Source organism: Cydia strobilella, chromosome 4 (genome assembly GCF_947568885.1).
Source record: "Cydia strobilella chromosome 4, ilCydStro3.1, whole genome shotgun sequence".
In the NCBI taxonomy this organism is placed as follows: Eukaryota; Metazoa; Arthropoda; class Insecta; order Lepidoptera; family Tortricidae; genus Cydia; species Cydia strobilella.
Window position 1 is genome coordinate 20,832,496 of NC_086044.1, and position 69,802 is coordinate 20,902,297.

At 40.8% G+C, this 69,802-nt stretch overlaps 1 protein-coding gene and 1 non-coding gene across 2 annotated transcripts; both read left to right on the top strand.

Annotated features, from left to right (window-relative positions):
* Positions 1 to 14,011: 14,011 nt before the first annotated feature.
* On the top strand, positions 14,012 to 53,748 carry LOC134740831 (secretory phospholipase A2 receptor-like). Its single transcript, XM_063673475.1, has 6 exons — positions 14,012 to 14,087; positions 14,692 to 14,814; positions 15,628 to 15,771; positions 23,857 to 24,051; positions 45,573 to 45,830; positions 53,374 to 53,748. The coding sequence occupies exons 1-6, from the start codon at positions 14,048 to 14,050 to the stop codon at positions 53,529 to 53,531; spliced, it is 918 nt and encodes a 305-aa protein (XP_063529545.1). The 5' UTR covers positions 14,012 to 14,047; the 3' UTR covers positions 53,532 to 53,748.
* Positions 53,749 to 54,936: 1,188 nt separating this feature from the next.
* Positions 54,937 to 55,010, top strand: Trnan-guu (transfer RNA asparagine (anticodon GUU)). Its single transcript has one exon. It is a non-coding gene; the product is annotated as a tRNA-Asn (tRNA).
* Positions 55,011 to 69,802: the final 14,792 nt, after the last annotated feature.

The following is a 69,802-nucleotide window of genomic DNA, read 5'->3' on the forward strand; positions in this document are numbered from 1 at the left end:
CGCATATCAGTGAAAGAACATGGGTCAAAATCATAAAAATAATTAATGCAATTAAAAAAATTCATTTATACATATTTAAATACATTTTATCGTATTTTTATAAATCTTCATTTTTATAAAATAAAATAAAATTAACTGAATGGCTACATGAACATTGCTTTTATAGTGTTAAGGATTATTTAAAATTTAAAACGTAATATTTAAAATGACAGTTTTTTTATTTGACATATGTAATTTATTTTATTTTATTTTACTTTTGACTAATGTACCATAATTCTCTCATTTTTTTATTTATTTAATTTAATTGACATTGTTTTATTATGATAGTGTTTTAATGATTGCATGTTAGTAATTAATAAATGTACCTTATTGTACCATTATGTAAATATTTTGCATGTTGATGTTGTGTCGACTGAATACTGTGTCCAACTATTTTATAAGATCTGATTGTTACGTATTCAAGCAAATAAATATTCTATTCTATTCTATTCTTAGTTTTAAAGTGTGTCGACAAATGGCAGTGAATTTACTGGGGTTACAAAATTTACTATGACAGTACCGCTCTAGTATAAGTTACTCTATGTTTATATTAAAAAGCTGCTTGTCATTTCACGTGTAGGGGTGGTGAGAGTTATGTAATAATATGATTTTATAATTAAATCGTATGACAATGTAATAGGGTTTATTTTCTTACTAAAATGTTGGTGTTGTGCTGTTGATTTAATTTCATTGACTAAAATTAATCATCTTAGAATTTTGAGGTGTAATCGTGGATGTAAGTAAAGGGAGGTAGATATGGCACCAGGCGCTCGATCGTGAGCCATCAAAGGGACCCACTGACTATCAGCCCGCCGGACGATATCGGCCTGCCAGTTAGAACAAAAATTTGACAGTTCCGAACAACTGACAGGCCGACATCGTCCGGCGGACTGATAGTCAATGGGCCCCTTAAGTCGTACGGCTGACGCCAATGTGTCAAGATTGTCACAATCATCTACTAAATATTGCCTGCATTATAATAAATAATAAATAAATAAAACGTTTAATAACAGGCAAGGATCACCCATGAAAAATTTACAGACAACTACAATTACACTATTAATTGTTTACTCAACTATGAACGTCACGCGTCTATTATTAATAAAAGGTCATTGCGTGTTGCGCAATTAATTTTAAATTTTGTTGTCTTTCCTAACACTATATGGATCAAAATGATTCGAAATAAATAATTGAATTTAATTGTTGTGTGTAATGCAATTTTATTAATCACTAAGAATATTCTTGTGTCTCTATTACCTACGGTTTTCATTATCTCACTTATTAAAATGTGAACTGTTGAAGTCACTCCAATGACATCAAGATTATTGAATTAAGGATGACTCTAGAACGGTCCAGACTCAGACCGTTCTAATGTGAGTCATCCTTTAGTGTTCTTTTTTGGTACCGATAGCAAGAACTTAAGCAAACGGCAATATTGTCCAAAAAGTTTCTACCTACAGAAGGCTACACAGTACTCAGTTTATGATACCGTGAACTTAAATTAGGTAAATTATTACACGAGCGAAATGCGCGATAACTGAATGACATGATTCTGATGTGTACCTTCGAATTGGCCTGTTAGCATAATAATATACAAGTAAAATTACTAACAGGCCAATTCGAGCGTACACTGATTTCAAAATAACATCTAACTAATGTCAATCAGTTATCGGGCGAGGGCGAGACGCACGATGACTAAATAACATGATTCAAATATCATTCTGATGTAAAGAGGCCCACTGACTATCAGTTCGCCGGACGATATCGGCCTGTCAGTTGTTCGGAACTGTCAAACTTTTGTTCTAACTGACAGGCCGATTTCGGCCGGCGGACTGATAGTCAGTGGGCCCCTTTAGTGTAAAGCCTGACCAGAAATATATGATCATTGTCAAGAGGGCGCTGTTCATTCTCATGTATAGGGTGACAGTTCAGTATAGTACGAAAAAATCAGTTCCAGTGAAATCCCGCAACATGGCTCGTGATCATATATTTCTGGTCGGGCTTTACGTTCAACTTGGCTTGTAAGTCACTTGCCAAGTTTTATTTTCTAAATCCTCCTATCCTTTTTAAAATCCAAAAGAACAGAAAAAAAGGTTTATTAAAACATTACCGAGCAAGTAAGTTGTTATCGTTTGATCAGATGTTATCTTAGACCCACATCCCGGCCCTGAGCAATCGATTTATACTGAGTTTAATTGGGATTAAATGTGTTGTTTATTTTTATGGAAGTTGATCGATATTTGTTAAGGCAAAGATAGATATAACTCCGTAATAGATGGATACAGTCTAAGGAAAAAACGTGCCTCGAAAATCACGAAAATTTGATTCTCGATCAGATGGCGCCACTAGTTTTGGCCTACACTCGTATAGAGGGCGTTGACTATTTCGTTTGTTATTTATAATTTTAACGCATACCAGTGAAAGAACATGGGTCAAAATCATATAAAAATAATTAATGCAAATAAAAAAATCAATTATCCATATTTAAATACATTTTATCGTATTTTTATAAATATTTATTTTTAGTTTTAAAGTGTGTCGACAGATGGCAGTGAATTTACTGGGGTTACAAAATTTACTATGACAGTACCGCTCTAGTATAAGTTACTCTATGGTTAAGGCGATGATTAAAAAATATTGAGAAATTTCAATGTATACGTGACCACCTGTCATGTCATAGAAAAGCAAGCGCCGGAAGCTCCGGCCCGGACACGGCCCGGTCTAACGTGAGTCATCCTTAATGAAAGGATGTGTTTAATACAAATTCGGATCTAAAAAAGACCCCAGTGATCCCAGCCATTTGTGGCCCCAGTTAAAACGGGTATAAGTCTCGAGCAGCGCAGGTGTAAAATAGTATATATTCCACGTAACATTTATGCGCTTTTACACCTAAGCTGCGCGGGACTTGTACCCTTTTTCACAAGGGTCACCTATATTATATAGATGGTCAAGCAAATCTTGTCAGTAGAAAGGCAGCAATTTAAAAAAAATCGGTCAAGTGCGAGTCGGACTCGCGCACCGAGGGTTCCCTACTTTTTAGTATTTGTTGTTATAGCGGCAACAGAAATACATCATCTGTGAAAATTTCAACTGTCTAGCTATCACGGTTCATGAGATACAGCCTGGTGACAGACGGACAGACAGACAGACAGACAGACAGACAGACAGACAGACAGACAGACAGACAAACAGACAGACAGACAGACCGACAGACAGACAGACAGACAGCGGAGTCTCAGTAATAGGGTCCCGTTTTTACCCTTTGGGTACGGAACCCTAAAAATGTAGGCGCGAAGGAATGTCGTCTAATAAAAATTTGAATTTTTCTACTGACAAGATTTGCTTGACCAACTATAGTTCAAAACCTTGCGTGTCAAACGTTCTGAATTCTCACAAAACCACATATTTAATTCCAACCCAACTTATCGCTTAACCACACTAATTTGCTTAATAACAGTACGTTAACATGCTGTATTTACATTTTACCACATAATAACATTATATTTCGGGATTGCTTCAGAGAACCAATCGTGATTTACTTATTTGACAAAGGCCGTAAGTATGTCTATAGAAGTCGAAGGCAATGAGCTTTATTTTCCTGGTCGTTCACCGGTAAACCACAAAGGCAGGTGTGTTCGCAGATGTCGAACGCGAACGAATTCGGACCACAAATTATACCAATTATTTCCGTCACGAAAGACCGTGACGCAACAACCGGTAGTGTAAAAACAGTGTGCATTTCTCCGAGCAATATTCATGCTACAAATATTATGAAGATATGTATTGTTCTTCATAAAAAGAAGAATAATTTTAAAAGCAAGAGAATTTTGTAATGTTAACTTTAATCGGTTTCTAATAACATTTTGGGACGATAATTATCGGCCACGTGGAAGTGGAAAGTGTGACTTTCAATCTGGAGGTCTAGGGTTCAAACTAATATACCCAAAGGTAAAAAGGGACCCTATTACTAAGACTCCTCTGTCCGTCTGTCCGTCTGTCTGTCTGTCCGTCTGTCTGCCACCAGGCTGTATCTCATTAACCGTCATAGCTAGACAATTGAATTTTTTACAGATGATGTATTTCTGTTGCCGCTATAACATCAAATACTAAAACCAAAATAAAATAAATATTTAAGTGGGGCTCCCATACAACAAACGTGTTTTTTTTTGCGGTTTTTTTCGTAATGGTACGGAACCGGCCGGTTTTTTATTTTATGAACGTATCTAATATTGTCTTCAGTTACCGCGATAGATACTTAGCGGTATAGAAAAAGAAAAAGTAGGGAACTCAAATTGATTGTTATAAGTATATAAAAACACACAGGAACAAGATTGTAAAATTATTTTTTAATACAGTTGCTCAAAAAGTGCTACTTTACGTGGCTGTTTAGCGTGCGGAAAGTTGGTTTTCGCTTGTTCCAATTTATGACTAAATATTGATGAGTGTTAATATTAGTTTCCTTTAAACGTCGTAATCAACATAAAAACCTACTAACTGTTAATGTAAGAATACGAACATTATGCATATTTCATATTTTATTACTCACCTCTTCATCATTATAAGTATTATAACACGTTTATTTTTTAATGTTGAAAAACCGATCTTAATAAGTTGTCTGAATGGAGCGGAACGCCTGTCAAAGAAGAGGCGTATTTTCTTACTGCAAGAATGTTTTAAGTTTCCAAAGGCAACATTCGATATTGTTTTTATAAATATACGATACACAAATAATCGTAAATAACGATGTTTAGGTAATAATAGTACAATGTTTTAATATTTACAATTGTTTCTGCCTTATAGAACATGCATTTGAAAAAAAAACTTTCATTGTAGTGGGTTTAATAATAATAACAAAATCTATTCTCGACGAATAAAAGCTAGAAAAATACCTCTTCATAATGTCAATGTCAATGATGTCACAGAATTAATAATATAAAAGTTTCGAATTCCATTCCTTACTTGTTGCTTTTCTTATTTTTTTGCAACTGTATTAAAAACGTCGTTCGATACACGTGCAGATATGTCATACTTTCCGCACTAGCATCGAAATGTACTATATCAAACCCGAAAGTCAATTTCCCTGTAAGTAAAAAAAACCGTTAATAAATACCCGTCACTCGAACATTCTATAAATATTTTCAAATTTCGAATATCACAAAAGGGGCCGCAACAAAGACTATCTATATCCAGCCAGAGTCAATTAAGCCTATTCTTCCCTGACACCGATAGAATAAATAGAGATAACAATGAGTAAAAAAAGGAAAATATATTTAGGGGTCGTTGAAGGATATAGGTACGGGCGATCATAGACATATGTACAAGTAGACCACGCAAATGTCAAAGCACACAGGCGTCCATAGACTACGGTGAATTATTGCCATCAGGCGGGCCGTATGTTTATTTGCCTCCGACGTGGTATACAAAAACAACACATTGTTGACTTGCCTGTGTGTTCCATTGAATAATTTTTTTACTGTGCATTACTACGCAAGTGTAATAGGCTAGATGACAAATTTTCATTAATGGTATCAATCAATCAGGTTTATTTTTAAGATCAAATGTCTATATGGGACCCATTGCATTCAAGCAATACAAAAGTCAGAAATGGTAGTCAAAGCCGTACTTCACTCGCGAAACACTTCTAACAAAACGATAAGTGAACGTGACGTCAAGTTCACTGAAAGCCCATTTTGAATGTATGGACAAAATAAGAAAATTGCGTTTTTGTCGGTGAAATATTGCGTTTATGTAGGTATATAGTTGCTGTACAAGGTTTTTTTGGATAAAATGTAACGAATCGAATGGTACCCTTACTTTTTTCCTTTTTGGAAGTTGAAAAATTACTTAAATTTTGAAACTTTCAAGTCCTGTATTTTTGTATTATTTCCATATATTATTTTTTAACTACATTATTGTGATAAATTACTCATTTACTATCTATGTTACTAGATTATGTTATAAAATTCAACATGTGTCATCATGCCTATTCCATCAATATTTGCAATGTAAATTTAATTCCATCATCCCCTTTCTTCACGTTCCAATCTGGCAAACGATTCCAACAATATGATTTGTCATTGTAGATTTGTATAGCATTCGTTTACAGAACCATTCGCGTCATTTTTTCTCAAGAAAAGTTTTTGCTGTAATCGTGTATCTGAATTATTGATGTACTCTCAAGGCAAAGCTTTCACTGAACCCGTGAGAGATTATTTGGTTTTTATACAAATTTCGGTATAAGATCTTATTAAACAAGACCAAGTGCGAGTAGTTCTAAAAATTCGCGCGGCTAGAAGATGTTGATGTCAACTTTAGCCAGTCTTCTTCGAGACCACGCCGTCCTCAAAACGTCGAAGGTAAATTTAAAACTTAATTTTACGCGATTAAATAAATAAAATAAATAATAAAAAAATAATAATGAGTAAAAATCGTGAAAGTTTAAATCAGTGCTGTAGAATCATACTGTCTTTGTTTAACGCTAGTACTATTTAGCACCCAAATAAAGGGATGAGTTTAAGTACCTATAGTTTTCTTTTCTCTTAGTTACCGACAAGTTATGTTTGCCAGTCTATATCTTTGTTTCTGAATTGTACTTAATTAAATAGTGTGGATGATGTGTACATGCAACCTCTATTGGAGTTACATCTCTATAAGGCGATCAAAACCGTACCTTTACTTCCAAACTTGTTCACCATCATTAAAAGTCCAGTCATTCATGCTATCCTAGTCGCTCTTACAGACGTTTGATGAGACGGCAACACAGTATCCTTTATAAGGTCGAATAATTTAAAAATGGCCAGTCATCGCCAAATGATTACGCCGCGGCTGTCAGATCTTTGACGTTATTGGTTAAAAAAGATGGCGGACTAAACATGGAGATGATTATCGGTGATATTTGAATTTTATACGGGATTAGGACACTGATTGGTCTGATGTTGAGAGGATATTTTAGTAGCAGCAGTAATAGAAAGTCATGGCACCGTAGGGCATAATTCGGGTTTTAAAATATCAACTTGATTTGTTATTGATACGATATTTGATAAATCATAACAGTGATAATAATCCCAAATGGCTGTAATATGGCAATTAGCCACTTTCAGTGTTTAGCAGTAACTCACTGGTTTACTGTGACATAAACGCATATAGCTGCTCAGCGCCACCTAACATGTATGTATATACAGGGCGTCTCAAGACTATGCGACATGAAGGGAAAGTACCTTAAATCATGTATGTATATTATTTTGCTGAAAGAAGACTTTATGTTATTTTTAAAAGTTAGTAATACTGCATTCAAAGATTTCTGAAAATTGCTTCGTCTGGGAATCGAACCGAATTAAATGTGAAAAAAAAACAGCCGTATTTTTATGAAGCCAATCGAAAGATGGACAAAAAATATTAATTCTTCTTAAGTGACAAACCGGTCAATTCGAACAACGTGATAATTACTAGATACGAGAACAATACGAGATCTAATAGATACGTTATAGTTTAGTTCTCAACTAGTTATCTTTTGCATTCGATTCGAGAAACCAATTGTCATTTTACGCTACAATTATTGTGACATTTTGGGATATCCATTAGATATCCATCGGATGTCTAAGTCATATTTTTAAAATATCGTTCAAGAGGACATTCGGATTTCGGCATCGCGGAAATGTCTTACATGACTTTCTTAAATATCTCGTTATCGTTTCTGTTTCATATCTAGTTGATATCTAGATCATTGTTCGAATTGGCCTGATAGTATAGTTGACTGGTAGAGAATGCCTTAAGGCATTAAGTCCGCCATAAAATTTAAAATAAATAAATAAATATCTTAAAAGAAAGGAATAACGTAAAATGTTTTGTTCACTGCTCCCTGCCACTGCTCGAGACTATATAACAAGATCACTCTTGTCATTTGATGGCAAAGAAAATTAGTCATTAAATTTAAAGAAATAAGGTCCTCAAAGACGTGTTGTGGTTGTAATGCAGCTTCATCTACTGAACAATGTTCTCTATTATATTATAAATTAAGGCTAGGGAACAATGTACTCACCAATGTAATCTCACTTGCTGCAGCTTTTAGGTGGGGCAATACACCTTAAATGAGGTTTTTTGTTCCTTGTTGAAATTTGAGTTTTCGGTAAAGTGAAAAAGTGATGTTATTCGGCTTTAATTTTCTTAGAAAAATAAATAGTTCGCGTTAGCACAGAGTTGATAACAATACGTTCACAATTGGGTGAATCAACTTTTAGAACACTAGATTTCGTGTTTTAGACTCCCTAGGTAAGAAAAATCGATTTTTCAAAAACATGTAGGCCCATCGGCCCAACGTCCTCGCACTATTTAAACATCAAACCACACTGCACCCGCGATCCGGGGAATCTTTAACGAATCGTTAACCCATCGTAACCTAACTTTATGGGACCCACTGACTATCAGTCCGCCGGACGATATCGGCATGTCAGTTAGAAAAAAAAATTGACAGCTCCGAACAACTGACAGGCCGATATCGTCCGGCGGACTGATAGTCAGTGGGCCCCTTAACGGCCCGGCCACGACATCGCGCGGCGGCGGCAGCGGCGAGTGGCGGTCATAGGTTGGAGCGAGACACAGCGATCGGACCTTTCGTTCCCACCTATGGCCGCCGCTCGCCGCTGCCGCGTGATGTCGTAACCTAAGAACTGGAATGAAAGAAAAGTAGCAAAATTAGGCTCCGTTTCAGTTGGAGATAGAAGCAATACCTTATGGCGGTTGGCGCTTAAGCTATTATTAACGCCGCTCCAATTAACGTAAGCGCCAGCCGCCATAAGGTACCTTTTGCCGTGGAATGTCACTTATCTTTACTATTTCATATCTAGTTAATCTCTAATTCATTTCCCGAATCGCGCCGACTGTCTTGTACCCGTACAATTTTTGTCGAATTTAAAGCTCCGAAGACCTTGATACTGGCGAAATGGTCCCACTATGGGCTGAAGCCATAATTTTAAAATAATTAATGAATGAATGAAAATTCAGACTTTACTTAAACTCGAATCTCAACTAACTCACAAGACAAAAAGCACAAAATCCTTCAAAGCAATGACTCGCAAATAACTTTTAATTCAAATTCTCCTTACGCTTCTTACCGACGAAACTTACTCTATCTAACTAGCTGAAACAAATTTCTTACAAATTGATTTCAGCTACCCGCAAATAGCCGTTTAGGACGTTTAACAAGCTATTAATATAGTAAAACATGCAGGAAAGGCGTAAGCGTCACTTCCATTCCTTTCTGATAGTTCCGGTAAAATATGATCGTTTGTAGGAATTAGTGATGTGTCACGGGAATATTTTAATTCACTTATTAACGACTTTGTTCCGGTCGCGGTGGAGACGGCTGGGCCGTGGTATTTGGAAGCGAAGAAGTTGGTAAGGGACTTGGGGCGGCGTTTACGTGATAGAGGTTGCGACCCCCGTTCAGGCTCCTACTTGGTCCAACAAACATCGCTTGCTATCCAGCGCGGCAATGCCGCTAGTATATTTGGCACGTTTGGACAAGGTGGGGGTCGGAATGGGGTTTATACTTAGTATAGATAAATATTTTCTAGTTAGTCTTATTTATTACATTTCTGTCATTCCAACAAAGTATAATTAATATACAGAATATATGGGACAAACAGATATATGCGAATGAGGAATACAGTGAAACCTGGTTAATTGGTTTTCACTTTCTCTTTCTCCTTGTCACTTTCACGTTTTCACTTTCTCCTCTCATCTACTCAAAGGTTAACTGGAAGAGATCCCTCAAAGGGATAAGTTCGCCTTTGTACATCTTATTATTTGTACCATGTAATTTTTAATATGTATATTTGTACAATAAAGAGTTTACTACTACTACTACTACTACTAATTGGGACCTGGATAAATGAGAAACCTCAATAAGTGCAACCAAAGGTCCGGTCCCGGTCCCTTGAGCCCAAAAGGCCTCTATAATTGAAATTATGGAACCCCTTTAATATGCAATTTACATTTTATTGCATTTCTTAATTTCGCCTCTGTAATTGAACACATCGCAAATAAGACCTCTATAATTGAAACTGTGCTAAAAAGTCCCTTTATTTTAGCTCTTCTTACTACCTCGATTATTGAGTCTTACTTATTACCTCTCTAATTGAAATAATGTAGCGAGCAGAAACTACGTAAGAACAATTTTCGGGCACGTTACTGGGAATATTCCTGGGAATATTTTCAGAAAAGCCACATCACTATTTGAAAGTGGAACTCAACGTAGATGGCTGAGGTAGAGTCAAAGTTGGAGTGGGCCCAAATCGGTTGAAATATTGCTTCGCCGACCTCCTTTATAGGTAAATCCGTGTCAAATCTAGTTCTTGTTCATTTAGTTTGGCCATTTGTGGCGTTTCACGGGAAAAGATACCTTATGACTGTAGGCGCTTACGACGCGTAGCAGAGTATTCGTATGATCGTAAATAACAGCGTAAGCGCCAGCCGCCATAATGTACCTTTTCCCATGGAATGTCACATTTTATGCAAAAGTTGTATACCATATTTAAGGTGCAATTGCATACTTTGAATGTGGATTAATTTGGCTTAATACCGTTACCTACCTCTTAGAGGATATAACCAAACGGAGTTGCCAACAGGCGTTCCCCTCTGTTGAAAATAGTCGGCCACAATGCGGCCAATACACAATGACAATGCCAATGGTGGGGTTATACACAATGTATGGACTGACGTCTATCTGACATGGCTATTTTTACGTTACGTATACATTTGACGTTCCCCTCCCCCACAAAAATCTGCAGACTTTTTTGTACAGAAAATTACAGACAAGGCGTCTCCGTTTGGTTATATCCTCTAAGACCTACCCAGTGCTAACCTCAGTTTCACTAGCATTTATCATTTTCACACGTATTTTGGACTGTAGACAAACTTTAATTTGCTTTTAGGAGCTCTCGCGAGTACGTAAGAGTTGTAGGAATTGTGTGAAAGTTGAATAGGACTCTAGAACTTTCGAGGTTGTGGGATAGGATAGTTATGTAAAGTTATGTAAAGTTTTGACATGTTCGAATAATAATTGAAGGGAAGTTTGAATATAGAATCCAAGCTAGTTTAAAATATAGTGTTGTAATTTAACCAATCCAGAAAAAACTAATATAAAAAATATAGTTTGTCAAAGGACTGTCTCATTTCGAACATAGACGGAGAGAATCATACTGTATTTGTCTTACACAAGTACTAGCACCCAAAAGAAAAGTATTTCTATAGATTTTTTGTTCATATGCTTATTTACTGACAAAAGTGACAAATTGGTTTGACCAACTATATTTGGCTACGAGGCTTGGCCATTTACTTACAGTCTTGATTATGTAAATGTGACATTTTCAACCAAAAGGTACCACATTGTCGCTTGTCAATAATGTTGATTTCAAATTGAAGCTGAATGGAAATAGCTCCTTATTGATAAGTACCCTTTTCATTGAAAATGGCACAAATTAAACGTGTAAACTAGATTTACTCCAAAACTAAGCTACATTCTACTTAACAAGCTGGGCAATCAAAAGCTTGTAGCTGGTAATACAAGTGAAAGTCCGTTTTTGATAGCTTTTGTTAAAAAGGGACTTCCACTTGTATAACAAGCTACAAGCTTTTGATAAACGGGCCCCTGGTTTAACTTATTCACAATAAGAGGTGACAGTTCCTACTACTGTTTGGTCAAACGGTCTCTCAGAAAACCGATTTGTAATACCGAAGTGATTCAGTCTTCTCCGAGACCACGGGGACAACGCCGTCCTCGAAACGTCGGAGGTAAATTTAATACTTATTTTACGCGATTAAGTCCCGTCGTTGTAAATAATAATGATTCTCTAAGTGTTCTGTGAACAAAGTTTTGTACGGAGCACTAAAAATCATCGCTAAACTGTCTCACCAACCATCTTCGTTAAGTGGTAAAGCTTGTAACTAAACTTATTTAGTCGTACTCGAGCTTAACGCTGTTCAAGTTAACTCAAAGAATTTTTCTTCAATACTTTATAATCTCCAACAATTAAAGATGGCAAAAATGTCTCCGAAGTTTGATTGCAGCAAAATGAATTCAGGAAACCGATCTGTAACCGCTCGTCGTTACAGAAGCAAAAAACATGAAGTGAAAGAACGCCGAGAGCCTCAATCGTCCGCGTCTTATTGCAAAACTTTGCTGAGACTAGTGGTGTACCTGGGCACTGGGCACATTGCAGTAATATCCCCTATTGACGCATAATTTAGGAGCCGTACATTATACCCGCCGGGAATTTCCTCCCGCGGACGCTTCGGCTGTGGAATGAGATCCCTGCCGAGGTTTTCCCGACGGGCTACAGTATAGGGTTCTTCAAAAAAGGAGTGTACAGGTTTTTAAAGGGTCGGCAACGCGCATGTAATATCTCTGGTGTTGCAGGCGTCCATAGGCTACGGTGTCTGCTTACCATCAGACGGGCCGTATGCTTGTTAAAAATACGCCTTTTAAGGTAAACGTCCGCTAGAGATACTGCTGATGGAATAGAAAAACATTTATCGTAAAAACCTACTTACAGCCACAGGTCAATTACAAAGAAGAACATAGGTAATCACTAAACACTTAAAACAAAGTTCTGGGTATTTTTAAGTAAGGTGGCTATCAATACTTTCTGACATATCACATCTTTAGCTATCCCACGCTTATGTTATGATAGCTCAGACAACAGTGACATGTGATTTTTTGTATAATTATGCAAAGTTAACATTTGCCGGCAGTATTTCCAAGCATGTCACGTCACTAGTTATGCCCAGCCTTGTAATGTCTAGACATTGTTAGTGACATCTGATCTGCGATAAAATTTCAATATTGCAGTTTTAACAGTCTGATTCTTTGAGTTATATTCAGAATAGAATAGAATAGAATAGAAATAATTTATTCGTTAGCACACACAAATAGAAAATTATACAAAACAGAGAAACATAAAAAAGAAAAAGTGCCACGAAATGGTCTCACCTCAGCATGTTGCTAGCGACTTCCATCGCTGATCTTCCGGTGAGACCATCCGGTGAAACAATTTGAAAGCGGCAATACCTTTCAGTAATTTAGTAGCAACTAGTATACAAGATGTTTAATTCAAATTGGGTAAGTGAATCAGATATAAAATATCTAGTTCTTATTGGTGATAAAAAAACTACTTCATTAATTTCCTGTTAGTTATAGGTTAGCTTCTGCCCACAATTTCACCTCTTGGTAAGTTGAAATGTGCTCTAGAACTGACCATGGTTAGGGGACATACATAAAAAATGACATGTATGTAGGTTTGTTTTCATATCATAACTTTTTATTGGTAGTTCACACCTATAGTACAGTCGCCATCAGATATATCGGAGCGGCCAATGTGGTCACAATATCTGAACACGCCTTGTAACGCCTTTACAATAGAGGCTCGTTCAGATATTTGTGAGCGCCTCGGCTGCTCCGATATATCTGATGGCGACTGTACACGGATAAATAGACCTCGGTGCGTAGCCAACGTGCCAATCGTTTACGCTCCTTAGCGAACAAAACGCAACTATCATTGTCGCACTAATATAGAAGAGTGAGAGACACAAAGCGTTTCGTTGTAGCGCAAGCGTTTGTCACCTTGGCTAAGCACCTAGATCTCTCTCAACTGCTGGCAATGTACATCAGTGATCAATGAATATAATTTTTTTAGTTGGAATATAGTAGGGATGTTATTATATAGTTGGGTATTGTACATCTAACAGATAAGCTGAGAATAATTCCGTTCACGGCGGGAGGAAGTTGATAACTCGAGATATTTTATTGAAGAAATCTGAACTTAAAATAGAATTTGCATAAGGTTCAAATTTCTTCCATTTTTCCCCGCCACATCAACTTCTTCCCGCCGTGTGCGGATAAATGCTACTACTGTATCATAGCGATAAATAGAGCAAGCATAGACTTTTCTAACATTCCAATTTCAATGCTTCGGCGGTTCAATCCATGTCAAATTGTAAATGAGATATTATTATGTTCTATTTAATATTTTTGTGTGCAATTATATTTATTGGTAAGTTTCAATTATATTTTTTTATAAACATAAGTAATTTTAATATCATAAACTCATAAACTACTATACTATTCGGGTAGTTCGAAAAACTCGCGCGCCTAGAAGATGTTGATGTCAAACTTTAGCCAGTATTCTCCGAGACCACGGCGACAACGCCGTCCTCGAAACGTCGGAGGTAAATCTTACAACATAAATACGCGATTAAGTCCCGTTTTACAATTTAATAATGTGTAGAAATCGTGAAAGTTAAAATCAGTATGTGGTTAGTAAATATCAAAATAATTTATGTTTACGTATTATAAAGTCAGTTGATATGAACTTCACGCTTTTGGGTATAGGCCTGCTTTAATTTGTTCCTTTCGTTCAGATCTTTTGAATGAATGAATTAATTAATGATTGCGTATATGGTAATTCGGGTTACAATAGCAGGTACCTTATTTAGTTAACTTTTGTTCGGCCGTGGCGTGGCTATTAGTACAGTCAAGTTCACAAACATCTATACAAGCCAAAATTCCATAAATATGTTTATACCACCGTATTATCGCACTGTAAGTAAATTGCACTGCACACAAAAAAATTGAATTAAAATATCAATTGTATTTAGGCCAGGAGACTGGAGCGGTTATGGATCCCGGCTACGAATACATCGAAGGAGCGGATACTTGGCTGCGTCTGCACATCGCGCCCGCTAGATGGCAGGACGCACTCGTGCGCTGCAAGCTCGAAGGTTATATATTATAATAATTAAACATAGAAATTCGTTTATATAGCCAAATGTATAAGTTATATTAACACTACTAATGTTTAGTAGAAAAGAGGTTATATTTGTGACACCACATTATTAAAAAAAATATCCCACACCATTGGCTTAAAGCAAAAAAAAATATATTTTGTATGGGAGGTACCCTAAAACATTTTTTTTGTTTTACCATTCTGTCACCATACATAATTTATGTATAGGTAGGTATCCATGTCAAAACAATCACGGAGCAAAGCCGCGGACACACAGACGGGCGAAACTATAAGGGTTCCTAGTTGACTACGGTACCCCCAAAACGGCAATTTTTGCCGTTCCATCGGTTTGCCGCTGTCACTGTCACATTTCGCAAAAAAAAACGGGAAAGATCATGCGCGCCAAGTGTCAATTTTGATCGAATTTTGTCGATTTTTATTTATTTTAAAAACGTTCTTACAATATCGAAGTTCGAAAGCTATCAATCCTTTTTTTGTTTACATAATAAATAACCGAGTAAAGTTAGATTAAAAGTCCGAGTTAGAGGTTATTTTGGGAATTATTGTATCGAGCGAAGTGTCATAATTTGTGTATCGGAAGCTGTTATAGATAATATAGTTAAGAACTACATATATTTTTTCCACGTCTACGAATATCAACACCTCTTAGAAAAACATGATCATATAAGGAGATTTTTCGCCTTCTGGCTCAGGGAACCGTCTTATTTTGTACTTTTTTGTGATGGTTTTGCATTTATGTTCATATTTATAAGTATAACTTCATTCATTAGTAATAACTTTATTTCAGGTGGTGTATTAGCCTCCCCTTCGACCATTGTTGTAACAAAAGCGATGATGTCCATGATGGCCTCATACAAAAATGTGCTCTCACTCGGTGTGTTCACGGGAATACACGATCTCATCTCTGAGGGTGACTTCATGTCCCTTGATGGTAAAGTTTAATTGATTTAAACTAACACGATTTTCACTCATACTTTTAACAATAACACGCGAACTTACGTTTATTTATGGCCCGACGTTTCGAACGTGACGTTACGTTCGTGGTCACAGGCAGACTGGCGAGGAATTGTATCAACATCTTCTTGCTGCGCGGGTTTTGCGAACTACCCGCACTTGAACTTGATTATTAACTTGTACGCTAGGGTTAATAATTGTCACTACACAGAACCATACAGAACACTCACGACATCCGAGGGTATGTGGTTGGATGTTTTTTTTCCCTTACATTTGCTAATCCCTGGATTCTACGAAGACGAAATCCCCTGTCCCTCATATTGCGCGACGTAATGCGTAACGTAAGTTTTTACACGATTAATACCTTTTGTATTGTATTTTATATTGATTATGTTATAAATAAATATTAGTCCCGTGTTAGTTTTAAAAGTATGGGTAAAGTTTATGTTAGCTCTTTATAACAAAAAATTATCTTTATAAATGAAATCTGTATAAATACAATGTCAACGCTCCGTTGTGAACTGGGTGATTAAATTAAATACAGTAATTTTTATATTTTATACAGTAGTTTTTTTTATATATATTTATATACATCTTATTAATATTTATATGTCACTCCCTAAGGCCTTGGCAGAATAACAGCGTTGGAATTTGCCTCGCTTGCAAATTGCAACAATATGCTGAGACAGGGCCTCTTCCCTACTGCACACATTGCTGGACCCGTGTGTAATTTTTATGTTTTTTATGTGTAAATAATTTAATTTTTTGTTTTGTTTTTTTTTTCTGTTTTGTTTTTGCTATTATTTTTATATTGCCTTTTTTAAACATCTTTTTTCTTTCATTGTATTGCCCTGTGTATGTGTGCTTTATGGAATAAATGTCTTTCTTTCTTTCTAATTACTCGTAGTTCTCATGTACGCTGCACCCGACCCGCCGCCGCGACGGCCATCAACGGGCGGGCATCAGAGTGCGCTGGGCGGGTAGTTTGCATCGCACTGTTTAATAGGGAATATTACGCGAAACTATGCGCAGGTGGCGCCACTACCACAATCTGAGGTTCTATCGCGAAACAAGAAAATGGAAATTTCGTTTCTTCTTACAATTTCGTTTCTTTGTACGTTTCGTTTTCGTCCTCTGTAAACAAACCGCCTTAATAAATGTCATATTTTATTATCTCTGAAAACTTGTCAAAAACCTGTTAAAGGTACAGTATGTATAAGTTACTCTATGGTTTACTAAAAATGCTAGTGCTGCACTCTGGTGGTAGAACATTGCAGTAATATCCCCTATTGTGTAATTGTGACATCAAATATAATGCTTAGTGTTCAAATAAAGTGATATGTACTTACCTATATTTTTACGGTTATTCCAGATGAGCGTATTTTTTTTTAATTGGTCCTGTACTTTTTCAAATTTAAAATTTATTATCAATTTAAGAGCCTTGCAAATAAAATAAAGTTTTAACTGTTCTAACGAAAATACTAAACTAAATAATAAATAGAAATGTTCTGAATGTTCGCTTTACGGTTGCCCATAATTAGCGTTCTGATGTGGATAATTACTGCACTGGAGAAGTGGAAATAAATATGAATTGATAATAATATATATTTTGTTAACTAACATTGTGCTCCCTGACCTAACGTCTCCATGGCATTTGTTGTTATATATATTTAGCAAAATCTACCCAACTTTATTTTCTAAGGTATACCTGTCTCCGACATACAGTTGGATTGGGCTTACAGTGAACATAGCGACATAAATGAAGAAAAACATTGTGTGAAACTGATCGAATCGGGTGAAGTGGCCGTTGTGAGCTGCATCAGTAAATACCCCTACTTTTGCCGTAAGGAAAACGCTACGATGGTCGTTAACAAAGACTGTCACACTACTGCTGTTGGTAAGTCAAATTTGCACCAAACTGGTTCTATTTAGCCCGATGGTTAACTGGTAGATTATGCCTTAAGTCTGCCTATTGTACTCTTTTTTGTTAACTGCAATAATGTTTAAATAAATAAATTGAAAGATTTTGTACTAAATAATTACAATGTAATGAGTAACGGAAGTTCTGTTCGTATTTATACCTTTTTCTATCCACAAGAGGCCCTTATAACCCTTTAAATTAATCTTTGACAAATATGGTTATTTTGTAATTTCATGCCTTTTTATTATTTAAAACATGGAACCCGTAAACAAGCTTACAGATTATCAAAGTAAACGTAACACGGATAATCGGGTAACTACGGTTCTTGAGGGCATATAATTAGATAATTTTAATTATATTAACAGGTTACAAATACAACCCTCGCACTGGCAGCTGCTACAAGTTCCACGGGTTCGCCCAAACCTGGCATCATGCTGCTAGAGTGTGTCACGCAGAAGGAGGACACCTGGCTATTGTCAACAGTAAAATAGAATCTGAAGTGATTAAAGAAATATTCGTTATTAACCCAACATTCACAATTATTGGGGCGGACTTTGATTACGTGGCATCAATTGGTGCATGGAAATGGAATGATGAAAATGGCCAGTGGATGACTATTTATGGTAAGGATTAAGTAAAACACAAAATATGACGACACTCATTGCATAGCAGCAATGAATGTCGTCGATAGACAACATATCATAGAATTGCAGTAAAAACAGCGTTAGGGATAGCACAGAACCTTGCGTAACGCCAGCGTTAATGTCCATGCTATAGGAGCAGCTTCCATCTAGTTAATCGTGTACGGCTCGTATGCTTCTGTCAGATAATAAGCTAGCGATCCATTTGCATAGCACGCGGGTAGTCCATAATATGGCAACTTCGACAGGACACCCCGATATCAGACCCGATCTAATGCTTTCGCTATATCTGGGCTGACTGCCAATGCCTCACCTTGACTCTCAATGGCCGAAGCCCGCGGTGTACGTGATACACTAGAAGATCACCAATCGAGTGACCATGGAGAAAGCCATACTGTCAGTCGCTGGTCAGATCGTCTTCTTCAAGGTATCTCAGAAGCTTTGCGTTAACTATAATTATCTTCCATGAACTAAGAGAGCAGGGCGGTGATATCGATAGGCTTGTAATTAGATGGGTCCGATCTATCGCCCTTTTTCATACTTTCTCATACTTTGTTGTACTTTCTGTATTCTTAATGGTTAAGTACGTACTTAACCTTTTTTTTCGTCAGGTCAAACCCTCGTTGAAGCTGGATTTGCAGTATGGGGAGACAAACAGCCCAACAACAATGGTGGTATGCAGACCATTTGTACCATAGAGCGAGATGGCAGATTAAATGATGCCCAACCTATCTTAAAATTGGCTTTTATCTGTGAGATTACTCCTTAATATATGTATACGTCAATACTCTGTACCCTATTACTTAAAAAAATTGGTATTTAATTTTTTATTTGTACTTTTTTAAAGACTATTTATTACTTATGTATTAGATTTGACAATTAAAAACTGTTTTAACAATCAATTTTTTTCCTCGCAAGGTGTTGAAAAACGTCGTATGAAACGCGTGTGCATTGGTCATTACACACATTGGCTTTCTCATTGCACAATATCGCCTCGTGTGTAATGACCAACTTAGCACACTTGTATCACAATGTACTATTTAAGCATACATTGATAATATTACTTATTTCGTGTTTATTTTACAAGTTTTTATTTAACTTGCCCTATGCTATGCCCTTTGCTTTGCTTTATGTAAGTTTGATGTGTGCTAGTTAGTGTGGCCATAGAAACTCTGTGATAAAACAACGCAACCTAATTGTGTTTGGTGTTTTTAGAATTGTCTGGTTGAGTATAAGGGCGCTGGCACACTGGCGATTTAAAAGAGAGGGCGAGAGAGTTGAAAGCGACGCGAGCGCGCAGCGAGTTCGCCGCGAGCGCGCAATAAAGTCGCCGCCAGCGCCCAACGATATCGCCGCGAGCACGCAACGATTTCGCTCCCATTCCAGTATGACAATACGAAGCGAAATCGTTGCGCGCTCGTTGCGAGATCGTTGCGCGCTCGCGGCAAACTCGTATCTGGAAACAGAAATGTATCTGGATGCCAGATTTAAACAAGTCACGTGAACATAGGTGCATTAAGTTTGGATGTGCGTATTCTATACACTATAATATTTTATTTATTTATTTTAAATTTATTTAACAGAACACAATTACAGTAAATCCTAGAAGGATATAACCAAACGGAGTAACCTTTAACAGGCGTTCCCCTATGTCGAAAATAGTCGGCCAATGGTCACTCGTAATGTATGGACTGACGTTTATATCTGACATAGTTATTTTTACGTTACGTATACATTTGACGTTCCCCTCCCCCGCAAAAATCGGTAGACTTTTTTGTACAGAAAATTACAGACGTGGCGCCTCCGTTTGGTTATATCCTCCTAGAGTAAAACAGTTTGTTGGTGATGCGCTCCAAGCTCCAACTAAACTAAAATAACACGAGTAGGTACCGTGTATCGATAACACAGCTGACCCCAATAATAAACACTAATTCGAGGTCGATTCGTCGATTCGGATTTAACAATTTGTTAAAGTTTTGATTTTGTTATAGTAGTCGTTGGATTCGCAGTGCATCTCATTAGTAAGCTAGGTAGCGTGATGCCTAATGACGTGACTTATGCATTTCACGTGCAACAGTGAGCGACAGTGTTGGTCGAACGTTAATTGCAATTAACCATTAACCAGTACAAATTGAACCTTAAACCGTAACGGACGGTTACAGTTTGCGGTTCAATTCGTCCTGGTTAATGGTTAATTGCCATTAACGTTCGGCCAACACTGGTGAGCGATCGCCAAGATCAAAACCTTAACGAATTGCCTCTAGCACACATTTAAAAAATCATTATACTTAAGGTCTCTGCCCACTACACCGTATCATATCATGACCGTAGTAGGAACGTGTCAGACAAAAAAAAACTGTATTGAAAAGTATGAGATAACGCCCACTAGCCCGTTTCGTCACCGACCAGCACCGTGGCGTCGCGTTGTCGACGAGAATATTTTGCCGGTGCCGAAACGCTCCGCACGTGACGTTGCCGGATCGGTGCGTGCAGGCGGCGAAACGGTGAACATACGGGTTATAACCATGTATGATCGTTCCAGCCTCCAGCATACATACATTTAAAAATTCATTATACTTACTGAATAATCGTTCTAACATCTTCAGCGCGCGAGAGTATGTCAGGTAATCGAGGAAAGGAAGGGAGAGATTTTTTTTTATATACCACGTCGATGAGCATACCGCCCACTTGATGGTAAGAAAGAACGCCTGCGACGTGAGAGGTGTCATGTGCGTATTGCGGACCATTTAGAAATACTCCTTTTTTGAAGAGCCCTATACTGTCAATCAATCAATCATTGATTTATTTCTTTGAATGCGGTACAATAGTAAGATGTATTTTTTTTTTCTTTGGCCGTTATAGTGTCGCACTGCTGGGTAAGTGGGCAAAGGCATGTCCCCTTGATCTCCACAACTCCCGTTGTAGTGCTTTTTCCGGCAAGTCACTGATGAAGGTGTCTAAATCATCTGGCCATCTCGGTCTAGGCCACGTCCGCGCGTCTTTTGGGGCATCCACTTGGTGGCTATACTAGCCCACCTATCCGGATGCATGCGGCAGACATGACCCACCCAGATGTAATAAAACAAATTTTATTCTGTACCCTTGAGAAAACCTCGGTAAGCAGTTAATTCTAGCTTTCGGGAAAGTCCTTTTGACACCACACAGTGCGCGAGCATTTAGCTCAGAGTAGACAGATTTTGACTTCGCTGCATACACATTATATCCCGATAAATTAAAGTGCTCCTTTTAAATACTTTTAGATACTTACAATAGTAGTAGTAGTAGTAGTAAACTCTTTATTGTACAAATATACATATTAAAAAGACAATAAATTCTGTTTAAAAGTGTTTTGTAACTTTAGATATACACAAAATGTTCTTAACTGTACATCCAACTGATAAGCTCAAAATATCAATGCTACTTCTGTGTCATAGCTATAAATAAAAGAATCAGTCATTTTTTTACAATCTAATTTCAATGCTTCGGCAGTCGAAAACACATTCGATTGTAAATGAGTTATTAATTTGTTGGTTAATATGTTTCAATTAATATGTTTATGTGCAATTATATTTATTGGTAAGTCTTTTTAAAACTATTATTTTTACTAAAAATATAAATAATTTCGAAATCATAAGCTCAGAAACGACTATAATTTATACAAACCCCTAATAAATATAGGGAAGGGAGGCCTAAAGCGGTAAGCTAACGATACAGACCTAAAACTTTTAAGGGGCCCACTTGATCATCAGTCCGCCGGACGATATCAGCCTGTCAGTTAGAACAAAAATTTGACAGTTCCGAGTTACGAACAACTGACAGGCCGATATTGTTCTGCGGACTGGTAATCAGAATAAAACGAATTTCACTCGTGAAGAGTTTTCGAATTTAATAGATAATAATATAATACTCTATAATTTCGTGCGTAATAATTATTTACTAAAAATGCATGCGGTAGACATGCCCAGTCTAGTCCCGCAAGCTTATATCCGTATACGGGAAAAATAAACGTCGTGTGAACCTAGCCTATTGCATTTAGGCCAGGAGACTGGAGCGGTCATGGATCCCGGCTACGAATACGTCGAAGAAGCAAATACTTGGCTGCGTCTGCACAACGCGCCCGCTAGATGGCAGGACGCGCGCGTGCGCTGCAAGCTCGAAGGTTAATATAATTTATAATTATATCTGATATAAGGTTCGCAAGTACTGCTCGCTACCTAGATGAACACTTATCTTGGTGCGCGGCGATGTGGCGGTTCCTGGTAGTAGTGGTAGTCCAGGGCATAGTGTGATTCACACCAACTACTCGTAGCGTAGACTGACGTCGCTTCCAAAGCTAAAGTCGCTTCACTTGGCACCTGATCCCAGACGCCACACCCGGCTAGCCTAGAATAAGACCAAGCTACCTTTGTACAGACTTTGCAGTGAAATAGTGCTTTAGTGGCACTTTCACACTTTGCTTTGTCAAAGTCATTGCAGAGTTTGTTTAAACGAACTCAAGTCGTATCGACGGCCCGCGGTTCGTCTTCTTTAGACGTCCGCTATAGCGCAGGTACGTATTAATAAAGGTTACATTCGAATTTCAACTGCGCTGCGCTGTCATTCCTATCATGATTAGACCGTTAAATGCAATAGCAATGTTACTGCAGTCGCAATCACAATGTAATCTTCAGCGACGTTCGCGACGACTTTAAGTATAGATACTATACTTTCAATAATTGGACTTTATAACTATAAGTTGGATATCTCATTCAAAAATCAAGTAGATACTACACCAACCCAGTGACATAAAATTAGCAAGAGGGCCCTTGTGACAAAGTTCTTCTCCGTAATCTTGACAAGCAGTTTCTTCCTTTCTCGTAAATTATCTTTTAAAACAGCAATTATTATTATTTTCATCAGCTGTAGCTTCGACATCTGCGATAGTTTTGTCTTTGCATTCATTACTTATAACTTTTCTTGCAGGTGGTATATTAGCCTCCCCTTCAACCGCTGCTCTGACAAAAGCGATGCTGTCCATGTTGACGTCACACAATGAGCACGCACTCGGTGTGTTCACTGGAATACACGATCTCGTCTCTGAGGGTGACTTCATGTCCCTTGATGGTAAGTTTACTGACATAAAGCTCTTCATAAATATTGATGCTTTATGTTCTAAACAAGTAGTACTTATACTTTTCCGGTTATTTCAGATGAGCGTGACATTTCAATTAATCATAGATTTATGTGCTATATTATCAGTTGTAAAAAAAAAGTTTTAACCGTACTAGACTAAATAAGGTACCTAGATTAAAATATTCCCTTTACCGTTGCCTGTAGCGTGTTTGTCAGGCTGACTGCATTAAAAAATAAAATACCCAGCCTTACAACCAATGTACAAGTGGAGGACAATATTAGTCGTTTTTGCTTCCTGAACTTAGCAGCAATGTAAATTCAAAAAACGACTCCATAGCATTTGTTGTATAAGATATTGTGCATAAACTACCGAATATTACATTCTCAGGTATGCCCGTCTCCGAAATACAGCTGAATTGGGTTTATAGAGAACCTAGCAACAAAAATGAAGAAGAAAATTGTGTGATACTTACCAGCACGGGTCAAGTCGCTCAAGAGCGCTGCGCCAACAAATACCCATACTTTTGCAGCAAGGAGAATGCCACGATGGTCGTCGATAAAGATTGTCAAACTACTGCTGTTGGTAAGTCAACTGCATGAGAACCTCTCTACGAGAGCACAGTCCAAACCAAACAGTTTAAACGAGAAGGAGTTCTCAAAAACGTAAATGAGCTCACCAGCAAAGCTTACTTTTATGAATGTCTGACTATCTACTCAATTGTAAAAATGATCAACATGACACAAGATCTAATCAACTTTGTACATTCTCGGGTTCCTTGACACGGAAGCCTTGTTGCCCTTCAAAATGTTGATATTTTCTTACATCTTTGACAAAATAAGGTAATATATATTGTTATTTAATGTCTTTCTATTATTTACAACATGGGACTATGGGACCCGTAAACGAGCTTACAGATTATTAAACTAAACTATACGTTGCACAGCAATACACATATAAGTAGGATTCTTCAGAGCGTTTATTAGATAATTTTAATTATTTTGAACAGGTTACGAATTCAAACCTCGCACTGGCAGCTGTTACAAATTTCACCGGGTCGCCGTAACCTGGCATCGTGCTGCAAGAGTGTGTCACGCAGAAGGAGGACACCTGGCTATTGTAAATAGCAAACTAGAATCTGAAGTGATTAAAGAAATTTTCGAGAATAATCCACCACACACAATAATTGGGGCAGACTTTCAATACGTAGCATCAATTGGTGTATGGAAATGGAATGACCAAAATGGCGAGTGGCTGACTATTTATGGTAAGGATTGTGTAATGCCATATGATTTGACATTTGATACAGGTCATGTTATCTCATAAATTATTTGCCGATTAGGCTTTAGAGTAACAGAACCCACCTTATTTTTTTATCGTTGAAAAAGTCGGCGCCCGTACCCGTAAGTAAGATAAGAACAAAAATTATTGTAAGGATATTGTCTTTATCTATGCACATGTCGTTAGTGCTCCAAAATGCGTTCAAAAACCGTAGGAAAGGACCAGCATTATTACAACCAATTTTACTATGAGAACTTTCTTATCTGTGGTTAGTAGGTAAAATCTGTACTGTATTGTTATTACGTTATAGATTTTTGTAAGGTTATGAGTTTAAATTTGGAACAGCTGTAACTTATCCATAGATATTAAAACAGTTATCGATACGAAACTTTAATTCAGTATGTTTTTTTCATATAAACTGCACGACATTTGATCTCGAGTGACATGAGAATAGGGACATCGTTTCTTGGTTTTTTGCTGTTACGAAAGTAGAATTGTGAAACGTTGTTTGTAATTTACATTTTAGTTAGTAGATATTTTACAGGTAGCACTAGTAACAATGCAGGTCATTTCCCTACGGCTTCTGAACCCATCTTAGAGTTCTTATGATATGTGTGTAGATAAAGTAGTGTATGCAACTGTACATAATTAGGCCTTAAAACACTCGTGTGATTCTATTATGAAACTTGCTAATGCTCGTTTCACAAAACCACACGGGTTTTTAGGCCTCCCATTATGTATCAGTTGCATAAACTACTATTATTAAACGATAAGTTTCATGTAGCAAGAAGGTTCTAAAAACATTCCAGAGAATGTTCTGAGAACATTCTAGAGAATGTTCCGAGAACATTCTCGAGAATATTTCCGCATTTTGGAAAAGTTCTGCAACTTGCACATTGCTTTTTGTGAGGAAAAAAACAAATCTTATATATTAATAAAATTTTAATTGTTAAAATAGTATGCTAGCATCAAAAAGACTCACGAACAGCAATTGCACGTCAACGAGATGAAGATGCTGAGATGGGCAGGCGGAGTAACTCGTTTAGACAAAGTCCGCAATGAGTATGTGCGAGGGTCGTTCAAAGTAGCTCCTATAGATGCCAAGGTAAAAGAAGGACGATTACGTTGGTACGGGCACGTAATGAGGCGTGAAGAAACTCATCCCATAAAACGGGTCCTTAATCTCCCAGAACAGCCGAAGGGACAAGGCAGGCCACCTTCTACATGGTGGTCTAACGTGCAAAGAGAGGTCCTGAAGCAGAACATTAACCCACAGACAACCCGAAATAGAATTCTTTGGCGCAAATGTACGGGAAGACCCGACCCCAGATAAACTGGGATAAGGGTAGGACAAAGAGTTAAAATAGTATGCTAGCTATGAATCGTTTGTCTTTATCTGTCATTTTGACTTATCTATTTGTAAGAAAGGGATAAAATATAGTTTAACTAAATCAGGGCCGTAAACACAACAAGGACGCGGCCACACTAACAAGACTGACCAAGAGTAGAAAAGACTTTGGCCACCGATGGCCGCTAGGGCATGGTAAGAAGAAGAGGCCCGTAAAGTTTTATGAATAAGGCCAATAAGGGGGTTAATACTTACTTTTTTTTTCGTCAGGTCAAACACTCGACGAAGCTGGATTTGCAGTGTGGGCAGCCAACCAACCCAACAATGCAGGTGGTATGCAGACCTGTTGTTCCATCGAGCGACATGGCGGGTTAAATGATGTCCAACCTAGCATGAAATTAGCATTTATCTGTGAGATTACTCTTTAATATGTACATAATCATAATCACGTCAATTACGGGGTCCCTTTGTTTGACATAATTATTGAAAGTCATAATGTAATGATTGTCATATTATCATTAGTCATAATTCTGAAACCGTTAACTTTTCAGGATTTTCCTCGGATTATCCTATAGATAGGTTAGGTTAGGTTTTATTTGTATTTAAATTTAATAATAATAAATTAAAAAAATTAAAATTAAGTGTATCACTTTTTACTGTAACCTGTCTTGTCCAAATGCATCGCTCTTCCAGTTTTAGTTCTTTAGATTTTATAAGCAACAAATTGATGTTCATGCTATATGATAACATAAACAATACCTTTTAAAATGTATGTTGTGTAATGGATAATAATGTGTTTCGTATCTTTTTTTGATGTTTTTCTTCCTATAGAAATAGTATTTACAACCTAACCTAACATAACGTAGTGAAATTAATTTGAAATATACCCGTGTTTTTTTTTTATTTCCGTTAAATTCGACACGTTGCTTGGTACATTAATAGAAGCTAACTGGTATATCGCTTTTTGTAAAATTCGAAAAAAAAATTTTTTTTTCTTTTTCATACAAAATAAATGAATATTGCATTGTAAAAGGTCCTTTAGAGTTACGTAAAAGTTAGTGTGACACATAATGAAAGAAAAGTAGGTAATGTCGGAATTGTCAAACTAACTCACCTCAGTAACCTTCTTGTAGTGAATAGCTATCAATGGAAAACTCTTTACTGACGAAACTTAAAAAATAAATAAAATTTGAAGGCAATGAAGAATCTTTTACGCAGGCTCAGCAATTAAATTTATTTATTGAATATCTCAAAAACTAAAAGTTAAAATACTAGTTTCTTAGAGAAATAAACTTTATTTAACCTGAAGAATTTCCCCTTAAAATTAACGGAAATCAAAAATAACACGGAAATATTGAAGAGCACCGTGTATAATATAAACAGTAATATTACATGTATATAGTATTAACAACTTCTTTATATATGTAGTTTCTGACAACACCATTTTTTATATGAGTACATAAATACATAGTTAAACTTCGATTTTATATTTAAAAAGTAATTTTCCTATACCATGTCCAAGGACTGAATTGCCACTGTTATACCTATATTATTATGTCACTCTTGTAGTTATTAGGTACTTAGCTTAAATACGTGAGTGACCCGTTATTAATATATTTAATAGGTACTTAGCTTAAGATAAACTAACAAAATGTATGGATTGTTATATCTATAATAAATGTTAATATAATTTATTTTGATTTTAAAACCCTTACACCTACGACATACTTCTTCATGTACCTACTTACATCCGACTTTATGTTCTCATACAGAACTTTTGGTTTTGGTTTACTTTTAAAATAATAATGTATGCTGCTAAAAAAGTGGATCTGAATTATTTTCGTAACAACGAAATACACGTGGATAAAAACAATCATCATCATCATTAACTTAAGAGTTATTCTCTTGTCGGTGGAGTATCTTCCAGCTTTCCCTATCCCGCGCCAGCTCTTTGACTTTTTGATACGACACGACCCCTACTTTTTCTTTCACTTGATCTAAAAAGCTGCGTCTGGGTTTTCCTCTACCCCGCTTCCTTCCTATCCGCCCCTCCAGGATAGTTTTAAAGAAGTAGTCGTGTCGTATTAAGTGTCCAATCATTTTCCGGCGTCTATTTGCAATAGTGTTCAGAATAGCTCTTCTTTCACTCACTCTTCTTAGCACCTCCTCATTCGTTATCCTGTCTCTCCAACTAATGCCTTCCATTCGCCTCCAGCACCACATTTCAAATGCTTCCATTCTCATAATTCATTGGATAAAAACAATAAAATGCATAAATTAAAAACCTGTATAGGTATTAAATATTTGGATTTGTTTACTATTACGAATGAGATCTTATAAATGTATTAACGGCGCATCAACATAAAGTATATGACGCTAGTATAGTATTTCATTGTATCGCTGATACCTACGTACATCCTAATTTAGAAAATTCTTCGAAATGTGCCTATCGTGACATGAGATACATTGCACAACGTTAGCACAAAACCGCTCTTTGTTTCAATGTAAGGACAGTCAAGCACCAAAATTATACCTACATTTTTATTAAATACTAGCTTTTGCCCGCGACTTCGTCTGCCTGGAATCAGTAACTGCAGCTAGAGTAAGTGTAGCGTCTTGAAAAAGCATACATACATACATACATATAATCACGCCTATTTCCCGGAGGGATAGGCAGAGACGGATTTCCACTTGCTACGATCCTGGCATACCTCTTTCGCTTCCTTCACTTTCATAACATTCCTCATACACGCTCGCCGATTTACGGTGCTCTTGACCTGGCCTTTCTTCAGGATTTCCCCAATCTGATCAGAGAAAGTACGCCGAGGTCTGCCCCTTCCAACTTCCGTTTCTACCTCTCCCTTATACACTTTCTTTGTTAGCCTTCTTTCACTCATTCTTTCCACGTGTCCAAACCATCTCAACATACCTTTCTCAATAGCAATCATTCAATTTGAGCACACAAATTGCTTAAACAAATTATCAGGCAATTCATTAATTATCTCAATATAGAGTTAGAGAGTTACTTAGTATAGAAGATTGTTGATCTCACCCACAATGTGGTTTTCATATCGAATATGAGGAAACCAAAAACACAAGGCAAAACATAATCAGTACTTAATTATTTTAATTAAAGTAAAAGACGTATAGCCATGATTTTTCCTTAGACATACTTTCAATCGGAGACTGCATGTCTGGTCATAATCATCCATATCCATCCATCATCGAGGTTTTCCCGAGGGGCTACAGTATGGGGTTCTTCAAAAAAGGAGTGTACAGGTTTTTAAAGGGTCGGCAACGCGCGTGTAATATCTCTGGTGTTGCAGGCGTCCATAGGCTACGGTAACTGCTTACCACCAGGCGGGCCGTATGCTTGATTGCCACCGACGTGGTATAAAACAAAAAAAAACCATAGCGAAAAACATTAGATTGCAATATTTATGCAAAAACATATTTTAGGAAACTCCAGTAAGTAAAAAATTATTTCTTTATATGAAAATCAGCGGGATTGCCTCTTACTTACTTTTTTTTTCATTCGGTGCGATTATTTCCGAAAATATTAACTTTAACAAAAAATGTTTGATGAAGACCTCTATTCGTTTTAAAGGACCTATCCAACGGTACTCCACACTATAAGGTTCAAGCGAAAAAAAATTACACCCCCACTTTACGTGTAGGCAAAGATAGATATAACTCCGTAATAGATGGATACAGTCTAAGGAAAAAACGTGCCTCGAAAATCAAGAACATTTGATTCTCGTTCAGAGGGCGCTACTAGCTTTGGCCTACTGTCGTATAGATGGCGTTGACGGTTTCGTTTGTTATTTAACAATTTCAACGCATATCAGTGAAAGAACATGGTTCAAAATCATAAAAATAATTAATGCAAATAAAAAAAATCATTTATCCATATTTAAATACATTTTATCGTATTTTTATAAATCTTTATTTTTAGTTTTTAAGTGTGTCGACAGATGGCAGTAAAATTAGTGGGGTTACAAAATTTACTATGACAGTACCGCTCTAGTATAAGTTACTCTATGGTGTAGGGTACCTAAAAAAAAATATTTTAGATTTTATTGTTTGACTTTGTCGGATTTATTGATTTAACTATTTGATCCTTAGTGATTTCTACCACTCAGACGGACCGACAGACAGACAGATGGACATGGCGAAACTATGAGGGTTCCTAGTTGACTACGGAACCCTAAAAACACAAATCAAAAATATTTAATAAAATAATTTGATTTGTTCCCAAAGTTGTGGAGTTAATGTGTGTTTTGTATCTTTAAAAGCCGTTTATAAATCTCCATACAAGATATATATACAGTGGTACTACACAAACGAAATTAATAACTAGCTTAAATCTAAAATAGGCTCTAAGGCATTGTACCAAGGATGCTTGCGGCATTACCTCGCTGTATCGCAATGCTGATACGTTGTGCGAGGAAGCCGGTGTTGTCAGCGTGCCCCATCTTGGCCAGGATTCCCTTGACCCCGTAATGGCCAGTAAACACCCCCGTTATTATTTGGAGTTGCCGTTTGCTAAGTTTCCAAAGCTTTTTGCTCCAACCAGAGTCTACCCCTTGTATAAAGAGCTTTGAGTGCTTTAGACCCGTCAGACTGTCCCATTCTTCCTGGTGTTTGGTCTTAGTAAGGTCTTTGATAGCCGTTGTGATGGTTCCCTGTGAGAGCCCCACGAATGGTTCCGGACCTATAAGGTTGTTTGCAGATCCGGCTCTGGCAAGTTCATCTGCATTTTCATTGCCCATGAATCCCTCGTGCCCTGGGATCCACACCAGTTGCACTTTGTTTTGCCTTCCAAGCTTGTTCAGAGCTTGGATGCCATTGTATACCAGTCTAGAGTCCACTCTAGGCGCCTTAAGCGCTTTGAGTGCAGCTTGGCTGTCGCTGAGAATATAGATATTCTTCCCTTGGGTTTGCCTAACTATATTCTCATGTGCACAGGCAATTATAGCGTATGTCTCGGCTTGGAACACAGTGGCGTAATTGCCCATGCTTATGCTACTACTAAAGTCATTTGCATAAATGCCTGCCCCAGTACCAGAATCTGTCTTGGACCCGTCTGTGTACCATATGATGTCATTTTCATCAGACATTGGTGCTTCAAGACCTTCGGTCCATTCAGCCCTTGTTGGAACTTTAACATTAAAATTCTTACGGAACACAAACTTGGGTTGCATCTTATCGCAGCCCATATTCGTAATCCTTTTCATGAAATTGTCACATTCCATGTTTGTGTGTTTAGTCTTTGGCTTGTTATCGCTCCAGAGGCCTGTCAAAGCCAGCCTGTGTAACGATTTCCGCGCCTCAGATTGTATCACTAGGTGCAGCGGCGGGAGGTCTAGTAGTACCTCCATCGCCGCTGTTGGCGTCGTTCTAAACGCGCCAGTAATAGCCATGCACGCCGTTCTTGTATTTTCGTAAGGGCATCCCTGCATGTGCTCTTTAGTGTCCTTGGCCACCATGCCAGGCATCCGTACAGAATGATAGGTCTTACCATCATGGTATAGATCCATCTCAGTACCTTTGGGTTTAAACCCCACGTTTTGCCATATGCCGTTCTACACATTCCAAACACCCTCAGTGCCTTGGTTATGGTAGTTTCGACATGCTTTTTCCAGTTCAGTTCTTTATCTAGTGTTAAACCTAGATATTTCACTTCATCGGACATTTCCAGAACCCTTCCATAAAGCTTCAGCTGTTTCATGCCGTTAAGGGTCTTTTTCCTGGTAAACGGTACTACTACTGTTTTGCCAGGATTGATGGAGAGCTGATGATGGTTGCACCACCTCTCCACTTGCTTCAGTGCTGTATTCATGATTTCCGATACCGTTCCCGGGAATTTCCCGTTTACAAGAATCACTAAATCATCTGCATACCCTACCGTGTATATTGGGCCTTTGTTTAGTTCTTCCAGCAGTGAGTTCACTACCAGGCTCCAGAGAGTCGGTGAAAGAACCCCCCCCTGTGGGCAACCCTTCGTGGCCGTGGCTAATATTTCATCTCCCATGAGGGTGGACTTTATTAGTCGGCTATTTAGCATAGTACCAATCCATCTACAGATTGTCGGTTCTATGCCATGTTTAGATGCTGCAGTGCTGATTGCCTGATACGTGGTGCGGTCAAATGCCCCCTCCACGTCTAGAAAAGTGGCTAGGCATAGTTCCTTGTTCTCTATCGCCTGCTCTGCTTTGGTTGTCACCAGGTGCAGTGCCGTTTCAGTCGATTTACCCGGCTGGTACGCACATTGCAATTGGTGCAGTGGATGTCTCTTAAGAGGACCATCCCTTATATGTCTGTCTACCAGTTTCTCCAATGTTTTGAGGAAAAATGATGACAGACTTATCGGCCTGTACGATTTGGCTTCTGTGTAATCTGCTTTGCCTGGTTTAGGCAGGTATGTTACTTTTACCATCCTCCACACACGTGGCACGTGTCCGAAAGCTATGCACGCTCTGTACAGTCTACCTAAGTGTGGTATTAGTACATTGGCGCCCTCTTGTAGTAGTATGGGGTAGATTCCATCTGGCCCCGGGGCTTTGTATGGCTGAAATGTTGATAGTGCCCATTGTATCGTGATCTACTACCTTTTTAGACGTGTCCCAGTTGTACCTGGTAGTGCTAGTGGGTTGTTCCACCACACTAGTTACTATATCGTCCGTTACGCTCTGGTGTATTATCGAGCCTGGGAAGTGTGTGTTACACATGACTTTTAGGGTTTCTAACCCCGTTTCAGTCATTCCTCCATCACTTCTTCTAACTGAAGTGAGCGGAACTGACTTCGTTGTGGCTAGCGCTTTTGTAAGTCTCATGCCTTCCGGTATGGACCTGATTTGATCGCAATGGTTCATCCATGCCTTCCTTTTTGCTTTCCTCACCGCTTTGCTGTATTCAGTGAGTTTCTGCGCATAATGCTGAAAGTCCTTAGTCCTTTTAGCATCGTTGAAGACAGCCCTGGTTTCCTTCCGGAGTTTTGCGATCTCCGGGTTCCACCAGGGCACCTTCTTCGCCAGGATTTTCTTTTCCGGGCAGTTGTTTGCCCAGGCTGTATAAACAGCTTGTACCATTCGGTCTGATTCAAGTTCTATGTCACTGATAGAGTTTAGCTTGCCTTTAAGGTCTCCCAGTTCCACCTTCAAGTCGCTTTTGAACGCTAACCAGTCGGTGTTTCTGGGATTCCGTTTGCGTATAATTTCTAATTGAATTTTAGTCTTATACCTAAAGCATATGTATCTATGGTCCGATAAAGAAATCTCCCCAGAGACATGCCATGAGCTAATCTTACTACTCGCGTTGTTGGACGCTAGCGTTATATCAATAACCTCACCCCGCCTAGCATTGACGAATGTCGGTTCATTGCCTTTGTTTAATAATTGTAAGGAAGAGCTTACCAGAAAATCCAGTACCTTCTCCCCTCTTCTGTTGACATCCGAGCTTCCCCAGATGACGTGGTGTGCGTTCGCGTCGCAGCCGATGATCAGGTCGGTGTTCGCCTGGCTGCAGTAGACAGCAAGATCCCGCAGTTGCCCAGTGATTGGATCTGCTGCCTCGTAGGGAAGGTAGGCTGATGAGAAGATTAGAGCCTTACCCCCCCCCCCTTGTTTTGGATCTTGACCGTAGTCAGATCCCTGGAACAGAAAGCATGTAGAAGCATAGCGTCAATGCCATTTTTAACATAAATACATGTCCTCATATTACTTTCAGGACAAACATACAACATTGTCCCGCCAGTACCGTTTAAGCCTCTTATCTCGCCTTTGTAAATATATGGTTCTTGAATAAGAGCAATATCGAACTTGTCGCTTTTTAGCTGCCTAGCCAGAAGGGCAGTGGCTGCTTTATTGTGCTGAAGATTTATCTGTACGCACCTTATACCCTCCATTGCGGCTTTTTAATGTTTGGTGGTGCTGAGATCAGCAGCCACTTCTTGGACCGTGTCGTCCCCGTCGTTGTAAGACATGGGTGATATGTTGCCGTCCAGGTAGAGTTCCGAAAAACCGCTCAGGTACTCTGAACCCGCCACCGAGTTCGGTGACGATGCCCGAGCCATGAACGGTTCAGCGTAGTCCCCCCCGGGCTGCACCACATCCCCCGTCTCCTCCGACCGGTCCCCAGCCACCTCCACAGGTGCGTCGCCAGTTGGTGGCGCCTCCCGTTCCGGGGCCTCCCCTGTCACCGTGGCAACCGTAGCCTCCTCGGGTACTACCCCACAGGCCCCGATCTCAGCCCCCTCAGGCCCCTGCTCCCTCCCTTCTTCCAGGAGCTTGAAGTGGCTGGTGTCGAGCCCAGAGTGCAGAACATAGTCGGCCTCCTTGATGACGGCGGCCGACACCCGGTCCATCAGGACGATTCGCCTGGTGCTCGGCCCCGACCCCACGGTGTCGACTATCTTCCACTCGCTTGTGTGCAGCCTCGGGTTCCTCCTCTGCAGCACTCTGAGGGCTCTCGTGATGTCCTGACTGCCATCAACCACCGTTTTCCAGGCCATCTTGACCGGTTTCGGCAGGTCTCTGGCACTCATGACCTTTAGGCGCAGCCCGGCAATCTCACCACCTCCGATTACCGTGCTGAGCCATTCCACGGTCTCCCTCCCCTTGCAGGTTACGCTGAGCGCGCCCCCCACAAGGTTGCCGAGTGTGATGTCGGGCATAGGTTCGGCGGCCTCATCAAGGAATAGGAGCAGAGCTCCTACGATCGCCGGCATGTGCTCCTGCATCACCTTCTCAGCTGGAAAGGCCACTGGGACGATGGCCATCTTCTCGCTCGCCACGACTTCCGCAAACGATCCTCCCACCTTCGTTCTTTTGGGGTCGCTAGCGAGCAGAGACGAGTCGCCACTGGCCCCCAGTGGCCTCTTATTTGGTGGCCTTCCCGCTCCACTAGTGTTGGGTCCGGCCACCATTTGCGCGTCCGTCCTCGCAATTCGCGCCTTCGCACGCCTCTTCTGCCTCCTGGACATAGCGGCTCCTCCACCCGACTGCTCGTCCACGCCCTTGGGCGTGGCCGCACTGTCTTGGGCGCCCGGAGCAACGCCAGCAGGATTTGGAAGTGGTGCTCCTGCTTGCCTCTCGCAGTGGGCCATCGTTCCGCTGCCTACTCCTCCAGCACCTGCGTTAGTCGGTCCCCTTACGGGAACTTGCTGAACGCATCCACTTTTCAACCCTTGGGGAAAAGATCTGGTGGTACCTTTGGAGTGGCCTGCTCCACCATGGCCTCTGCTTTTCGCGCCATGCGCGCCCTCCGTCCTTGCGGACCTCCATGCCTTACTGCCACCTGCTCCCGTGTTCCTGTCAGGGACAGGTCCACTCCCAGCTGGTGCAGCAACCTTTGCGCTATGCGCCTTTGCCTCATCCCGTACGGGTCCGGCTTTTTCTCCTCCTACCGTCGTTTTAGGTATTATGTTATCCATAAACCAACAGGAAAATTTTCAGCAGCTAGGCTCCCCACCCTCCTTGGAGCCTCACATTTGGGATGCTTTGACACATCAGAGATACCTAGCTGATATAGCGTCCCAGAGTGCGTTGCCCATGAATCCGCACGGTGCCAAAACCTTAGTCAGCTCCACAGCCAACACAGGAATCGTGCTCCGCCGATTACAGACCCCTACACTCCAGGAAACTCGCCACGTGGCCATCTGACTGGACACAACAGCCGATTGATCCTGGCTGGCTAAGCCAAGACCTCCCGTGTGAGATGAATCTAGAGCCAAAGGAACTTCGTCTAACGGGGATAACGACTACAGACCCCCGCTTCGCACCCGCTCCCAGGATCTCCTTCTCCACCCGTACGGGTCCCCGCGCACGGCACAAACACGCGGGTGGCATTCTACCGCTAATCATCCTTCTTTGTGGATGAAAAGCCCGCTGCGACATGCCACGTCATCGCTTACGGTTGATTTTACGGGATATGGATCTTTATTTGCGCGCCACCATCGTTCTGCCCCTGCATGTTCGCCTCCGTTAACGAAGACGAACCTACAGTGGCTTCTCGACGTTGGCACGCAAACATAGATCCATATGAGGGATGGTGGGGGGTGTTCTTTGCACTGGTTCTCTTTCCTGGCCCAGTAGTAGATGGTGTCATGCGGATGACATCATCTACCTCCGAGCCTGGTGTTCGATCCGTTGCAAAGCTCACGCCAAGATGATTCAACTGGTTGTTTCTGTTCTGCCTGTTTCTACGGTAGAACCAGGCAGTTAACAGGCGGTAACCTCGGGAAGGAGCACAACCAGTTTTGCCTCGAGGTTCTCTGCAACTTGTGCTCCCCCCGAGACCATTCACCATGCCAACCACCGGACAGGTGGCTGCCATAGAGATAGACCCATCGCAAGCAGCGACCGGTCGCAAATTATTCCTTGCGTATGGACCCACCTCCGCCCGTCACCTAACTAAAAACTTAAATAAACTAGGGTCACCTAACCCTAGTTTATTTAAGTTTTTAGTTTTAAGTATTATATTTAAATTTTAAATTTATGTTATATGATAAAGTATGACTTGCATACGAAACGAAATTCTGTTGTACAAATGTAACTGGTTCCCCGCGATACAGGTGCAACCTAGTGCGGGGGCCCCTGGTAACATAACATATACTAATCTATGCTGGTAACTATGTTTTGTAAATCTGTTTGTGAAATAAAGTATTCTATTCTATTCTTATACTTACCAGATAATTTTTGCAGGTGGTGTATTAGCCTCTCCTTCGACCACTGCTCTGACAAAAGCCATGCTAACTATGATGACCGAATACAAGCTTAATTCACGCGGTGTTTTCACGGGAATTCACGATCTTGTCTCTATACGAGACTTCATGTCTCTTGGTGGTAAGTTTAGTAAAAGTAACATGTAAAGAGATCTTATTATAAACGTGAATATATCTGTTATCAAATCTGTGAGCTTTATCTCTAACTTTCAGTTAGATACTTAGTTCTAAAAAACAGGAAACAGTGTTATCTTTAAAAAGCAGGAAAAAAACAAGTACCTACTACAATAGCTATTTATGCAACAAGTGCGGAAAGTGTGTAATTTCCGACGAGTGGAATTTTATTGACGAGCGAGCAAAGCGAGCGAGTGTATAAAGGAATACGAGTCGGAAATCATCTTTACGCACGTGTATCATTCAATGTTTACTATGCAATCTATGCATTGTGCGAGTAAATAAAAAAAACATATAATGGCAAATAAGTTTAATTATTAAAAAATTGAAAACAAAAAGCACTAGTGCGGGAATGTGCTCTTTTCCGCACTAGTGCGAGAAAGTAGCACCATATGTACTGTAAAAAAAATTGAAAACAAAAAGCACTAGTGCGGAAAAGTAGTACTTTCCGCATGATATGGCTCCGTAGGAAACGCACTTTTCGAGCACATGCATTGTAATAGCTATTTATGCAACAAGTGCGGAAATCATCTTTACGCACGTGTATCATACAATGTTTTACTATGCAATCTATGCATTGTACGAGTAAAAAAAAACATAATAACTTTAATTATTAAAAAATTGAAAACAAAAAGCACTAGTGCGGAAAAGTGCTCTTTTCCGCACTAGTGCGAGAAAGTAGCACCATATGTACTGTAAAAAAAAATTGAAAACAAAAAGCACTAGTGCGGAAAAGTAGTACGAAACGCACTTTTCGAGCACTTGCATTGTAAAGTATATTGCTACGTCTTCATCAAGTTACAAGCCTATTTTCCTGATAACACATACATACTTAACATCAAGCATTGTCAAGCTATACATTAACAATTTACTTCAAACAGTTCAAACGAACCAAATTTTTAACAAGTTTTTATTTAATCCACAAATCTGGCCAAATCTGGACAAATTTGTCCACGATGGGACAAACAATAAGAAGTCACGTTTTAGACTTAAAGATATTTAATTAAAATTATATAAAAAATACAAAATGTGTATGACACGCAAAGTTCGTTAATCGGTCTTGTAGAGATATGAGTAGGTATATGACAGATATACGATGATGTGGAGCTAGTTTTGACACTTGGGCCGTGACGTCGCTCTACTCGTCCGGTAATCGTGTTCACCGTTCCGTTTCGCGTGAACATTCTCCCCGCCCTTGAAAGCTCCTGAAGCTTTCAAGACTCTGCGTCATCTGGGGACGGGAGTAGACAGATGCGGTTGATGGCTCGACGAACTGTGCCTCGAGCTGTGGAAATATCGGCGACTCGAGGGATGCCATCAGTCCCTGGAAAGATTCGTTCGACCCTGCCAAGGCGCCAATTGAGTGGCGGCGTGAAATCCTCCTTCAGCAGAATAAGGTCATTTGGTTTAAGGTCCTTGCATCTGAGCTTCCACTTCGTGCGCTGCTGCAATTCGGGGACGTATTCGGAGCTCCAGCGCTTCCAAAAATGCTGTCGAATCTGTTCAAGACGCTGGAATCTGTCGAGGCGATTTATGTTGGAGTCTAGTAGGCACGGCGATGGTAACGCAGTGAGGGGCCTACCTATCAAAAAGTGTCCCGGGGTAAGAGGAGCGAAATCTTGGGGTGATGAGCTCAAAGGACAAAGGGGTCGGCTGTTAAGGATGGCTTCAATCTGACTGAATAGAGACGATAATTCTTCGAACGTTAAATGGGCATTGCCTAGGACCCTATTTAAGTGATATTTAGCGGCTTTAACACCGGCCTCCCACAGCCCACCGAAGTTAGGAGCGTATGCTGGCGAGAAGCGAAATTCAATACCTTTGTTGGCCGCAAAATCGATGATGCCATCCGTATTGAGTTTTAAAAATTCATTAATCTCCTTTGCAATAGCAACAAAATTCCTACCATTGTCGCAAAAGATTTGTTTAGGTTTGCCGCGACGGGATATAAACCTTTGGAGGCACAAGGTAAAAGCATCCTTTGACAGCTGACTCACTGCTTCAAGGTGAATGCATTTGTATCGGAAGCAAATGAAGATGCAAAGATATGCTTTCGTTATCCTGCATCCTCGGCCTTTTCGATCGGTAATTAAGAATGGACCAGCAAAGTCAGTTCCAGTAGTGTAAAATGGGTAGTCGGGAGTAACTCTCTCAGCGGGCAGATTGCCCATTTTATTCGTTAGAGTCTTACCTCTAAAACGCCTACATACAGAACAAATATGGTAAGTACGCCTTGCTAGGTTTCTTCCACCTATAGGCCATATGCGATCCTTTATGGCACCTAACAATAACTGTGGTGCAGCGTGAAACAATAGCTGATGCTCTTGTCGAAAGAGCAGCTTAGTAAAGGGGTGGTTCGCATGTAAAATTATGGGGTGCCTTTTGTCGAATGTATATACTGAAGCACCTGCCAAGCGGCCACCAACTCTAAGAATTCCTTGAGTATCAAGAAAGGGATCAAGAGAGATAATATTAGATTTGCGATTAAGAGTCTTCTTGTTCTCTAATAGACTTATCTCGTTACCAAAAGATTCGTTTTGAGAAATTTTGACTAGAGTGTCAAATGATTTATTTAATTCATTAACTTGGAGGGGACCAGATACTTTGTTGTTAGGCTCTCTGCAATTGTTGAGGAACCTGTAGACAAAGGCTAAAGCTCGTTGTAATCGGCAGAGTTTAGAAAAGTTTGAGAATTGAATGAAAGGTTCCGTGATTGTGACTGTATGCACCTTCAATTCTGGCAACTCTTGCGGGTCCCGCTTGGGGGTGGAGCTCAGCGAAGGCCAGGATGCTTCAGGGCCTTGCAAAAAGGTAGGTCCTTGCCACCAAGCGGAACAGCCTCCGATGCGATTCGGTTCAATGCCGCGAGATAGAAGATCTGCTGGGTTTTCCAAAGTGGGAACATGGCGCCAAGCAGATACGTCAGTTAGTTCTCCTATCTCGCTAACCCTGTTAGCAACAAACGTTTTTAATTTGTTTGAACTTGTATTTAGCCACGATAACACGACGCTTGAGTCAGTCCAATAGACATGACGCGATATTTGGCAGCGGAGGGCGTCAGTCACTGTGACGCTCAGTTGGGCTGCAAGAAGGGCGCCGCATAGCTCAAGACGCGGGATAGTGACAGGTTTTAGGGGAGCGACTCGACTTTTGGCGCACAGAAGGCGCACTAAAATTCTTCCCTTAGCTTCTATAGATCGGAGGTAGACAGCCGCACCGTACGCCTTTTGAGAGGCGTCACAGAAGACGTGCATTTCTACAGATACGTAGTTATCAATCAAGACTCGCCTAGGGATTGACAACTCAGATATGCTATTTATGTTGTCAGCAAACTTCTGCCAAGTTGACTGTATGTCTTGAGGAGCAGGATCGTCCCAATTTAGCCCCAAAGACCACAAGCCTTGAATGATAAGCTTAGGTATGATTGTGCAAGGTGAGATGAGACCAAGCGGGTCAAATATTTTAAAGGTTGATGAAAGTATACTCCGCTTAGTGAGAGCTTCGACTGGGTTCATTTCAATGGTGAAGCGTAGAACGTCCACTGATGGATCCCAGTCAAGACCAAGGGTGTCAGTGGCAGCACTGAGCATCAGGTTACCCTCGGTGTTGTTGGCTTCCGCAGTAAGTATAGAAGGTAAGTTCGACCTATATTTTCTTAAGGGAAACGCTCCTGCGGCTAAGCTTTGAGAGACAGACTTCTGAATAAAGCGAAGTTGCTCTTCATTATCATGTCCGGTCAAAAGATCGTCGACGTAGAAATCCTTTTGGAGGATGGTTTTTACTAAAGGATCTTGACACTCCTCACCAAGCTGCCAAATACACCGAGTGCTAAGAAAACTAGCGCTAGCGAACCCATATGTAACCGTATTAAGTCTAAGAGTTCGCAATGGTTGCGACTCGTCATCACGCCATAGTATGAGCTGCAGATTGCGTTGGGACTCGTGCACCAAAACTTGGCGGTACATTTTTTCAACGTCTCCGGAAAGCACATAGCGATATTGCCGAAAACGGATGAGAATATTGAAGAGTGAGTCTTGTATCGTAGGCCCTACCATTTGTAGGTCATTTATAGAGAGTCCAGAGGAAGTGCGCGCCGAAGCATCGAATACAACGCGCAATTTAGTAGACTCGCTTTTTTCCTTGATAACAGGATGGTGGGGGAGAAAGAACGCATTGGTAGGCCTTGGAATGGTCGAAGGAGAAAGATGGCCAAGTTCTTCATATTCGTGAATGAACTTGGAATAACGTTCCTTGACTTCTGGCTGCTTCCTAAAACGTCGTTCTAAGTGGAAAAATCTTTTCTTGGCTGCATTGTAAGAGTCACCCAAGCAGTCGGGCTCGTCCTTTAGGGGAAGTTTGACAATGAAGCGCCCGTCGTCTGAACGTTCAGTAGTTGCGACGAAGCTTTGCTCGCACAAACGTTCCTGCTCGGTTAAAGCTTGTTTTTTCTGAGGTAGGCCCTCTAATTCCCAGAATTTAGCGAGTTCGTCATGAAGGTCGCTTGTGCGAGCAAAGTTGCAACGAATCGTGGAATTAGATAGAATATCAAACTGCTGCTTGGGACCTACGACTATCCATCCTAATTTAGTGCTCCATAAAGTAGGATTGCCATGTCCTAACGATCTTTTCTGAGATCCTAGTATATCCCAAAAGAGGTCAGCACCTATGAGAATGTCGATTTGGGACGATTTATTAAAGCTAGGATCCGCAAGTTCGAAGGGGGCTAATTCGAGATGGCTGATGTCAAAGCTACGCTTTGGTATAGGTTTAGTTATCTGTTGTAAGACTGTGCATGTTAATATAGCACTGTATGAATTTCGTTGAGATTGAACTTCGACAATACAGCGATCGACCTTGATAATGACTTCAATGTCACATACACCTTCAAGCTTCTGGGTGAGATTACTAGGAGTGAGGGAAGTCAAACCTAACCTTTGCTTAATGTCTTGAGTGATAAACGACGACTCGCTACCGGGATCAAGTAGGCAATGCGCGGTAACTACCTTTTTTGTAGTCGGGTTTACCAAATTGACCAAAGCCCTTGCTAGTAGACCTCTAGACTCGGTTGGCACATTCAACTTAGAGAGGTTGGCTTGAATAGCATCATCACTAGCCTCGGTTTCTTTGTGTAAGAGTGTGTTGTGACGTTGCTTACATAAACGACAGGTTCCTGGCAACCTACAACGTCGCACTTCATGCCCTACTCTCAGACAGTTGTGACATAATTTTAAGGTAGCTGCCTGAGCGAGCCTGTCCTCGGGTGATTTGGCCTTGAAAGACGCACAGTCAAAAATTCGATGCTCTCCATCACAAATCACGCAGTGAAGTGGTTTGGAACCGGAAGGTTCACTGGTATGAGCCACGAAGGCCTTAACACTAGGCTGACTAGGTTTAGACCGCTGCGGTAAAACAGGTGCGTCTGGTTGACGCTTAAATGACTTGTCCTGTTTATTCCGCTGAACGGTTTCAAGGACGTCTGCACGACCCTTTAGAAAAGAATGAAAATTATCTAGCGTAGGCATGTCCGCGAGAGAATTTTTGTGCTCTTCCCATTTTACACTCGTGGTGCTGTCCAATTTTGACGTCATCATAAAAATGATCAAGGTGTCCCATTGATCTACGGGCTGACCTAAAGTCTTGAGAGCACGCAAGTTCTTACAAACGTGGTCAACAATATACCTAAGACTTATCAGACTCACGCGTGATAGTTTCCAAATTAAATAATGATTTTAAATGATTGTTGACTAGTTGACGTTTGTTGTCATATCGTTCGCGTAACAATTTCCACGCTTCGGGATAATTTTGGTCAGAAACCTCTAAATTACAAATCACTCGAGCTGCCTCGCCCTCTAAATACGAATTTAAATAATAGAATTTATGTATATTTTTAATTTTGTCGTTATTATGTATTAAGGAGTGGAAACTTTCCCGGAATTCTAACCAGCGGTAATAGGTTCCGTCAAAAGTGGGAATTTTTAAAACAGGGAGACGAAAACCCATAAGATCCCGGTCAGCGTTATGAGGGTTAGTCGCGGTTGAGTTGTACTCACTATCACGATCGGGGTTGTTACGCTTATATTTGTCTAAAATATCCCGGGATACGGCAATACAATGGTAGAAATCTTGTTCGATTAAATCCCGTTCAGTCAACTCCGTGCTTAATGTGGCTTCATTTAATAATTCGACATCATCTTGCAATGCCTCAAAGTCCTTAAATAACGCTTCAAAATTACTTAATTTGCAAGCTAATTTGCCAATTTCCACTGGTGAAATAGTATCGTCCAGCGGCAAAGTAGTTAGGTAATTCTTAAATTTAGTTAAACGTCCTTTAATCGAACTACGTTTTACCATCAATTCCTTTAAATCACTCATAGTAACAAAGTTATAAGCAAAGTAGTACTTGCAAAAAAGTTGTTTACTTGAAATGAATAATAGGCATACGCTCGTTCCTCGATCTGCTGATGCTGCAGTCAGGCTGTGGTAGGCGAAACTGGCCCTTAGTAGCAGGCGGTCGGTGACGAGAGATGCACGCTGCGCGAGCGCTCGTAGGTAGGAAAACAGCAGTGCAGTAATGCTGGAATAGATTGTTGTAAATATTAGTATCTAGGAAGCGTTATGTACCTATAGGTAGTTCGTGCGAAAGGCAGATGAAGTGAGTGACTATGTGAAATTACACTTTAAATCCGCTATAAATACAGCGAAAGGCAAATAATTAAGTTATAGTGTAGCAGTGCAATTATTTACAATAGGAAATCTCTTAATTATCGTTTGTACGCGTATAGATTAGCTACGTAGGCGCTTAGCGTTTGCTATGATCTATAACGGTATAAATTAACTTTGCGTGTTTAATTCTAGAAATGTTCGATAAATAGTGAATTTATATAAGTGATAATGGCTAAAATGGATAGCTAAGATGCTAGAATAATGTGATTGAAGTGGCTAAATTGCGTGAAAGTAAATTTGACAGCCCAGAGCAAGTGCAAAGAACTAAGTTCTCGATTCTAGTCAGATCGAAGTAATAATTGGAGGGAAGAAAAGAAATGGACAGGTCTCACTTTTTATCTAGGTGAACCAATGCTGCGGTGCTGGTAATCCGTTGCTGGCCGGCTGGTCCCGGTGAGTCCGAGTTGTCCTTTTAAATAGTCCTTGTAGTCCTCCGAAATTGATAAAACTCGATGTTTGCCTCGTAGCTCGATCGTTCTTCATGTATACAGGGTGAGCAGGGTGGTAGACTGGGCCTTGTAGATTGTAGACTTGGTTGGCAATTCAGTTGCGAGTGCCCTTCATTTGACCTGCTGCTCCCCGTTGTCCGATGCAGTGAATTTTGTAGTTCTTGTCCTGTCACGGTCGCCAGATTTGTCCACGATGGGACAAACAATAAGAAGTCACGTTTTAGACTTAAAGATATTTAATTAAAATTATATAAAAAATACAAAATGTGTATGACACGCAAAGTTCGTTAATCGGTCTTGTAGAGATATGAGTAGGTATATGACAGATATACGATGATGTGGAGCTAGTTTTGACACTTGGGCCGTGACGTCGCTCTACTCGTCCGGTAATCGTGTTCACCGTTCCGTTTCGCGTGAACAATAATTAATTTGTATCTGTTTTGGCATTTTGCTGGGACGTCAGTTAGCCGCGACCACGACCAGTGAAACCTGTGTCGAAACGTCGGTAAATAAAGGTAACAAAATAAATTCGCGATAGACCCGTTTGTAAATGTGATTTAATATGTGTTCAAACCGCGAAAGTTTAAAATGTTAAGTTTTTATTTAACTTGCAATGTTTGTATGAATCTTCATGTCAAATCTTGGAAGCTAAAATAGACCCACTTCTATTATTCGATTGATCGGAAACTACACATGCGATGGTATCATCGAGCTGGTCTGATAATGAACACAGGAGGTGGCCATCATAGGAACTCTATTATAGAACAAGGAAACCAAATTGTGATTGGGTATGTTATAATTGTCTCGATGAGTATTAGTTGCCTGTTGAAGGTAAAGTACAGTCAGCGATAAAAGTTAGTGTCAAAAATGAAAATTTTAACAAAAAACATTATTTTTTTAGGAGTTCCTGTCACCAACATGCAGCTGGATTGGGTTCATGGTGAACCCAGTGGCAATGATGAGGACTGCTTGGTTCTAAACGAAAAAGGTGAAATTGCCGATGACAGCTGCTCCAGTAAATACCCCTTCTTCTGCCGCAAGGAGAACGCAGCTAATGTCACCCATAAATGTCACTCCACTCGCAACGGTAAGTTCTTTACCATTTTCTTTGCAATTTTCTTAAAGAAGAGGACTATTAGTGGGACGAATATCTATTTCTTATAGTATGAAACATTTATATCACATATATCATTTTTATTTTCGCAAATGCAATATAAAACATCGTGTTAACATGTAATTTGGGGGTATATTAGAATTATAAACACCTTTCTACCCTTCGGACGTCGCGTCTCTGTTGTCTGTCGTTAACAATTTCGGGTAAACGCCCTTTTTTCACAATGTTTCACATATTTTTAAAAACGCGTGCGATTACAAAGGTAGGTAAGTACATTTTTAACGATTTTGACAGATTACGAATACCACCCCCGCACTGGCAGTTGCTACAAGTTCCATAAAGAGGTTGAGACCTGGCATCGTGCTGCCAAAGTGTGTCATGCAGAAGGAGGACATCTGGCCATTATCAACAGTAACACGGAAGCTGTGGTGATCAAGAACATTTTTGAGAACTACCCCCGAGACAATATAATTGGGGCAACTTATACTGACGATGCCTGGGTTGGTATCTGGAAATGGAATGACAGAAATGGCCCGTGGCTAACTATACATGGTAAGGATCCACGAAGGCATAATTTTAATACCTATGTTTTATAAATGTGAAAGTTTGTTCAGTCCTTCACAAAAAATGGTAGAACTGACTTCGATAAAATTTAGCGCACACACTAGCCTAAAAACGTCATTGAATAATTTATATCTCGTAATTAATCATCTAAGGGGGTGCTACTACTACAACTATTTACGTTTGCCCGTATACATCTAGGTCTACCCGACACTGGGTGGATAATGTTAGGTGTTGCACTAGAGATGTATGTATGTGATGTGTGTGTGTAGATGTGTTTAGAGTAAACGCCGAAAACAGATTTGAGGTTGAACAAGTTTGGGAACAAATCAAATTATTTTATTAAATATTTTGATTTGTGTTTTTTAAGTAGTCACACTACTATATATAAATTAAAAACTGTAATAGATGTCATATATTAAAGAAAAAGTGACGAAGCCCTCCAGTGGTGAAGGCCGGATTCGAACCGGCGTGTTTAGCTATCGCGGCTATGGCGGCGGGTACCGCCGTGGCGAGGTGGCCTTTTTTTTTTTTTTTTTTTATAGAGGGGAAAATGCTTTTCGCATACCACCCAGGCGCGGGGACGGGCCTGGGATGGTTATGTGGGACTCCCGTATAGGCTCATGGGACCCACGGTTTACCCACTAAAAACCCCTCTTGACCACCTCAGGGCTATAAGGCGAGGCCACAGGAACACTGGAGCACTCTTCCGCAGCCTCGCCAGCGGCTGTCCGGACTCCGGACCCAACTCTGGAGGGATTTTTTTATTTTTTATTCCCCCTACCTCCCTAGTAGCGCGCCTTTTCATCAGCGTGCTCGCCATCCCAGGGACCCTTGTGTAGGCGACAGACATCCCCGAGCCTGTCGCCCACAGGGACCCTTAAGGGGGAAGTCGGCGGTCATATGCCAGCCGCCGCCGCCCCACGCGCTTTCGGCGCATTGGCTGGGAAGCTGGATCGTTTTCCCTGCCGCGCTCTGCCATCTCCTTCTGCACCATGACCGCCTCGCAGAAGTCCAGCACAGTTTGCCACGACCTCTCATATTCCACCATGTTTCGGACCACGGTGGGCAGCGAGAGGTCATGGCCCACCACAGCTGTTAAAGTGCGGCGCTCCTCCTCCCAGGCTGGGCATACTTCCAGTGTGTGCTGGGCAGTGTCCTCCGGGCAGTCGCAGTGGTGGCATACTGCGGTCATTTCTCTCCTGGCCAGATCCTTTAGATACCTCCCGAAACATCCATGTCCCGAGAGGATCTGAGTCAGTCGAAAACTCATCACGCCATGGGTCCGGTCTAGCCACTTTTTGAGAACCGGGTGAACCGCTTCGATGGTCAGACGGCCTGCGCTGGGATGCGCCAGCCTCTGTTCCCAAACCTCCACCATTTCTAGGTGGATTGCGTCTCGTCGTCCTAGAATTTCTCTCGGAGCTAGCGAGTCTCCATTATGATGCGCCTCCTTACGCCAACGGTAAGCCGCTGCGAGGGCTCTCGCATCTAGGTCCCACGGTAAAGACCCTGCCAAAACACATGCTGCCTCAAAAGAGATCGTGCGGTACCCTCTTATCACTCTCGTTGCTATTGCCCTTTGAGGTGCCCTAAGTAGGGCTACCTCCTTCCTTTTTAAAACGTCAGCCCAGATTGGGGCTCCGTACAGGGCCATGGATTTAACGACACCCATGTACAGCCGTCGACATGACGCTTTGGGCCCCCCCGTGTTTGGGAGTATACGCCCTAGAGCGCCAGCTGCTCCCAGCAACTTCGGCGTCAGGCGCTGGAAGTGGGGGCGGAAATTCCACCGGCTATCGAGTGTGAGGCCAAGGTATTTCATCGTGGACTCGATGCCGATCCGGGTTCCACCTACCACTATATGCGCATCCGGCGGTGGCGCGTTGCGGGGCCCGTGGAAGCATAAAGCTTCCGATTTTTGTAGGGCCACCTTTAACCCCAATCGCCGGATCCGACCGACGACGTGAGCGACTCCTGCCGTTGCCAGTATGGCGGCCTCCCTAAAGGTTTTCCCGCGAGTTGTCACCAAAGTGTCGTCGGCGTAACAGGTGAGGTTTATGCCTCGCAGGTTTGCGCCTCGCAGTACCCAATCATACCCGATATTCCACAGGAGTGGCCCTAGAACCGACCCCTGTGGAACACCGCAAGACATCGAGTATCCTGCCCACTCTTCCCGACCCGGGTAAGTAACGAACCTGTCCGACAGGTAGGCGTCAATTGTTCGCCTTAGGTATTCTGGTACCTGGTGGTACCGCAGGGCCTCCTTAACACAGCCCCAAGGCAAGGAGTTAAAGGCGTTGGCAATGTCCAGGGACACTGCCAAGACGATTTCGCCTCGGGACACCGCCTCGTCAGCGAGGGCCTTAACACGCTGAATGGCGTCGACTGTTGAACGGCCGCTGCGGAAACCAAACTGGCAGTCTGCCACATCAGGCCCGACACGGGCGAGGTGCTTGGTAAGACGGCTGGCTATTATGCGCTCAAGGAGCTTCGCAATCTCATCAAGTAGCACTATTGGGCGGTAGGCAGATGGAGAGTCTGCCGGTCGGCCTTCCTTTTTTATGAGGACCAGCTTGCCTGTCTTCCACTGCCGTGGAAACCTGGCTTGATGAAAGCAAGCTGTGAACATTTGCAGCATTCGTGACTCCAGAGCGTTGCTGGCCAAGACCCAGGCGCAACCCGGTATGCCGTCAGGCCCAGGAGCTTTATTTTTTGACTTGAGTCTTAGCACAGCTGCACCAAGTTCATCGCCAGACACGTCAGGTATCCCCTCCTCGTCACCTTCAATTTCTGCGGGGGTTGCCATTACTGGCGGTACGAAGTTATCGCAGGCCGGGAACAGCGCTTCCACCACATTCCGCAGTAGATCCGGCTCAAGACTTCGCGTTAGGGGGGGAGCCCAAGGGCGAAGTCTGTTTCGGACCATCCTGTATGGTCGCCCCCAAGGATCATTATTTAACGTTCCGAGCATTTCCCGATATGAGTCCTCCTTTGCCTGCTTTATAGCAATCTTCAGGCTTTTTGCACGCTCTCTATATGTTGCATATAATTCTGTCTCCCGGGCAGGATCTCGGAGCCTACGCCTTCGCTGATGACTATAAAGACGCCTCGCCGCAACGCATGACTCTCGGAGTTGTGCGAGCTCCGGAGACCACCAGTAGACCTGACGTTTAGGAGGAAGAGGCTTGGCTCGGGGCATCGCTGCATCACAGATCTTCGTCATGGCTTCGCCGAACCATTTCGCCACCTCCTCTACATCTATTGGATCCACGGGAATCGGGTTCCATGCTTGGACCTCAGCAGCAAGAACCAATGCCTCTCTGTCTAGGCGTTTTAGCGCCCATCTTGGGCCGTCACCTCGCAGGGACTGACTAATTGGGCCGCTCGGAGTACCTGGGAGTGCGGAGATCCTGAACTGTATGTAACGATGGTCGGATAGGGACTCTACGCTCTCAAGCACCTCCCAACCCTGAATACGACGGGCCAAGGCAGCATTAACAAATGTTACGTCGACAATGGAACCACCCTGTTGTCGCACACATGTGTTGATAGACCCCTGATTGACAACAACCAGGCCAGCCGCAACCGCCCATTCCTCTAGTTCCCGCCCACGTGCATCCGTTGCTGGTGATCCCCATGTGACAGACTTGGCATTAAAATCACCCGCAACAAGCACGGGACCCAGATTGCAGCGACCGATGACCGCTCCTACTTCTAATAAAAAGGCTTTAAATTCGGCCACACTTCTATTGGGCGAGAAATAAACACTGACCACTGTGATGCCACCGAGGAGCGCGGCCACGAATCCCTTCCCTTTTTCCACCTTTTCGAAAGGCGGTGAACCAGCAGCTGTTTGGGTAATTATCGCCGCCGTGTCATCGTGATCCCCAGCCCAATTGTCCCTTTGGGGGATATGGTAGGGCTCGGACAGGATAGCCACATGTACCGACCACTGCGCCATGCTCTGAAACAAGAGATCCTGAGCATCGAGGCAGTGGTTAAGATTCACCTGCACAAATTTTAACGCCATTATGTAATTTCCATTGGCGCTGCCTGCTCACCCTCGGCCGCATCAGTGGCGGGTTGGTGGACGGATTGCGAGGAGGCTCGGGAGCCATCGCCATTCTTCTTCCCCTTCTTGTTGATTTTGGAAGCAGCGCATGTCTTGCTCCCAATCGTGTGTCCTGCCGGTTTACTGGCCGCCGCGCAAACAGCGCAGTGCGGTGTGGCAGAGCACGTGGCCGCCTTATGGCCGGACTGGCCACAGCGGTAACACAGGTCGCTGCGGTCCTCTTGAGCCCGACACTGCGCGCGGACATGGCCCACTTCAAGGCAGCGGAAACAGCGCATAGGCTTTTTATCTAGCAGTTGGACCCTTGCCGATACCCATCCAACAAGCAGTCGGCCGCTGTCAGTCAACTTTTTGACCACCGTAATTGGGCAGCGGACCCAAATGGAACCCAGACCTGAGAAGTCCTGTCGGATTTCGCCGCACTTTATTTGGTCTAAGTGACACGCGCCCACTTTAACCACAGCTTCTCTCACGTCTTCAGGCGTGACAGAGTCATCCAGGCCTGAGATGCGGACTTCAGCGGTTTTTGTAGGCCTAGAGACTTGTACCACCTCATTATTTAATTTCTCCCTCAATTTATCGGCGAGAGCATCTGCTTTCTCGCCGCTGGTTGCACCGGGAACCTCAATGATGGTAGCCCCTGTGACTGCTCGTTTGAACCGGACTCCCTCGATCTGCAGTTCATTTAGGTCAATTTTGGACCTAGCCTCCTTAAGAAGGTCCCCATAGGTGGTTTTGTCTCCCTCAGCTTCCGGCTTCAGCGTGAGGACAATCGCCGATGAGCGTGGAGGACGCAGCTTACGGGCCTTCTTCTTCTTGGGAGCTGCTTGCTGCGTTGGAAGACCCGTTGCCTTTTTCTTAGTGCCCTTTTTAACCACCTTTATCCATGTCTCGTCCATGTTGGCCGGAGCAGGCGGTAATGGACGAGGCTCACGCGGTACTTCCGCAGGTTGAGCCTTCTTTCCCTTCTTCTTGCCCTTTTTTGTTGCCGCTTTCTTCCCCTCATTTCCAGTAGCAGAAGATGGTTGCAGAGTATTGGGTGCCTTCGATTTGTTTAGCCCGCTAGATCCAACGGTTGGTTGTATCGCCGGAGCTTCACGAGCTGTTGCAGCCTGCCTGTTGTCCACCTGAGATGCAGGTTGGGTCGTCTTTTTTGTTGTTTTGTCTGCGGCCAGCGGTGGCCGCACAGTCTTCGCTGGAAGGAGCCTATCTTCTAACGCTTCCAGACGGGCGTTCATCATTGCGCCCACTCTCGTCATCATCGTGCGCTCGGCTTCCTCTTGGGACACGCTAGTTGTCACAAGCGACTGCTGTGGGGCCGGGGTCAGCGGGGATGGTGCTGCTCTAACGAGTCGCAGCTCATTCCTTAACTCCTCTTGCTCCTTTTGGAGGTCTCCTATTTGCGTTTGCAGTCGAGCGACAGTCCGCTGCAGCATCTTGGTCTCCTCTGTGGTGGTGCGTTCAAGCATCACTTGGGCAAAGTCAGCGATAGCAGAGGCCGCTTCCTTTAACTTCCGCCGATAGGTACCTTTCAAGTTCTTGGACGTAGCAACCACTTGGTTTACTACGGCCACGCTGTCAAGGACTTGTGTATTTAGAGCCGACATAAGCTGGCTCTCTGCCTCCGTGCCATGCGCAAATCTGCGATCCGCTGTTGGCCGCATGCGGAAGGGGTGCAGGGCTGGTAGACCTCCTTGTGGTGCACCCTGGGAGGGGGAGGATAGCCGCTCAGTTGCGCGTTTGCTATTCTCCCTCTGCAAACTACCAGTCACAGTCGGCAATGGCAGTCGAGTTTTTCTCCTGCGCTGGCTTTAATGCCGTGTTTGTGTGCTCCAATGATCCTCAGGGCTATGCCGGACAGGGCCTCCCAAACCGGACAGGCCTGAGGAGAGGGGTCCCGATGTGCGGCTCCGCGTGTCCCTCTGAAACCAGCAGAGGGCACAGTGCGAGACGCCAGGTCCTCCCGGGACGGAGTCGGTGCTCCAAAACGAGCTGCCGTGGGCTGGCGCAGACCGCCTGGTGCGACGTTGTGGTTACGGCCACCGTCGGGCAACCCGTAACCCGCACTGAGCGGACCGGGGACCTGCCTCACTGAGAGGAAGGTCACGTGGAGTTAACCACTATAAAAAATCCCTAATCCTAAGGTGTGGCTGGCGTGCCGATAGGATGCATGGCTGGGAGGAGCCCAGTCACTAACGTCGCAGGAGGGGCATACCTCCCTAAAATAGCAAAAAATGAGTGGCAATAACGAGAATATACTACCCCAGGAGGTTCCAATCCTCGATGTCACCACAGAACGGGCAAGTGCCCGCGCTGTGGTGACATGCCGCCCACCGTATTCTGGGGGGGCAAACCACTCGCGAAGGATAAACGACGACTCTGGCAAATGTATAACGGACACCGATTTTGCATTACGGCTGCGCGGAGGGAGTGACTCTGAGGACAAGGAGCCTTTTCCGAGGCCCGGGCCCCCAGAGTCACACCCGATCCGAGATGCATCAGGGCGCTTTATAAACCATGCCGTCCCCGATGGCGAGGCCGGAGAGGAGCAGGCACCCGTGGTACCGCAAGAATATGTGCGGACCCCCACACCAATCCCCACGAGGGTGTTCTGTGGGAGGAGGGCTCGTGCCGCGGAGGCCATCCTCTCATCACCTGGGAGGGAGGAGTTCTTCTCCCCCACAAGGGTGGACATCCGTGACTTTCCCAGTGGGGGAGAATTCTTTTCCCCCCGAGAATCGGACGTCAGTGATTCCGAGGGCCCGGCGGGGACGAGCGCCCCGAAGGTGTATACAGAGGAGGCTACCGCGGCACCAGTGCGAGAGTGTCGGGTGTCGCTGGAGCGCCTCGACATAGTAGGTGCAAGTCCCCACGCGATTACAGCAGTCCGACCCCTTCGCTTGCCGGAGTCTGGATCTGAGTCCAGTTCCTTATCGTTTGGGCGCTTCTGGGTTGAGGAGGGTCAGAAAAGGAGGCGGTTAGAGCTCTCGGAGCCCAGCGATGAGGAGCTGGAGGCGAAAAAATCTGTCGAGAACCCTGAAACAAGGGTTAGTCCCAAAACTACTGGTAAATATGCGGGCTTGGGCAAGACCCGAGAAGCTTATACAGCGGCGAAGGAAAAACTCAGCCGGCTGGCGGCTGAAAATGCTGAGGTGGAGCTAGAAGATATGACCATCCGCATGTGGCGAGGTGGCCTAGGGGTTCATGGCGTTCGAATCCGGCCTTAACCACTGGAGGGCTTCGTCACTTTTTCTTTAATATATGACATCTATTACAGTTTTTAGATTTGAGGGTATTTAAATTTTCGGACTACCCAAAAGGCTGGTATAATACTAGTTATACCAGGCTGAACTTGAGTTTAATCATAGTTTAATTAATCTTTCAACATTACTCGTAACATATACATTAATTAAGATGATTTTTTTCTCTCTCATATTCTCGACACATTTTGTTCACCAGGTGATACGCTCGACGAAGCTGGATATGCATTGTGGGCTGAAGGCCAGCCAAACAATTTAAACGGTATACAGACAAGTGCTGCCATTGAGCGAGACGGCTTACTAAATGACGTACAACCAGAGGCCAAAGAATCATTCATCTGCGAGATTACCTTGTAACTAATATTATAATTTTCATACTATTTTGGGGTTGGAATAGGCCGAAGCGCTCTTCAGTTATTTAAAGAGCTATCTGAAATTATGGTCTACATTACTGGTGACCAGAGCTGGCAGCTTTTTTGCGCAACGTACCTGTATAGCACTACAGCGAGGAAATGTTGATTTAGTTTGTTAGTTTTAATTTAGTTATTAAGAAATAAATATATATTCTTTATTATGTGCTTGACTTTTTCATAGGTTGTTTATTTGCCTACTTTACAATAATGTAAGTAATAGAAATTATAAATCAAATAAAAAAAGGTAAGTCCAAAACGGGTCCAGCTAAGTAATTTATATTATATTCTAATATTATAAACATATTTATTATATCTTAGGAATTATAGAAATACATTTATTAAAAACGAACTTATCTGTAAAATAAAACTAAATTAAAACTAAAAACTAAAACTTACTTATTTAAGTAAAACGTAGAAATTTTAATGTATTTAATATTGTATAAAGAAATTTTTAAAATAAAGGATTAACACACCTAACAAACATAGGTACCTACCTAATCATTCTCTTTGAATTTTTTTAATATTTGAATGACACCACTCTTATTCTATAGGTACCTAATGATTAAAAGTAGGTAGGTATGTATAATTTATATACAATAAGTAAGTACATACGTAATTATCGTTTTTTTTTTCTATACACACTTAGATATTATTTTCTGTTACCATTTGTACAAAAAAAAATAGATATAACTCCGTAATAGATGGATACAGTCTAAGGAAAAAACGAGCCTCGAAAATCAAGTGAATTTGATTCTCGATCAGATGGCGCCACTACCTTTGGCCTACTCTCGTATAGATAGCGTTGACGGTTTTGTTTGTTATTTAACAATTTTAACGCATTTCAGTGAAAGAGACATGGGTCAAAATCATATAAATATAATAAATGCAAATAAAAAAATCATTTATCCGTATATAAATACATTTTTTGATATTTTTGTTTTTCGTTTTAAACGCGTGTCAATACATGTCAGTGAATTTACTGTGGTTACAAAATTTACTATGACAGTAGTACCGCTCTATCCTATTATATCCTCTTTGGTACAAATTTAATAAGATCTCAATTCAATCACTGTTCAATTATCTCACTCTAAACGCGTAAAAATACTTGCGATACGGTAAGTATTTCAATATAAATAATAAATTTCAATCTTAATTAGCGGTAATAACAATTTTATCAAATCTACTTAGTAATCAATTTGTATAAACAATTGCTTTAATTATCTTATAGATTAAATTATATTTAACAACATCAATTAATTTAGTACACAATCTGCCGACTAAATGACGTCATCATGCGAGCTGGATGAGCGCCATAGAAGCTAAAGCGTAATTTCGCGCGTACCCCCATCGCCTCCGTGGCGCAATTGGTTAGCGCGTTCGGCTGTTAACCGAAAGGTTGGTGGTTCAAGCCCACCCGGGGGCGTTACTTTTTGTATTTTTAATTTTCATAATTATTCGTGTAGAAACGAAATATCATTAATATAATAATAATTTTTATGTCGTTTTACAATCTTATAAAAAGAAGACGTGTAGTGTAGTGGGGCCGCTCTGGCGCGTTATATAGTTCCTTATTTTCGTCGCTTTTAGTTCCCCCACCACGCACTTTTGCACATCACTATGTATTAAATCACATTTACAAACGGGTCTTTCGCGAATTTACCCTGTTTCGAAACGTCCGTAAATAAAGGTAACAAAATAAATTCGCGATAGACCCGTTTGTAAATGTGATTTAATATGTGTTCAAACCGCGAAAGTTTAAAATGTTATATCACTATGTATGACTAAGTTTTAAACTGGTCAGAATCCTACTTTTGCTTGCATAAAGTTATGGCAACAAAATTTTGACATGGACAAAGGGTCAAAATTATGTGGACAAGACTAAGGGGTTAACCAGTAAGGTAGTCAATTCAATTTAATTCAATAATCGTTTATTTCAAATAACAAAGATTTATAATACTTACATGGTAGCGTATACATATTTTTGGCCTTTTATCCATATCGATATATTATCTTATCATAGAATTGTGTATCCACGTCACGACATCATAGTTTTTAATAATAGAGATTAATATTTTGGTACCTTTACCCCGCGGCCATTCACAACTTTAAAAACCGGACCCAGTATATGTGACCTCCTATTACCTACAATTAGTATAAATCAAGGGGTCAAATTATACTTGGGGCTACTTTACACCGTAAATTGTAACCCCACCCTGATTGATAGCATGTCATATTTTAAAAGCATTCCACACGCGTACATAAATCACGCAATTACCCACATTTATTTAGTTGGTTAAAATTTTTGGGTGTAAAAAATGAAACGGGGTGAATGTAGCTTTTAGGCGGGGCGTTTGTCAGCATCCATCATGTGGGTACTGAATTAGTAGATTATGGAATAATTTAATAATTGCTGGTATTTTTGTGATGGAATTTTTTGAGAGATAACAGAGGTCTTAAGGAAAAAAAAACAGATTACTATACACATTCCCAAAAATATGTATACATGACTTACAACTAGGGAACAAATCAAATTACAAATTACTTATTGCGTTTTTTAGGGTTCCGTACCCAAAGGGTAAAAACGGGACCCTATTACTAAGACTTCCCTGTCTGTCTGTCTGTCCGTCTGTCTGTCTGTCTGTATGTCTGTCTGTCTGTCTGTCTATCTATCTGTCTGTCTGTCTGTCTGTCTGTCTGTCTGTCTGTCTGTCCGTCTGTCACCAGGCTGTACCTCATGAACCGTGATAGCTAGACAGTTTAAATTTTTACTGATGATGTATTTCTGTTGCCGCCATAACAACAAATACTAAAAACAGAATAAAATAAATATTTAAGAGGGTCTCCCATACAACAAACGTGATTTTTTTTGCCGTTTTTTGCGTAATGGTAAGGAACCCTACGTGCGCGAGTCCGACTCGCACTTGGCCGGTTTTTTCTAATAGTCACACTACTATGATTATATTATATCATCATATTCAGTTTTTACAAGAGTTAAAGTAGTAGTTAAAAGTAGTAGGTAGTTATTAAATAGTCCCAAATCCCAACTAAAGTGTAATTTTAAAAGCAAAAAAAAATAAAACAACACATTTTAATGACATTAAGTATATGGAAATAAAAATTATGTTCAAAGTAGTCACACAAATCTCTGTTTTGACATTTTGCTAGGACGTCAGTTAGCCGCGACCACGACCAGTGAAACCTGTGTCGAAACGTCGGTAAATATTATTATTATTCAGAGCCCACTGTGTCCCACTGCTGGGCAAAGGCCTCCCCCCTCTTTTTCCACTCGTCTCTGTTTAATGCATATCTGGCCAGCCTGTCAAGAAGGAGTCCAAGTTATCCCGCCATCGCCGACGTGGTCTGCCGGATCCCCGGTTAGACTCGTGGGGCTCCCACTCCGTGGTTAACTTGGCCCACAAGTCATCCGGCATTCGGCAGACATGACCAGCCCAGTCCCATTTCAACTAAACAAAATAAATTCGCGATAGACCCGTTTCTAAATGTGATTTAATATGTGTTCAAACCGCGAAAGTTTTAAATGTTATATGTTAACGCCTCGTCTTTGTTCGGGCATCTTCGGGAGCCGTCGCCGACGCAATGCATGGTGCGGGGCGCGGGGCAGCGGGGCCGGCATCGGCCATTCTCTCAGCAATCTTGCGACGGACGGTCAAGCCCGTCCGCTTACAGTGATAACTTAACACCTCTGTATCACAAAGTTTATTATACGTGAATGTATTGGACTATGAGTGTCATTTAACTCACCTCATCCACGACCCCAAGATCTTCTCGTCCACCCCTACATGCGTGGACACGTGTTCAAAGTCTTTGTAGCTAATTAAGTAACGGTCCAAAAAGGTTACAAATGAAACACTTTTTACGTTCCCCTTTAAAAAATATCCAAAGCAAACATTTAAATTAACGAGACGTTTAAAATGAACCCCAATTAATAATCGAGCTACCGAATTTCTGTCCCGCTTTTTACTACGACATGAAAAGGGATGACAGATGAAAAATTCGAAACTAATTAAACCTCCTGTGGATATCCTTTTAATTATTAATATCGTTATCGGGTTTTTTCCTCTTTATTAATTGTTATGAGGATAATGTTGATGGTTGTGTTGTTAGTTTAATTTGTTTTTGGAGTAACTTCTGAAATCTCAATCTTTATTAGTAATTTATGTTTATGGGTTTAGATGCTTCGGAAGTAGTTGATGTTTAATTTAACCAGGTATATTTTGATCTAAGATATTACAGATATATAATAAATATACACACGAAAAAACTTGATTAAACAACATTTGGTGCATCATCTCATGTCACTTCTCGATATGGTCCCGTCCAGTGTTGGCCGAACGTTAATTGCAATTAACCAGTACAAATTGACTTAACGGACGGTTACAGTTTACGGTTCAATTTGTACTGGTTAATGGCTAATTGCATTAACGTTTCGGCCAACACTGTGGTCCCGTCTCATGGGTCAAACTCACACTAAATAAAAGCCGGCCAAGTGCGAGTTGGACTCACGCACCGAGGGTTCCGTACTTTTTAGTATTTGTTGTTATAGCGGCAACAGAAATACATCGTCTGTGAAAATTTCAACTGTCTAGCTATCACGGTTCATGAGATAGTCTGGTGACAGACAGACGGACAGCGGAGTCTTAGTAATGGGGTCCCGTTTTTACCCTTTGGGTACGGAACCCTAAAAACCAATATTTTATCATCACTTCTTCTGTCTGTACCTAATAGATTGACTAATTTTAAATCTATAAGTAATAACTATTATGTTTTCAGAAAATTATGACCAAGGCCTGACTTACCTATATCGGATAATTTAGTTATTATTAATTATTTACAATTAACTTGTGCTATGTTATTAAATATTTTTAATCATAGCAAAGGAACATTTTTACATAGTAGTTAAGTACGCTTATCGCTCATATCGCATCATTAGATAATTTATCATTTTATCATCATCTAAAGTAGAAAATATTTCTAAATAACACCCTGTATGTTCTTTAATTTTACGAGTATTTATGTTCTAAACATAAAACAAAAGGCCCCCAACACGGAGCATCTGCGGATCTGCGGTGACCTGGAATGTCCCAAAGACAGGTGGTCGGGAACCGCGGTCAGAGTTCGGTAAAAAACGCCATCTGTTGGCGACGAGTGCGAATTTATAGCGTTTTGTGCCTAAGAGAACTTGCTATCAGCTTGCTATAGATAAATAAGTAAGCGTAGAAGCTCATTCCATGCATGAAAGGTAGGTACTTATTATTAATAAGTTTTAAACTCCCAAACTTTAAACTTATTGAGGTTTAATCTTTAAATTAATAAGATTTCGCAATAAATGACATTAGTCACTAGTAGGTATTTCTTGTTTAAGTTAGCATAGTTTACTTTTGAATAGATCTGGTTCTTAACTGTAATAGATGTCATATATTAATGAAAAGGTGACGAAAGCCCTTCAGTGGTGAAGGCCGGATTCGAACCGGCGTCTTTTGCTATCGCGGCTTACGCCATGAAACCCTAGGCCACCTCGCCACGGCGGAACCCGTCCCAATTTCTCAAGTATATGCCATCTTAGTAAGACTAGGCGTCTTTGACCAGCTCTAAGGGCAAGCAGTGCGCGCTTGCACCTCCTATACGAATTCCTTACGGAATTACGATATATCGAGAGAGACTGGTGCTGCCATCTATGAATAACTTTGGGAACAAATCAAATTATTTTGTTAAATATGTACATTTTAGTGGTGTGACTACTTAAAGACACAGATCAAAATATTTAATAAAATATTTTGATTTGTTTCCAAAGCTGTTGATCTGGTTCTTAGCTGTAATGTTACATTGTATAATATAATAATAATAAGTAATTCAGCCTATATACGTCCCACTGCTGGGCACAGGCCTTATCTCACTCGCGTCGCGAGAGGGCTTGGGCTATAGTCCCCACTCTGGCCCAATGCGGATTGGAGACTTCACATACCTACAACTTTAAATTTTTTCGCAGATGTATGCAGGTTTCCTCACGATGTTTTCCTTCACCTAAAAGCAAGTGGTAAATATCAATTGATATTCCGTACACATGTTTCGAAAAACTCATTGGTACGAGCCAAGATTTGAACCCGCGACCTCCGGATTGAAAGCCGGACGTCATATCCACTCGGCCACCACCGCTTAATAATGTATTAAAATTGAGTAGGACTTGGGATTAGGCTTTTAAAATTATTGATTATAAAATGGAGTGGAAACAGAACTAGGTCCATGAGATCCCAGCGCACACAAGTTTTTGCAGAAATCTCGAAGCGTCTATTTGACGTAACTGGCGACCGAAGAGCTGGCGGTTTCCTCGCACAACGTTAGCATTGCGATACAACGAGGAAATGCCGCCAGCATCCTTGATACAATGCCTCAAGGGCTTATTTTAGAAGGAAGAGAGTAGCGTCTCTGCTGAACAGAGTGCGCGGCAGCTCCAACACCATCCTGAGCATGTTCGCTGAACGCGCGGACAGCCCCATGACTAAACACTGGGTACAAATCATCACTGGCCAAACAAAGTGATGATTTTTACCTAGTGTCGATTCGTAATTTATTTAGTAAGTAATTAATTAATGTACATATATATATAAAGCATGTTAGTAGGGTTAATAATGATAGGGTTAATATTGTATAATTTTAATTTTGAATTTTTATTAATGTTATTTTATATTTTTCATTTTTTATTTTCTATTTTTCTTTTTGTAATTTTTGTAATGTGCATAAATATGGGTATGTAAGACCTGAAATAAATGATTTTTATTTTATTTATTATTTTATTTATTTAAGCTAGTTATTAATTTGGTTTAGTATTTGTTCGTTTACTGTAGTACATCTGTATCTATTATGTAAATAAAAGATTTCTCCCATTAAAAAAGATGTAAATTCAAATGTTTGTGGTACAATGCAGACAAGCATCAATAAATAATTCAATACACAATACACAGCAGGTTCTAATGCAATTAAAAATAAGGCCAATCGGACAAATCAAACATCGAAATCAATTCAGAACCCGTTAAATGAATAACGTATTCAGACTACAATTTACTGTTTTGTAAATACAAATATAATTAACTGTAACAATAAAACAGAAATAGTCAATATTCGAAAATAGTTTAAACAAAAAGAACCATACAAAATTTACATCATTTCCATTTAGCCGTATAATCCGCTAACATTTATTTGCGTTTGAACTTTGTGCGCTTTCGATAAGGTATATATTCTATTATCTAACGTTTTGAGATAAGAGTTTTGGTGAGTAATATGTAGATTTATTTGTAATGTTAACGAAGCATTCAAAATAATTAAATTCGAATGTGTGTAACGAGTGCTTCGTTTATTTTTTGAATATTTTTATCAAGCCAATCGCGGGGGCGCGATTCAGCATCGTTTTTAAAAAGTCATGATATCGCCTGATAACTGACAAGCGCGTAAATGCGAGCACGAAAATATTAACGATCTTTTTTCCTACGTCCAGTTGTCCTAAGTTTAAAATGCATAAAAAGCGATATTTCTAACGACATTCGTCCTACGTTTGGCTGACCTTAGTTTAAAGAGACTAACGTACGAAACCATGGTCTCACCGCACTGTTTCTTTTCAAAAGGCATTTCCTTCACAACTTAACTAGACGGAGCTCCGCTTCGCGGGGCTCCTATTTCTGGGCGGTTTGCCCTTTGGGCATCTGTACTATATCTACCGGCACACTAAATCAGTAGGTAGGTAGGTTAGGTTCGTTAGGTAGCTTCAGATGCCCGAAGGGCAAACTGCCCAAAAATCCCCCAGCCCAGGGTAAGCAGTTAATGTTCTCAGAAATATTGAGTTTCCAAGTACTGTCATTAGGCTTTCTATACGTAGCTATTTTGAGAACTAGACATATTGACTCAAAGTATTGTCATTAGGCTTTTTTTAACGTAGCAATTTTGAACACTAGACATATTGACTTTCAAAGTATTGTCATTAGGCATTTTGTACAAAGGAATAATGATTTTCGAAAATGAGATCGTTTCGTTCAAAAGTGTACGAGTATTAGGACACGCATCTTTAGGAGTTTTGTACATTAGACATTTTGATTTTCGATGTTCTGTCTTTAGGAATTTCGTAATTAGGATATTTGATTTTAAAAATTATGCTACATAACCGTTTAAAGTAACCTCTCTTCTTCTTCTTCTTCGTCGTTCCCTCATGACTGAGGGTCGTGACCAAGAACTATATCCCTCCATTTAACGCGATCAAGGGCTATGTGGGCTGCCCTCTGCATGGAACCACATGCTTGTCTAATGGAATCCGACCATCTTGCCGGGGCTCTTCCTCTAGCGCGCTTGCCTTCAACATGCCCCAGTATGATGTCACGTTCGAGGCTGTGGTGTGGCGATCGCATTATGTGCCCAGAGAATCTGAGAGCCCTAAAGTGGTTAGTTCTTACAAAAACACGAATATAAAAAAGCAAAACATACAGACACAGGTACTGGTACCTAATACTCTACTTAAAGAACTTAGCAAAAAGCTCGTCGACGCAACCGGTGACCAGAGAGCTGGCGGCTTTCTCTCGCAGCGCATAAGTATTGCCATTCAGCGAGGGAATGCTGCCAGCATCTTTGGCACAATGCCGCGGGGGCCTTATTTAGATGTTTTTTAATTAAGAGTAGTTTTGTTTTTTAATTTTTTATTTATTTATAAGTTGTTATTCTTAGTTACTTTTAGTTTTACTTTTAATTGAATAATAATAAAAATATTATGCTGTTTACTGGCTCGCACCAAAAGAGTTATTCAACGACTGCAAAATGCCTGCGCACGTTTTTGCTTCCCGATACCACCTCGGTCGCACATAAGCCCAGCCCGGTAACCGTAGCCAACCGTAGCCGCTTCATGCTCGCTCGTCGCATGCATATTTTAAGGACTGTATCGTTTATTATGGGTACAGATAAATACTTAAACATATAGGTATCTCATGAAATAAAACTATGAAAACGGATTATATCGCGTATATTGAATTTATAATACATCACCTAACCGGGGATGTATTATAAATTCAATATACGCGATATAATCCGTTTTCATAGTTTTATTTCATGAGTAACTATCGCGGTAACCGAAGACAATATTATATAGGTATCTGTATATGTGTGTGATAGATAACGTGATAAAAAATTAATTTAAGGCCATGTCACGACCGGTCAATAAAACAAATCGAATATGCTTTAGGGCCCATGTTAGCGATAGCGAAGCAATATGGTCAGAGTGCTTTTCAATTAAATTTGAATAACTAACGCGGTTATAACACTGATGTGGGTCAGCACTCCACTCGGGTGTGTGAGCGAGACAGGTATTGAAATGTACTGTTTTCTTGTTCAGTGATAGCTCACGTGTTTTTTCTGTACTACCTACTCGTATCATCAATTCACCATTTTTACGCCCGTCATTTTAATCCAAATCTAAGGGGCCCACTGACTATCAGTCCGCCGGAGGATATCGGCCTGTCAGTTAGTCAGAACAAAAATTTGACACTGATTTAAACTTTCACGATTTTTACTCATTATTATTCAACGTCGAAACGTCGGAGGTAAATTTAAAACTTATTTTACGCGATTAAGCCCCGTCGTTGTTGAATAATAAAAATTTGACAGTTCCGAACAATTGACAGGCCGATATCGTCCGGCGCATGGAGACTGTATAAAGGAGCCAAATCTCTATGTATGAAAAGTGTCCATAAAAAACAGTAATTAGGCGGCGCCACCATACACCGAAATACTACCAAAAACAACCTACGTAATTTGGTCGGGTTATTTGTTGCCTCATATGGTTCATGTTATACTCATGTCCCAGAGCCTAACTAGCGCCACCGGAGAGATTAGGAACTATTATTTAAAGCTTAATGCGGTCACTTTTACAACAATTCTGCCATAAGAGATTGCGATCCTTTCTATACCATCCATCGTCCGGCGGACTGATAGTCAGTGGGCCCCTTGTATTATATAGGAATTAAGAATATCACCAGAAGTGAAACATTTTGTGATACTACAACATGTTTAATCTAAAACTACCTTTTAAAATCTATTAATAACAACAAACATTTTTTACACACTCAAAATGTATACTTAAAAGGGTGCCGTAATGGCGCTCATGCACATGTCACACATTAATTCACATACTTTCCAAACCTCGTATCTATGTGTTCTACGTCAACGCAATTTGAATTTTATTTTTCTATTAATAACGTTCAAAACTTGAATGAAATGTACAGACATGTAAGGGTTATTATAGTTAGAGATACAGGATGGCCGTAAATTATTATAAAGGACCGCTGTTTTGCTACTTACTCGCTTTTAAATTAATATTTAAGTCGTTTGGATAGTTTTACATTTTACACCTGGTTTCATGTTTTAGTTTGACACTTTTCACAATTTAAATTGACAACTTCTAGAGTATCACTAAATGTTTAACCAATGATTATATAATAAGATAGAGCTGTACTGTCATAGTAAATTATGTAACCACTGTAAATTCACTGCCATCTATCGACACACTTTAAAACTAAAAATGAAGATTTATAAAAATACGTTAAAATGTATTCAAATATGGATAAATGATTTTTTTATTAGCATTAATAATTTTTATATGATTTTGACCCATGTTCTTTCACTGGTATGCGTTAAAATTGTTAATTAACAAACGAAACCGTCAACGCCATCTATACGAGAGTAGGCCAAAGGTAGTGGCGCCCTCTTATCGAGAATCAACTGAGATCGAGAAAAAATCAAAGAGAGATTTTCGAGGCACGTTTTTTCCTTAAACTGTATCCATCTATTACGGAGTTATATCTATCTTTGGTATCACTAAATGTTTAACTAACAGATAGACAGTACCACGGGTAACACTATTACAATAAAAGCGTAATTTCATCATATGTCCTAAAAAAAATCTTCCCCTCAGTTACGGAAAAAAATACATAAAAAATCGACAAGATAAAAATCTTTTTTTAAATGGGCCCATCTAACTACTACTAACGCCATCTATTGAACCAACGTCGCAACTAGCAAAGCTTTGCCCCCGTACGCACCGTTGCAGACTGAATGCAATGGATAAAGCCTGTCACAGACGGAGCGATAATATATCGGCAGATACCGTAAGATACGGCATCTTACGATATCTTTTACGTACTATTTGTCAGAGTCCACACACGAAGCCGTAATATAACATATATTTTGGTATCTTATACGATGTCTTATCGAAAGGCATCTCAAGATACCTTAACGCAGCGTACTACGTAGGCGAACAACACGCGAACGCGAAGCGAAGCGATGCGGCGCGGGGTGAATCTATCCTTTGATACCTATAGAAGTGTCCTACGTGGGCGATCTCTGCGAACGCCGTGGGCCCGCCGCGCCGCGCCGCGCCGGCTTCGCGTTCGCGAGTTGTTCGCTTACGTAAGACGCTGCGTAAGATGTTATACGAGTAGCTCGGTATATTACAATATATTTTGGTATATTTCATCTCTCTCACAACGTAGGTGCTAGACAGAGAGCGATATATATATTGGTATCGTTGGCGTGTTTGGTGCTTAGCGATACTCTGTGATATCTGTCGGTATCTATTAGATTATTTTAAAACGGGTCACTCACGTATTATTAAGTCGAATAGCTCGACATGCTTCGGTCCAATTTACGAGGACCGTCTTCACGGAGCCACGAAACGAAGACGGTCCTCGTAAATTGGATCGAAACATGTCGAGCTATTCGACTTAATAATACGTGAGTAACCCGTTTTAAAATAATCTAATATGTTTGAGTCTCATGGGAGTTTTATAGTCTGTCGGTATCTGTCGGTATCTTACGGTATCTGCCGATATCGCTCCGTCTGTGACGGGCTTAACAATTTACCAGATAAATTTATTTAAGATTTAACCCGTACACAGAAAGATAAAGGATTTCCAAGCATCTTGAGAAGCCTACTTGTTGTTTTAGCCATAATTCATTAAAAATCGCTTAAATCACTGCTGCTATTAGACTAATTGGTAGGTAGGATGTGTAGTCATTAGGAAGCTGCGGGCAATAATTACATATGAATGGAACGTAATTCAAAAAATTTTGATATAAAAGGTTTTTTATACGTGATTTATGGATGTACATTGACTGAGATTCTTCTTAAAGAATCTCAGTGAAAAAATCTTAAAATAAACGTTGCTCAAATATCTTCACAACCTTTTTAACTATTTACTCCTTTATTTGTCATTGCCAATACATATCCAATTAATATTAAATATTTATTTATTTTTAACTTGATGATTCTGATGATCTTCAGACAACGGTGAAACTCCCTTGTTGATTTTATCATCATCATCATCATCATCATCATGTCAGCCGATAGACGTCCACTGCTGGACATAGGCCTCCCCCAAGTACCTTGGGGGGGATTGCCGTAGTCGCCACGCTTGGCAGGCGGGTTGGCGACCGCAGTTTGATAGAGGTAGTTCTCGGAGGACGCTGCTGCCCATCCACCGGATTTTCCTTAAGTCGCCTCTTACGACACCCATGGAAAGAGAGGGGGGGGTGGTGCTATTCTTACCCGGCACCACACGGGCTTGTAGATTTTGTCAGGTTTAATTTAAAAATATTTTGAATACTACTAACTTAGGGATGACTCACGTTAGACCGGGCCGTATCCGGGCCGGACCTTCCGGCGCTTACTTTTCTATGACATGACAGGTGATCATGTGGTGCTTTCCATAGAAAACGAAGCGCCGGAAGCTCCGGCCCGGACACGGCCCGGTCTAACGTGTCATTCTTTACCCGGATGATCGCCGGAACAATATTTAAGTCTCAGAGCTGTGTCAACAATATACTTCCACATATTAGATCAAGAACAAAAGATAAGCCACATTGGGTTTCACGAAGGCATTCTTATAAAAACATACGCAAAATCAACACAATCTGTTCAACAACATTTTTTCAACAACACGTAAACAACATAAAAGTGAGATATTAATAATTTACTAACCTCTCCCAATACTCACCCATGCGTTAAATATTGGTCTACCAAAACCCCGTAATTATTCCAAACGGGCAAATAAACGGTCAAATATACCCATAATATATTTTCCATAATCCACGTTGAAGGAAGTTCAGTCTTGTTTGTTCGTAACGTAGATTGCTTTTTGTTTGTAGTGTATTGTCCAAAAATGGGTGCTGTTGAATGGACAATACATGGGCGCCGAGAACTGTTCGAATATTAAAAATCATTCGAGCATTATTGAATTGCTCTTTGCTATTAATTTAGGGTGTGGCGGCAGTGATGGCGGTGCGATAAGCGAATACACTGTCACAGAATAAGTAATAGTATTATCATACAGAACGGCCACGCACCGCCCCGCCCCGACTCGAATTAACTCGCCCCGCTACAGCAGATTGACGGCCGTTTGCCGGCCGCCCAGTACTGTTTTTAAGCAACTCACACTATGACGCATGCCGCGTGTACAGACGTGCCGTTCACACATAGAACGCAAGTGATTTTTGATGTATAGCGTATCCGCCCTGTGACACTGTTCCCACTTCGTAGGGTACTGTTTAATTCGCGTCAACCTAGGACCTAGGCTACACAATATTCTAATGTTATTTCATCATTAGTCTATAATATTTTTCACTGCCGAGCACGGGCAGGACATACGATCTTTCTAGGCAAAGGTGAAATCACGCCACTGCGACTCCGATCTAAAAATTAATTTTGTCTTCTAGCCGCCCAGAGGGCCTAAAAAAAGAGGTCAGGTACGTATGGAGAACAAGACATTGCCCAAAGCAGTTTTAGTCAGAACTCTCTTAAGAAAAGCGGGAGCAAGAGGGCCAGTACCTGCGACATAGCCTCTTAAACGCTCGCGATACCGACTGACAGCTTTCAAGGACATTGCGCGACAAAAATCGGAATGGCGTTATATGTAGTGTTCATGAGAAAATCGATCGATTAAAGCAGCAGCAGCTGGAAGACCTAGATGTAAGCGACATATCCGCAAGACGTGACTTAAGCCCTCGTATACCCTCAACTCGACTAGACTAGTCCACTGCGCAATGTGTGACCGCATTTTCAAACTAAGTTTGGTTTTGCGAGTGACATTGGTCAGACAAGAACTGTTGGTGGAGTCGCCATTGCCGGATCCGGCAAGGAAGATAATGATGATGCATAAGGAACCTGCCAGCGCCTCGGTCACCAGTGAAGTCTACCAGTTTTGTTTCAATAGCAATGAAAATCGTTTTGCTTTGGTTCAATTAATTTACAGTTTTATTATTAGATTTAGTTTTTAAGTTTTATAGATTAGTTATTTAATTCTGTTTTATTTATAGGTATATTAAGTATGTAAGTACCTACATAAATATTCTTTTATTTAGAAATGTAACATTTAGGTAATGAAAATATATTTCCAGAATATTGTACACCGTAAATACGGTAGACTGTGGAAAAGGACTTAAATTATCACCATTAACATCTTTTATATTTCTACCTGTGGTCTGACAATAAATGATATCATTTCATTTCATTTCATTTTACATACAGTCACATTCGTAACCGCTGGAACTGGGCCGCAACCCGCGCATGTTATTGTGAAGTACGTGGAGTGGTTCCGTTCAAAATGATAATGGTTTTTAACGGCATTGTAGATTTTTGCAAATTGTTATGTGGGCTGAAATCTCTCAATTATTTAACAGCTTATTTCACTATAAATTTATATTTGCCTGCATTACTTTATGTGTACAAATGTATAACCGTTTTTAGGGTTTCGTACCCAAAGTCCCAAAGGGTAAAAACGGAACCCTATTACTAAGACTCTGCTGTCCGTCCGTCCGTCCGTCTGTCTGTCTGTCTGTCCGTCTGTCACCAGGCTGTATCTCATGAACCGTGATAGCGAGACAGTTGAAATTTTCACAGATTATATTTCTGTTGCCGCTATAACAACAAATACTAAAAACAGAATAAAATAAATATTTAAATGGGGAGTGGGGCCTATACAACAAACGTGATTTTTTTGCCGTTTTTCGCGTCATGGAACCCTTCGTGCGCGACTTGCACTTGGCCGGTTTTTTTAAATGATATAGAATTTTCTTTTCGCTTCCCTGTAATGCAGACCCAACAGAATCAGAGCCCGATTCAGATATAACAACTTGTCACGGTTTTGATTTTTTTTATATTATAGAATAGAATAGAAATAATTTATTCGTTAGCACACACAAATAGAAAATTATACAAAACAGAGAAACATAAAAAAGAAAAAGTGCCACGAAATGGTCTCACCTCAGCATGTTGCTGGCGACTTCCAGCGCTGATCTTCCGGTGAGACCATCCGGTGAAACAATCACGACAGGTAACAAAAAAAACAACAAAATTAATATATAACATACAAAAGATAAAGACAGTGATAAGTTAAAAATAATACATATTACAATAAACGGTATACGACCTTGAATATCGCTCACGCTGATTGGTGCAGGCGAAATGAACTGAAAAGTTCGTATAAAAAACCAGTTCGAAACAAGTTGTTGTCTAAATCAGGCTCTTGAACCATTCCTGAGTACTCTTACAAATAAAAAGGAAAGTTACGTCAAAGTAGGCCTAATTTTTGATATTTTATTTAATCTTAATTATTTCAGTCACGTGGTTCGCGAGTCTCGGAAGAGAGTACCAGGCGGAGTTTATTATTATACCATGGACAAATTATAAGCAGACTTCCAGCTTAGCCGTAGAAGGTGATCGGTGTTAAGCCTTTGGCCGCTCTACTTTGGAAATAATGCAATTAAATATTTCCACTAGCTATATTTTCCAAGGCTTGAAGTTTGCAAAGGAATTCTTTGCAATAGTTTGTGAGCTCGTTAGCGTCCACCCTATTTATGCTTTAAATATAAGGATCAAAGTAATGGACTTAAAATCTAAAGGACTGCAATTAGTTAGAAAATGTAACGATAGGTGACAACGTAATTATTAGTTCACAACAAGGGGGCTAAGTTATTTATCTCCTCGTGAATGATTAAACAATTAAACCACGAGCCTAGCGTGTGGTTCAAAAAGGGAAATGAGCGTTGCGAGGGTTTAAGGCACGACGGTTAAACAAACTTTGCTATCGAGTGGCGCATTTTTTTTACCAGTTGGGCAACCGACCCTAAGACTATTTAAAATAACTTTCACATTTTGTTCTGTCAAAGTTA

Excerpts from the sequence above, each read along its gene's own strand:
- LOC134740831 (XM_063673475.1), top strand. The coding sequence starts at position 14,048 with ATGTTCTATTTAATATTTTTGTGTGCAATTATATTTATTG. Across the intron at positions 14,088-14,691 it reads GTGTGCAATTATATTTATTG|GCCAGGAGACTGGAGCGGTT; the intron begins GTAAGTTTCAAT and ends AATTGTATTTAG. Across the intron at positions 45,831-53,373 it reads CCCGTGGCTAACTATACATG|GTGATACGCTCGACGAAGCT; the intron begins GTAAGGATCCAC and ends TTTGTTCACCAG.